Source organism: Oncorhynchus tshawytscha, linkage group LG06, assembly GCF_018296145.1.
Source record: "Oncorhynchus tshawytscha isolate Ot180627B linkage group LG06, Otsh_v2.0, whole genome shotgun sequence".
Taxonomy (NCBI): Eukaryota; Metazoa; Chordata; class Actinopteri; order Salmoniformes; family Salmonidae; genus Oncorhynchus; species Oncorhynchus tshawytscha.
Window position 1 is genome coordinate 62,920,776 of NC_056434.1, and position 72,089 is coordinate 62,992,864.

Here is a 72,089-nt window from a genome sequence, read left to right on the forward strand (position 1 = left end):
GCAAAAAAATGGAGATTTGACATTAGAACTTTGTTTTCCACTATTTTGGGAGTCAGTGTGCAGTATTGACTGCACTTAATGTCAAGAAATACTAGTTTATCAACATTTTAAACAAAATGTTCTGATCTGTTCCATCAGTCTAAAATTTGGAGGTTTAATGAATTTTGACTTTATTGTCCCAGAACTGTCCCAGAGTCTGTTTTTAACCATCCCAGACATAGGCAAAAATAATCATCTGGGGTGGCAGGTAGCCTAGCGGTTAGAGAGGCAAACTAGTAAGCGGAGGGCTGCAAGTTTCAATCCCGAGTCCGACAGGAAAAATCCGACGGGAATTGATCTGGCAACTGAAGAGTTGCTGGTATCAAATCCTAGATGCCATTGCCTGCCGTGGTGCTCTTGAGCAAGGTACCTAAACACCCCACAACAACAGCTCCCCATGTGGTCAGTGTGGAAGCCCACCACAACTCTCCATAAACCTGTACATCTATGTGTATCTTGCGGAGGGGTTGGGTTAAAAGCGGTAGCCAAATTTTGTTTAGACTTTGTGTAAATTGACAAAAAATAATGATAATTTTAATCGGGACAGCCTTAATTTTGAGCCCTGGTTAGTTGTCATATTGTTACGGTTTTCTTGCGGTGAAGGAGAGGTGGACCACAATGCAGCGTGGTTAGTTTTGTACATCTTTAATAAAGATGAAAGTACAACAATCTACAAAACAAGAAATGTGAAAAAACGTGAAACAGTCCTATCTGGTGCCACAAACACAAAGACAGGAACAATCACCCATAAGAGACCTAAAGAATATGGCTGACTAAATATGGTTCCCAATCAGAGACAACAATAAATACCTGCCTCTGGTTGAGAACCACTTCAGGCAACCATAGACTTTCCTAGAAAACCCCACTATACCACAATCCCGATACCTACAAAAAACCCAAGACAAAACACACCACATAATAAACCCATGTCACACCCTGGCCTGACCAAAATAATAAAGAAAACACAAAATACTAAGACCAGGGCGTGACACATATATGCAACCACAAAGTCACATATCTCAGAACAAAAAAAAACGTATATAAGGTACAAAATTAAATGAACACTGTAGGCCTATTCAAATCATTTTAAATAAATGATGCAGTGCGACATAGATATGGCACGAATATCTGTCAGATAGGCCTAGGCTACAATAGTAGGCTACAACCACTTGATCAATACAGTGGACACCTAAGCCTTTGTATGTAATGCCCTGATACTGTACATTTAGTGCTCAAATCTTTGCATATGCTACACATCAAAACACAAGGAATAGTGTTTTTGTAATTTGTTATAGGCTGTTTTTAAGGACACGTAAATGTGGCTCATTTGGTCAAAGTCCCTCATTTATTAATGGCGCCAGTTTGGATCTGAATGCATATGCATATGTCCGTTGAATTTCTCAATTAAAATCTTCCCAGTCATGTTAATAATTTTCCTAAAGGAAACCCTGAAGTGGCATATAGTTATGAAGATTTTAGAATATTCATATGAAAATCTGGCACCAATTGGATGGAAACCTAGCTATAGCCACCAAAATACAAGCCGAGATCTACCGCTCAGATTTGATTTATTACATGACTTAAGCATATGCAACATTGACCAATTAAAAACCATTCCGTAACAATGAGGTTTGTGCAGTAGGCTAAAGGCCCAATATATTATCACTACATATTGGCTACGCTTGAATTGCCCTGTCAATGTTGTTTTTATCAGACCATTTTCAAATTATATTTCAAAATGGTAGGTATATGATCACACTGGTAATAGATCATTTGTTGTATTACTTTTAAGGCACAGCTGAGTGAGCATAATAATTACCTTTTTTTTACTAGACTGATGACCTGCATCTGTCTGATGGGAGTGAGGGAGCAATGGTGAGGCTGCCTCTCACTCGACTCACCGTCCCTTCTCTGTCCTTCCGTTCGCTGACAGAAGGGGACACAGGCTTCCAGCTGATGGCGAAAACTTAAGTCGCACTTCATGTTTTGAAATCTTACATTATCCACTTTACTGTGCATTCGAGGCTTAATTTTTACAATCCATGGGGTGCAGCCCTGGTGATCTAAGCTATTTGATCTAAGCTATTTGATTGGGCAGCGTTAGGCCTATATGTACACTTGATTTGCTCTCTGGGCCTGCCGGGTAGATGGAGATCCATAATTACAATCAATCCAAACTGTGCAGTGGCCAACTGATGAATGGAAAGAGACATCTGTTACAAAACACAAAAAGTTGTGTGTAAAGAACTGCAAAGCTGCAGTTTTTTCACACTCAGTTTCCTGTGTTTTTCAAGAATAGTCCACCAGCCAAAGGAGTCAATATGGGCTAGCATTCCCGTCGAACACTTTCAACACTTTGTAGAGTCCATGCACCAACGAACTGAGGCTGTTCTGAGGACAAAAGGTGGGGTGCATCTCAATATTAGGAAGGTGTCCTTAATGTTTTGTACAGTCAGTGTACACTGGTGTTGCTTACCGAGATGACATTGAATGTTCTTGAGTGGCCAAATGACATTTTTTACTTAAATCGTCTTGAAAAGTCTATGGCAAGACTTTAAAAAAAAAAAAATATATATATATATATATATATATATATATATATATATTATTTATTATAAAAAACACAAGGAAGGGGTAACATTAAAGGATTAGAACATGAAGGACAAACAATACACCATCAAGACACTATCAAACATGTCTCAGTCTTTCCGGCAACAGAGCCATCCTTATGTGTGAGGGTGCGTGTGCATGATAGTGATATAAAATATATGTCATAGTTTCATTTTTCATGATCACAATCTTGTGAAACCTGAACCCTCCAGCTCGAACCCCCCCCCACAGTTCCCCAATAGCTGTCCCTCAACCATTCGAGACCCCTCCCTCAGTCCCCCCACCCCCCACGGAAGAGAGAAAAATAAAGATATTCAATTAATTCCATTCCCCACCCCCAAGAACCCCCCAATGCACCAACAACCAAGAGAATGAACTAAAGAGAAAAAGGAAAAGACAGAAGAAAACAGCAAACAACAATGCAAACAAAAAAATAAACAAAATAATACATTTAAAACAAAGGACATCAAGGACAACTGGAATCACAACAGCAATGCCTACTTTATATGTATGTCTGGCACTATTACATGTATGTGTGTGTTCTTGTATGTGTTTATTTGAATGAGAGTGTGTGTATATGCATGTGTACAAACACCTGCACGGCATCAGCCTCAGGCAAACCGGCATAAGTTGTAAAAACACTGCCACTTAGTGTCATTTCAATGTACTTTGTTTTATTTTGACTTTTTTTTCTCCTTTTATCTTTTGACCATCATTCTCTCTCTCACACAGCAACTCCACTCCCACTTGTCTCCAATTCCACATACCAATCCTCAGCTTCCCTCAGCCAGTCCTATCTATCTCTGCTGGCCACCCACTTCGGGTTTCCACGCAACACATATCTATCAACTATTTTGTGATGTTTAACATACAATTTCAATCTATCTAATAGAATCTACAGATTGCGTGTTGAAGAGAAATACTTTTACTAAGAGTATTAGTAATTGACTGACCCAGTCTCTCCAGATCTCCTAACAGTACTATTTGTAGGATCAATTTTAGATCAATGCTATGCATTTTCAGCCATTCCTGAACCTCAGACCAGAAACAATCTACCTGAGGGCAATTCCAAAATAAATGGTCTATTGATTCTGTATCGTCACAAAAAAATCTGTAGAACTTCGATGATTTTATGCCACAAATATTAACATTTTGTTGGTGGCAAGAATTCTATATTATAATTTTAGCTGAAAAGCAGGAAGTCTTGAATCTTGCGTTGTTTTATATATCAACTCATACACCCTGTACCATGGAATCAGGACATAAAAAATCTCTTCCCAACTATTTTGCAATCTGTATGGCACAGTTGTCTAGATCCTGGTCCTCAAATGAAACTGGTATACTTTCCTATTTATGCTATTTTTATTCCTCCGCCAGTTTTGATCCTTTATATTGGACAGACAGACCAGTTCCCGACCTCCTCCCGCTGCCACCTGCCTCCTCTATTTTTGGGGTAATGCTGTGATCAATTGGTTGTACTCTTGGATTGAGCAGACCTTCCCGTACAATTCTGATAACTCCATGAAGGACAAAACAAAATACCCTTTTCAAACATCTTTCCCATAAATACAGGTATTTTATCAACCAGGACTTTTGAGTTCAGCCATAATAGTTGTTCTATCTTTTCAGGGGGATGAAATTGAAATTGAAATTGAAAACAAACTGCAATGTTTGTTTGAAAAAAAGTATCATTTTCAATTGATCGAAAATGAGACATTGCAATCTGCACAAAGGCAAAAAGGCCATTTTTAAACAATGGATGAGCTTTTCTTATTAATCTACTTGAGAACCATTTAGGGTTCAAATAAAGCTTTTGAATGAGTGACGCTTTTAGAGAGAGGTTTAGTGCTTTTATATTTAATAATCTCAACCCACCCAATTCATATTCATTATATAGATAGACTCGTTTTATTTTGTCTGGTTTAACGTCCCAGATCAAGTGAAATATGTTTTGCTCATATGATTTGAAAAACGAATCATCAGCAGTAGGCAGCGCCATAAGTAAGTGAGTAAACTGAGATATGACTAAGGAGTTAATCAGGGCAATTTTTCCATAAATAGACAGGTATTTACCTCTCCATGGTTGCAGGATCTTGTCTATTTTTACAAGTTTCCTATTGAAATTCATTGTGGAGAGCTTATTTATATATTTTGTGATATGAATACCGAGTATGTCTACTTCAACAACAGCCCATTTTTTAGGTAAGCTGCAAGGTAATGTAAAAGTTGTATTTTTTAAGGATCCAATACGTAATATTGTACACTTATCATAATTAGGTTTTAGTCCAGAGAGTAAAGAAAAGTTATCTAGATCTTAAAATGAGACATTGCAGGGATCTAGCTTGCAGACTTAACATAAAACTTGAGTCATCTAGTCATCTATGGCAAGACTTGATAATGGCTTGACATAGCTTCAAGAATTGTTATTAGAATAGTGTGCAACAACCCCATAGGACAGGACATGACAGGAACAGACACTGGACAAAAACAGACATTGAAGATGGTGGTGCGGAATGCCTCACGATAAAAACGTAATATTCAATATCTGTAAAACGGACTAAGCATTAGCACTTTGTTCCGATTTTGATCCACTTATTTGTGAGCAATAACTTTCAATAATAAATCAAACAAAACAAATAACGAGACAATTTCACAAGGCTACACACCAGTCCACACACCACCACCAGAATAATACCAACTGAAGAGTGAACATAAGCGAGTGACATAAAGGGGAGGAAATGATGAAGGTAATGAAGTCCAGGTGTGAACCATATTGATTAACAGATGCACGTAATGATGAGTGCCGGAACCCAACACTGCTCCTCTGGGCCATACCCCTCCCAGTCCACCAGATACTGGAGCCAACTCCCACGATGTCCAGGGGGGTGGAGGTGTGTCGTGGGGGACTGTATCGTCTAGGTGACCAAGAACCACCGGCCTGAGAAGGGAAACATGAAAAGAGCGTGAGATACGATAGTGACTGGGTAGTTGTAACCTCTACATCACCCCGTTGACCCTCCGGAGAACCTTGAACCTTGAATGGATAGATGTGACCAAGGTCGCTGGGGCACGGGAAGCGGCAGGAGCTTCCCTTCTGGAGCATTCCAGGGGGACATTATTTGAGTACATACTGAACAGAAGTTGACATACCAAGTGATATCCTGCACCAAGGTGGGCCACCAGTACTTCTCAGCGATGGAGTGGATGGTGAGAGAAATACCTGGATGTACAGTGACAACAGCTGTGTGTGCCCAGGTCAGCAACCGATCCCTTATCCCTGTGGGAACGTAGATGCGCTCGGGAGGACAATTCTGGGGTGCTGGCTCCCTCTCTAGAGCCTGGCGGATGTCCAGAGCGTTGGCCTTGATTTTCTTAGAGCCTGGCCGATAGTTCAGCGTGAGGTCGAACGTGGTGAAGAAAAGTGCCCACCTGGCTTGGCGCAGATTCAGTCTCCTCGCTGTCTGTATGTACTCTAGGTTCCGATGGTCGGTGAGGATGATGAATGGTTCTTTGGTGCCCTGCTTTATGGCTGACGGGACCAAGGGGAGAAGGTTCCGATATCTCTTAGGGATGTCATTGAGTCCTCGGTAATCGAAACATGGGTGTAATCTGCCCTCCTTGTTCACGAAGAGAGAGAAGTTGTGGCAACAGTCAATGCCAAAACATGTCAGAGAGTAACCAGGGTAAGTGTGGAGAGTCAATCTCCAAAAGAAAACAAGACTCCTAGACAAACACAGGCGATTCATGCTTTTCACCAACTGTTACGGTAAGAATGGAAACCGACTTTAGAAAGTCAATGAATGATCAATTGGGCATACCTGAACTAGCCAGTAAAGATATATAAAGGCCTTCAGAGCCTCAAGATGAGTGACAAAAAAGCTGTGACACTGGAGAAAGAAACTGTTCTGAGGGCAAAAGGGATGCGTGCAATTCAATACTAATACGTTGCCAAGCCTTTGATCCTGGGTAAGCCTACAAGGTGGGGAGGGATTTATTTTCTATTTGTCGAGATTGACAGTGGTGTTGAAAATGCAAACTATGATATTGAGTTGCCGTTGTTGGTATGCTTTGTTTATTGTTTGTGTGGTGCATTGGCACAGAAACCTGTTGGTGGAAAATTTGTTGCATATATTTTATATAATATCAAAATGTTGAAAATCTGATTTCTCCCTAGCTGATCATTGTCTGCAGCTGGCTCTGATCGTAGTTAATGAAACAAGCAGGGAGCTCATCTGTGGTGGTCGGCAAACCCTCAACCTTTTGACCCGTAGCCCTGTGTGGCATTGACTGTGCCACAAAAGCATGCTGAACACAGGTTGCTACAATTATTGTTAGTTGTGGTCGTAAACATTATTTTGAGTTAATTCTATGAGGGGGGGAAGGTGTTCAATTTATTTTAAGTACAAGGGGAGGGTCATGTGGGGAGGGGGGAGCATTTTTTTATGACACTTTGAGTTGGACCAGCCCCTCCCCCCAGTAAATGTTGATCTGTCTCTAAATGCATAGGAATATAATTTATAGAATGTGAGTCTCCTTTCAAGTCAATGAGCCATACTTTCTTGTCATTCTATTTCTATGCATAAAATCCAGCTAGAAAAATTGGGCCCTAAAGACCAAGCTCTGATATCAACTTTTTATGTTTCAGTTTTACTTATGAATTCATGGGCAGAGTAAAGTTAGCTGTGTAGTTGGGAAGTGATGATTTATTATTTCCAAAACACTGCACACAATGATGAGGTCAAAGTCGCTCCTCAAATGTAAATTGCGTCCTCATGCTAATGTCTAAGAGCCTCCTATCACAAATGAAATCACCAAGGATGTTTGTACGTTTTTCCAAAACAATCCTTGGGCGACTCGGGGGAGTGAGTGAGTGAGTGAGTGAGTGAGTGAGTGAGTGAGTGAGTGAGTGAGTGAGTGAGTGAGTGAGTGAGTGAGTGAGTGAGTGGGTGGATGTCAGGGAGCTTCCTTCTTTGTATTTCAGCAGAAAGTGTAGAGGCTTACTAGTTGTTGAATAGTCAAGCAAGTGGCCACTTATCTGACGCAGTGACAACATGCATAAATGAATGATTTACAATATGTGTACTTGGGGCCGAAGGATCAGATAAATATTTTGAGAGAAACTACCCTTGAAGGTTATTAAACATTGTGTCCCTTACAGATAGGTGTATTATGTAATGCATGTGGATGAGTATGAGTATGCATACCTAGGTAGGTAGTGTGTGTGTGTGTGAGAGAGAGAGAGAGAGAGAGAGAGAGAGAGAGAGAGAGAGAGAGAGAGAGAGAGAGAACAGGTGTAGAAGCTGTGGCTGCAGGGTCAGAACTGGTGAAGACTGGACAGATGACAGTCACCAGAGCTGTCCTCAGCCTACTAGGACAGACTGAAGTCAAGGACACAGATCTGCTGGTTGCACGCTACTACCAGAACCAGACACACACAGTGAGTCCCAACGTTCCACAGAAGACATTATAAAGGTTCATTCATGCTTAAACCAAGTTCTAAAGCAATATACCTACAAAATATTTCTGATGGGTCACGGTTTAACACCCTTTGAAAACAAGAAGCGGATCTCTATGTTGATCTGTTATGAAATAGAACAATAAATGGTCAAATAAATACACAGCCAGGAGAGTGTTAGATTCTCAATTTAATTTGTGTAGTTCATCTTCCGTTATTCATTTACTTTATCAAATAGAACAGACAACTTAATTGCCTATCAACAATGCTTGACAGGAATGTGTTTTATTGTGAAATATGTTACAGACAATACAATCAGTACAGTGCTGTGTGACACCATTCTTCCACAATAAATTAATGTGATGTTTTGTTGATGGAAAACGCTGTCTCAAGCGTGGCTCCAGAATCCTCATAAGTGTTCAGTAGGGTTGACACACACACAATCCCTTTAAACCCCATATGCTCTTTTGAGACCCCTCTTTCAAAGTCACAGATCTTATAGCCAAATGAATGGGGCAACTGGGCATTTTAATACATTATGGGATGTTAATTGTTTAATTAACTCAGGAACCACACATGTGTGGAAATACCTGCTTTCAATATACTTTATATGCCTAATTTACTCAAGCATTTCCTTTATTTTCGCAGTTACCCAGTGTGGCAAGTTATTGATTATGTAAAGATGTTGATTATAATAGTACTGAATTCATGTTGGAGGTAGTGTTGTCACGGTGACAGATTTTCTACTTCAATACCGATACCAGGTTTAGTATTATATACTCTACACCAAAATGATACCACAAAAACAAAAATCGTATTAGCTAAAGTCACAGAATAATCACTGGGTTTAAATTATAACTTTTTTAGATTGAATAATTTGTTTAACTGGTAGAACAAATAAAATAGCAAATAGAATAGGATCTATTCTATATTACATTTCTTACAAAAATAATACACCATATTAAATATCAGAATAATACCTTCAATTTTCCTTATGCAAAACAATATTGGAGACACAGAGCAGAATTTTCTTTTTCACAATTACAACCATATAAAAAATGTATTTGATACATTTCAGGGTTCAATGGCCATAATTTTGTGTTAAATGACATTCATTAGACTTATAATTCATTATTCATAACAGCTAAATAAGTTAATGTATTAAATGAATTGTTTAACCACTCCACAAATTTCTTGTTAATAAAACTATAGTTTTGGAAAGTTGATTTACTAGTTTTTATTCAGTTTCAGTTTGATAACCTTTGAATTTTATTTTTATGTTATTTTGTTTTAGTGTTAGCGACAGTAATTTGCCTTATTCATGTGGGCTAGGAGCCATTTACAGTTGAAGTCGGAAGTTTACATACACTTAGGTTGGAGTCATTAAAACTAGTTTTTCAACCACTCCACAAATTACTTGGAAACAAACTATAGTTTTGGCAAGTCAGTTAGGACATCTACTTTGTGCATGACACAAGTCATTTTTCCAACAATTGTTTACAGACAGATTATTTCACTTATAATTCACTTTATCATAATAACAGTGGGTCAGAAGTTTACATACACTAAGTTGACTGTGCCTTTAAACAGCGTGGAAAATTCCATAAAATGATGTAATGGCTTTAGAAGCTTCTGATAGGCTAATTGACATACAGTGCCTCTTTGCTTGACATCATGGGAAAATCAAAAGAAATCAGCCAAGACCTCAGAAAAAACATTGTTACATATGGTATAAACAAAACATAAAGTCAATAATACAGTAGAAAACAAAAAAGTCTAAACAGTGAGGGCAAATGAGGCAAGATAAGGGAGTTAAGGCAAGAAATAGGCCATGGTGTGAAGTAATTACAAAATAGCAATTGAACACTGGAATGGTAGATGTGCAGAAGATGAATGTGCAAGTAGAGATACTGGGGTGCAAAGGAACAAGATAAATAAATAAATACAGAATGGGGATGAGGTAGATAGATGGGCTGTTTACAGATGGGCTATACACAGGTGCAGTGATCTGTGAGCTCCTCTGACAGCTGGTGCTTAAAGCTAGTGAGGGAGATATGAGTCTCCAGCATCAGTGATTTTTGCAGTTCGTTCCAGTCATTGGCAGCAGAGAACTGGAAGGAACGGCGGCTAAAGGAAGAATTGGCTTTGGGGGTGACCAGTGAGATATACCTGCTTGGGTGGGTGCTGCTATGGTGACCAGTGAGCTGAGATAAGGTGGGGCTTTACCTAGAAGAGACTTGTAGATGACCTGGAGCCAGTGGGTTTGGCGACGAGTATGAAGCGAGGGCCAGCCAACGAGAGTGTACAGGTCGCAGTGATGGGTAGTATATGGGGCTTTGGTGACAAAACGGGTGGCAGTGTGATAGACTGCATCCAATTTGTTGAGTAGAGTGTTGGAGGCTATTTTGTAAATGACATCGTCGAGGACCGGTAGGATGGTCAGTTTTAAAAGGGTATGTTTGGCAGCATGAGTGAAGGATGCTTTGTTGCGAAATAGGAAGCCGATTCTAGATTTAATTTTGGTTTGGAGATGCTTAATTAATGTGAGTCTGGAAGGAGAGTTTACAGTCTAACCAGACATCTAGGTATTCGGAGTTGTCCACATGTTCTAAGTCAGAACCGTCCAGAGTAGTGATGCTGGACGGGCGAGCAGGTGCAGGCAGCAATCGGTTGAAGAGCATGCATTTAGTTTTACTTGTATTTAAGAGCAGCTGGAGGCCACGGAAGGAGAGTTGTATGGCATTGAAGCTCATCTGGAGGTTAGTTAACACAGTATCCAAAGAAGGGCCAGAGGTATACAGAATGGTGTCGTCTTTGTAGAGGTGGATCAGCGAATCACCAGCAGCAAGAGCGACATCAGTGTGTACAGAGAAGAGAGTCAGCCTGAGAATTGAACCCTGTGGCAACCCTATAGAGAATGCCAGAGGTCCGGACAACAGGCCCTCCGATTTGACACACTGAACTCTATCAAATAAATAGTTGGTGAATCAGGCGAGGCAATAATTTGAGAAACCAAGGCTGTTGAGTCTGCCGATAAGAATGTGGTAATTGACAGAGTCGAAAGCCTTGGCCAGGTCGATGAATACGGCTGCACAGTATTGTCTCTTATCGATGGCGGTTATGATATCGTATTATTAATATGTATGTGTTATAAATGACTAAATGGGTGAGACTTTATAGTAAGTACAATGCCATGCGATATAGAGTCTTTATGGATGTGCTATGAATGGCCGAAGGTGTCTCACTTCAAACTAAGTATTACAGGACAAAATTAAAGTGTACATAAATTGGTTATTAACGTTCTGCTGATTTATGAAGGCTCTCTCGTGATCCACAGGTTACTGTAGGGTGTGAGAGGTATTTAAATGGGTTGATGGACCTGCTAAGCTTGCATTTGTGTGTGTGTGTGCGCGTACTGGTGTGCATGTGTGGGTCTGAACCAAGATGATTTAATTAACATTAACAACATTTAGCAACTCCTCGTTTCCACACGTAGCCTACAAGCCACTGATGCAGACCTTTGAAACATCTACATTTTAAAAAGTCTAATAAATCCATGTAATATAGCCTACACCTTCGCAGTAAATCCATTATTTATTTTAGACAGGAATAACGAGACATGATATGAAGAAAATGTATTCAATTTCAGAATAACAGAATAGGGTACTCTCAGTAGTCCTTATGTTAGGCCCTGATCTGGCTATGCCATAGGGCTGTGGGCTACACTAGTTAATGTAGCAGACAAGATTTGCTTAGAATTCCGTGGTATTATTTTATAGTTTGAAGAATACAATTGAACAAAGCTGAATAAAATAGAAAGAATATTTTCACCAAACAATTTGAGGTAGTGGGCACATGTGGCTATTCTGTGTTGAGAGGTTAACAAATAAACAGGTACTCCTATATGCTTAATTTAGAGTTATTTATGTAACTTTAGTTGTGATGGAAATGTGGAGCTACAGTGCCTTGCGAAAGTATTCGACCCCCTCGAACTTTGCGACCTTTTGCCACATTTCAGGCTTCAAACATAAAGATATAAAACTGTATTTTTTGTGAAGAATCAACAACAAGTGGGACACAATCATGAAGTGGAACGACATTTATTGGATATTTCAAACTTTTTTAACAAATCAAAAACTGAAAAATTGGGCGTGTAAAATTATTCAGCCCCTTTACTTTCAATGCAGCAAACTCTCTCCAGAAGTTCAGTGAGGATCTCTGAATGATCCAATGTTGACCTAAATGACTAATGATGATAAATACAATCCACCTGTGTGTAATCAAGTCTCCGTATCAATGCACCTGCACTGTGATAGTCTCAGAGGTCCGTTAAAAGCGCAGAGAGCATCATGAAAATCATTTGGGTGAATGTGTCTGGGAACAAGATTAGGTGTAATGTGACTAACATGACATCACTTTAGAGCATATGCAATCCTTCAGCACAACATGTCACGCTTTATAAAGCACATGTTTATATTTGACATAGTGGCTTGTGTAACTTTTGACACTGGTGATTGTCACACAGTAATGCCACATTTATGACGCCTTTTCTATAGTGTAAAGTACGGTTATGACGCTTTATGTTGTGCTTATGAAGGCTTTATGAAGCCTTTATAAGGTGAACTTCATTTAAAGTGGGACCGTCAGCTGTACTCACAAGCGCAGCCTGCCTAGCTACTGCCAGATTGAGAAATATTACTTGACAGTCTCCATTCTCTCTATCCGTACATGACGTGAGACAAATTTGACAGAATTACCAAAAGTAACAAACATTCTAGTCCAAAACCATTTTTCGTTTTCTAGTATATACCCTATGAAAGTCCCATCTACTTCTTGGTTCAAGTAATGTGTTGTTTTTGAATGGGCGTTAAGCTTATATACTGAACAAAAATATAAACGCAACATGCAACGATTTCACTGATTTTACTGACTTACAGTTCATATAAGGAAATCAGTCAATTTATATAAATTCCACAGGACTGGGCAGGGGGCACCAACTGGGGAGCCAGGCCCAGCGAATCACAATCAGTTTTTCCCCACAACGGGGCTTTATTACAGACATAAATACTCCTCAGCTTCATCTGCTGTCCAGGTGGCTGGTCTCAGAAGATCCCACATTTGGAGAAGCCGGATGTGGAAGTGCTGGGCTGGCATAGTTACACGTTGTCTGCGGTTGTGAAGCTGGTTTGACATACCAAATTCTCTAATACAACATTGGAGGCAGCTTATGGTAGAGAAATGAGACATCCAATTCTCTGGCAACAGCTCTGGTGAACATTCCTGCAGTCAGCATGCAAATTGCACGCTCCCTCAAAACTTGAGATATCTGTTGCATTGTGTTGTGTGATAAAACTGCACATTTTAGATTGGCCTTTTATTGTCCCCAGCTCAAGTTGCACCTGTGTAACTTATTATTATAATATATTTTTTTCACCTTTATTTAACCAGGTAGGCTAGTTGAGAACAAGTTCTCATTTACAACTGCGACCTGGCCAAGATAAAGCATAACAGTGTGAACAGACAGCAACACAAAGTTACACATGGAGTAAACAATAAACAAGTCAATAACACAGTATAATTTTTTATATATATATAAAAAGAGTCTATATACATTGTGTGCAAAAGGCATGAGGAGGTAGGCGAATAATTACAATTTAGCAGATTAACACTGGAGTGATAAATGATCAGATGGTCATGTGCAGGTAGAGATACTGGTTTGCAAAATAGCAGAAAAGTAAATAAATAAAAACAGTATGGGGATGAGGTAGGTAAATTGAGTGGGCTATTTACCGATGGACTATGTACAGCTGCAGCGATCGGTTAGCTGCTCAGATAGCAGATGTTTGAAGTTGGTGAGGGAGATAAAAGTCTCCAACTTCAACAATTCTTCGTTCCAGTCACAGGCAGCAGAGAACTGGAAAGAAAGGCGGCCAAATGAGGTGTTGGCTTTAGGGATGATCAGTGAGATACACCTGCTGGAGCGCGTGCTACAGGCGGGTGTTGCCATCGTGACCAGTGAACTGAGATAAGGCGGAGCTTTACCTAGCATGGACTTGTAGACGACCTGGAGCCAGTGGGTCTGGCGACGAATATGTAGCGAGGGCCAGCCGACAGGTCGCAGTGGTGGGTGGTATAAGGTGCTCTAGTAACAAAGCGGATGGCACTGTGATAAACTGCATCCAGTTTGCTGAGTAGAGTAATGGAAGCCATTTTGTAGATGACATCGCCGAAGTCAAGGATAGGTAGGATAGTCAGTTTTACTCGGGTAAGTTTGGGGGTGTGAGTGAAGGAGGCTTTGTTGCGAAATAGAAAGCCGATTCTAGATTTGATTTTGGATTGGAGATGTTTGATATGAGTCTGGAAGGAGTGTTTACAGTCTAGCCAGACACCTATTCTAGGTCGGAACCATCCAGGGTGGTGATGCTAGTCGGACGTGCGGGTGCGGGCAGTGAATGGTTGAAAAGCATGCATTTGGTTTTACTAGCGTTTAAGAGCAGTTGGAGGCCACGGAAGGAGTGTTGTATGGCATTGAAGCTCGTTTGGAGGTTAGATAGCACAGTGTCCAAGGAAGGGCCAGAAGTATACAGAATGGTGTCGTCTGCGTAGAGGTGGATCAGGGAATCGCCCGCAGCAAGAGCAACGTCATTGATATATACAGAGAAAAGAGTCGGCCCGAGAATTGAACCCTGTGGCACCCCCATAGAGACTGCCAGAGGACCGGACAACATGCTCTCCGATTTGACACACTCAACTCTGTCTGCAAAGTAGTTGGAGAACCAGGCAAGGCAGTCATTAGAAAAACTGAGGCTACTGAGTCTGCCGATAAGAATATGGTGATTGACAGAGTCGAAAGCCTTGGCCAGGTCGATGAAGACGGCTGCACAGTACTGTCTTTTATCGATGGCGGTTATGATATTGTTTAGTACCTTTAGCGTGGCTGAGGTGCACCCGTGACCAGCTCGGAAACCAGATTGCACAGCGGAGAAAGTACGGTGGGATTCGAGATGGTCAGTGATCTGTTTGTTGACTTTGGTTTTCGAAGACCTTAGATAGACAGGGCAGGATTGATATAGGTCTGTAACAGTTTGGGTCCAGGGTGTCTCCCCCTTTGAAGAGGGGGATGACCGCGGCAGCTTTCCAGTCTTTGGGGATCCCAGATGATTTGAAAGAGAGGTTGAACAGGCTGGTAATAGGGGTTGCGACATTGGCGGTGGATAGTTTCAGAAATAGAGGGTCCAGATTGTCAAGCCCAGCTGATTTGTACGGGTCCAGGTTTTGCAGTTCTTTCAGAACACCTGCTATCTGGATTTGGGTAAAGGAGAAGCTGGGGAGGCTTGGGCGAGTAGCTGCGGGGGGAAGGTGGAGCTGTTGGCCGAGGTTGGAGTAGCCAGGAGGAAGGCATGGCCAGCCATTGAGAAATGCTTGTTGAAGTTTTCAATTATCAAGGATTTATCGGTGGTGACCGTGTCGCCTAGCCTCAGTGGAGTGGGCAGCTGGGAGGAGGTGCTCTTGTTCTGCATGGACTTTAGAGTGTCCCAGAACTTTTTGGAGTTAGAGCTACAGGATACAAATTTCTACTTAAAAAAGCTGGCCTTTGCTTTCCTGACTGACTGCGTGTATTGGTTCCTGACTTCCCTGAACAGTTGCATATCGCGGGGACTATTCGAAACCATTGCAGTCCGCCACAGAATGTTTTTGTGCTGGTCGAGGGCAGTCAGGTCTGGAGTGCACCAGGGGCTATATCTGTTCTTAGTTCTGCATTTTTTGAACGGAGTATGCTTATCTAAGATGGTGAGGAAGTTACTTTTAAAGAATGACCAGGCATCCTCAACTGACGGGATGAGGTCAATATCCTTCCAGGATACCCGGGCCAGGTCGATTAGAAAGGCCTGCTCGCAGAAGTGTTTTAGGGAGCGTTTGACAGTGATTAGGGGTGGTTGTTTGACTGCGGACCTGTAGCGGATACAGGCAATGAGGCAGTGATCCCTGAGATCCTGATTGAAGACAGTGGAGGTGTATTTGGAGGGCCAGGTGGTCAGGATAACGTCTATGAGGGTGCCCTTGTTTACAGATTTAGGGCTGTACCTGGTGGGTTCCTTGATGATTTGTGTGAGATTGAGGGCATCTAGCTTAGATTGTAGGACTGCCGGGGTGTTAAGCATATCCCAGTTTAGGTCACCTAACAGAACAAACTCTGAAGCTAGATGGGGGGCGATCAATTCACAAATGGTGTCCAGGGCACAGCTGGGAGTAATGATCCTGATGTTTAATCAGTTTCTTCATATGCCACACCTGTCAGGTGGATGGATTGCCTTGGCAAAGGAGAAATGCTCACTAACAGGGATGTAAACAAATTTGTGCACAAAATTAGAGAAATTAGCTTTTTGTGGGTATAAAACATTTCTGGTATATTTTATATCTCCTCGTGAAACATAGGACCAACACTTTATATGTTGCGTTTAGATTTTTGCTCAGTAAATCCTAAAATGTCTTCATGAAATTCATTTACAATATACAACGTGTAAAGTTCTATTCGTATTTGGGATTAATTTACCTTTACCCAATGCCTTTTATGAAGGTTTTCAAGTACAAAAAAAAAATGCAATTGAAAACCTTCTTGAAAAGGCATCAGGTAGAAGGAAATGGATCCACAAATATGAATATAATTTTACATATATCTGAAATGAACATGTTTTCCTGAATTTGATTATACTGTATAAACTTGAAGCCCATTCAAAAACAGTAACCGGGAAGTAGGCAGGACAGTCATAGCATATTAGTAATTTCCGGTGTGTGACTTTGGGAACAACAGGTAAAATAAGGGATATGGGAGAGTGCTTGACGACGAAATGTCCAACCTTAATCCTGCAGTGCAATAGACTACTGTTCTTTCTCTGGCTTAGAAGTGCAGCATTCAGTTGTACGATCAATGAACAATGGATTGATAGATTGACGATTGCAGCTATAAGTAAGAGATTCATTTCTACTTTAAGGGATGTGTCACATTTTTCATTTTGTATTATTGAGTGGAAAGATGGCATAATACTAATAATACTTTCACCTTTTCAAGAAATTAAAATAAGCTTGTTTTACAGTGTCATTGATTATACTATTGGCCCTCATTTCCACTGCTTAAGTGTGGCAGATCAGCTGCAATTCAACTCTAGACTTGTCTTGTATATGTGCTCTTTTGTTCACTTTTAGTTCCAAGTGTCCTAAGTCTGATGAAGTTTGCTACTTTCAGTTTTATTTTCAACTTTTGTCATTTTAAGGTTCTCCTGCAGTCATGGACCAGATGCTCGAACAGATGTCTCTCATTTGCGCATGTCCCTCTTGAGTCGGTGGCTTGTACCACTCTGTTGCTTGCTGTGACTATTACACAGAAAGGAATGTCAGGCCCCTATGATGGAGCCTAATTAGGGGCGGTTGGGGGACTGCAATGGGGACTGCAATGTGTGGCTCTGGAGAAGCATGCAGCTCTTTAACTGCTTGTTTGGGTTCTAACCCCTGGGCTAGTGGCTAGGAAACTGCAGCTAACAATGTACACCATCCTTCACCGTCACGCACTTTCTTTTCAGGAACTCTGCAGCGAAAGCAGCATTTTACCTTTCCAGCACTTTGTTAAGTGTTTTAGTGGCCTGATAATGAATTGATTACATTAACAAATGAAGTCTAAATAGTACAGATGATTGAACGTGAAATAGATGAATCCATTCTAGGCCCAGCAATGTGGAGAGAGCCATGTCTGGTCTGGTCTGGTCTGCTAGTGGCTGGTCTGCTAGTGGCTGCCCATTTCACCTCCTCTGTGCCCATTTCACAGTTCCCAAAACCAGTCGAGCCATCACCACCACAGACATCAGCCATCTGTTTTGGATCTGCTCTGTGCCATACAAAATGGCAGCCTGGTATCAGCAGAAAAGGTTCAATCTGGTACTTTTCCCCCAAAAGATAGCAATTAAAGAACATGAAGCTTACATTGCATTCAGTGGGGGGGAAAGATTAGTGTCACAATATTGACGCCTAGAGACAAGCCTCAGAGACATGATGACCAGGTGAATACATTGCATTCAATGAGATTGACGCATAGATACTGTATAGGTCAAATTGTTGACACAAATCAATTGCCTTCATGATGTCAAATCTCTCGCTCTATTCTCTAATCCAGGAATCAACAATTTCATTCAGTCACGGGCCAATTTTTTCTAGTAGCTATTGACCACAAAAAGCCCAAACAGATATAATATTTGACTAAAACATAATAATATCAAACCTTGCTTACATTTGTATACGATCTGATGTCTCTCTGTTATGCATGGGAATACCTGGGAACAGATTTCCAACATTTGAATCATTTAGAGCTGATTTACTGGTGTTTTTACAGTCTTTTTTGTCCAACAATGAACCCCCCTCCCCCTCTCATAATGTTGCTACCTGTATACTAGTAGCATTACAATCCTACACTGCCTGGAAAGTTTTTTTACCAGATAATTTAGCCAAAGCATCATAACCTCTCTTTTCTAGCTAGCAACCACATTCAGCTTGTCAACATGTGACTGTGACCTGCTCCAAAATCTTTTAAAAAATCTCCAATGTCTACACATTGATGGGATTGAGACATGGGAGCCAGCCAGCCACATCTCTAACTTGCCAAGTTAGCTAACATTAGCTTTAAAAAATTATGCTGATGGTCCTGTTGGTCAATGTCATGGCATTGCATACCAAAAGTTGTCTGCCAAAGTTTAAGCGCCAAAAATGATCCGCCCAATTTAGTCAATATCATTGCACTGCTTACCAAAAGTTGAGCGCCCAAAATTGCCTGCCAAATTAGTCAATTTACCATCTAGAAAATAACACAATATTAAAGTTACTAGTTACAGTGCCTTACAAAAGTATTCATCCTCCTTGGCATTTTTCCTATTTTGTAGATGCTGAAAAGGCGTTTGATTCAGTGGGATGGGATTATCTATTCCAAGTCATGGAAAGATTTGGTTTCAACAGAGAAGTGATACAGTGCATCAAAACACTGCGTTCGTGTCCGACTGCTCGAATAAAGATAATAAGGACCCATCTTTAGAGGGAATATCAATAAGAGACAGTGAACATGAGATATGCATGTATGCTGGTGACATTCTGTTATTCTTTAAAGACCCAGGCTCAAGTGTACCTAGATTGATGGATGTTTTACAAACATTTGGAACATATTCAGGATATGTGCTTAACGTACACAAGACCCAAGCCCTAGTATATAATTATACCCCACAGGAAAAGCTGAAGAGCAGGTATAACTTCCAGTGGACCTCTTCATCCATTAAATAACTTGGAGTGAATTTACCAAAAGATAAACCCAAACTTTATGACATGAATTACAATCACATCAACAAGACAATATATGATGACCTGGACAGGTGGAATCTTAGTAGAATTGAAACAATCAAAATGAACATCGTGCCAAGGTTACTGTATTTGTTCCAATCACTGCTTATAGAAATCCCGCCAAAACAGTTTAGAGAATGGGATAAACGGATATCAAGGTTTATCTGGAACAGTAAGAGACCAACAATTAGATATACAACATTACAACTACCAAAACCCCTATTTTGTGTCAACCCAACTGAGACCTCCGGTGTGTTGGTGCAATTCAGAATCCAAATCCAAATGGAAAGACATCAAGACTACTACTTTGACAGAGATACACATACAGTCAGTTTTGGGAAATAAGGACATGGTAATAGAAATATACAATAGACAACATCAGTGGATTAATTTCTCTCTTAAGACATGGTTTAGGGGTAGTTAAGCAAAATAATTTAGACAGAGGTCAAACTGCTGAGTTGGCCCGCCTACGACCCCAGCTTCATCCCTGCAATTCAGGATAGCAGATTTCAACAGTGGATGCAGAAAGGCATCACATCATTTAGTACAATCAAAAGGAATGGGGACCTAGAGAAGATCCAGGATCTAGGTAAAAAACATGGCTTGGATAAACAAGATTTTTACAGATACCTACAAGTCCGACACTATTTCTTAACCTGTCTAGGACTGGGGTTCCGCCAAATACAAATCAACAGAAATCTCATAAATCAAATTTCTCAAACATACAAGTATTTTACACCATGTTAAAGATAAAATTCTCGTTAATCCAGCCACAGTGTCTGATTTAAAAAATGCTTTACAGCGAAAGCTCCACAAACAATTATGTTAGGTCACCACGAAGCCACAGAAAACCCCAGCCATTTTTCCAGCCAAAGAGAGGAGTCCCAAAAAGCACAAATAGAGAACATTAATCACTAACCTTTGATGATCTTCATCAGATGACACTCACAGGACTTCATGTTACACATTACATGTATGTTTTGTTCGATAAAGTGCATATTTATCTAAAAAAAAATCTTATTTTACATTGGCGCATTACGTTCAGTAGTTCTAAAACATGCAGTGATTGTGCAGAGAGCAACATGAATTCACAGAAATACTCATTATAAATGTTGATGAAAATGCAAGTGTTATGCATGTAACTTTAGATACACTTCTCCTTAACGCAACCGCTGTGTCAGATTTCAAAAAAACTTTACGGAAAAAGCATATTCTGAGTACGGCGCTCAGAGCCCAAACCAGCCAAAATAAATATCCGCCATGTTGCGCAGTCAACATTAGTCAAAAATAGCATTATAAATATTCACTTACCTTTAATGATCTTCATCCGAATGCACTCCCAGGAATCGCAGTTCCACAATAAATGTTTGTTTTGTTCGATAATGTCCATAATTTATGTCCAAATAGCTTCTTTTGTTAGGGCGTTTGGTAAACAAATCCAAACGCGCGTTCTGGTCCAGTCGGACGAAAAGTTCAAAAAGTTATACTCCATGTCGAAGAAGCTTGTCAAAGTAAGTATAGAATCAATCTTTAGGATGTTTTTATCATAAATGTTCCAACCCGGAGAATTCCATTGTCTGTAGAAAAACAATGGAACGAGGGCTACCTCTCATGTGAAATGCGCATGACTGAGAACGAGGCTGCTGCCAGACCCCTTAGTCAAACAGCTCTCATCCGGCCCCCCTTCACTGTAGAAGCCTGAAACAACGTTCTAAAGATGGTTGACATCTAGTGGAAGCCTTAGGAAGTGCAAAATAACCCATATGCCACTGTGAATGCGATAGGGGCTGAGTACAGAAACTACAAACCTTAGATTTCCCACTTCCTTTTTGGATTTTCTTCTCAGGTTTTTGCCTGCCATATGAGATCTGTTATACTCACAGACATCATTCAAACAGTTTTAGAAACTTCAGTGTTTTCTATCCAATACTAATAATAATATGCATATATTAGCATCTGGGACTGAGTAGGAGGCAGTTTACTCTGGGCACGCTATTCATCCAAAAGTGAAAATGCTGCCCTCTATCCCAAAGAAATTTTAAGGGAGATAAAAGTGATTGACCCGCGAGCACCTCAAAAATGTATCCAAGTATTCACTAACACATACAACTTAGGGAGTAACAAAATCTTTACTTGGGTATTCAATCCTCAAAGAAACAAACTACAAACTATATTAAACAGAAATGGGAGGAGGAACGTAACATTGAAATAACCGATGAAACATATTTGAGACACAACAAAGCTCCACCAACTCAAGGTCACGGAGAGAATTCTGTTGGAAGAATGTTATACTCTTTCCATAACAGACTGGCCAGGTGAATCCAGGTGAAAGCTATGATCCCATATTGATGCCACTTGTTAGATCCATTTCAATCAGTTTAGATAAAAGGGAGGAGACAGGTTAAAGAATGATTTTAAAGCATTAAGACAATTGAGACATGGGTTGTGTATGTGTGCCATTCAGAGGCTGAATAGGTAAGACAAAATATTTATGTGTCTTTGAACATGGCATGGTTGTAGCTAGGTGCCAGGAGCACCGGTTTGGTGTTAACCAACAACACTCCACCAACAGGTCTTCACCCTGACTCTTTGCTGTCACTATATACAGTAGGCTACAGCCAGCTATAGAGTGAAAGAGCATGGCTGCTCAGAGGACAGACAGACGTGTAGCTTGAGAGAATAATCTAGTAGTATGGTTCAGTGGTGGTCTCAGGCTAGCACCTAACGCAGTGAAAACTCGGACAGTGTTCTGACCAACAAGTTCTGAGCTTACAGCTTGTTGGCTAGTTTATTCTAGGCTAAGTTTCTCCACTCACCCTATATAGATCTAGCAACTGTGACAATCTCAAAAGGACGGAGTCGGGACATGATTAGGAAGAGGTGACCTGTATTCTCTGTGAGGAACCTACATGGTGTGTGTGTGTGTGATCGGCGTTATTTTCAAAAGATGACTGATATCCACACTGAGATTCAGCTGGTCCATCAGTGCTATTTGTCCATCACCCTCAGCCTTACCGCACCTCGACACGATAAACAGACGGGGGTGATGGACAGCACCTGTCAGCGTTTGGACTCGATGAGAGTGCAGACTGCTCTGATTGTTTATGGAAGGTCACTTAAATGAGAGTCGAACAAGGGGCTTGTTTTGTTTTGCTGCTTCATTGACCGCATATGTCCATGGCAGACAAAAGAAACACACATAGATATCAACAGCATTGTTGACGAACCCACCTCTTGTCTGTCTGGGTCATGTTTAAGCTATTGCTAACCCCATTTGTGTAAGTACAAAATGGTAAGGGACTATAATAATAGAAACATAATAAAATCAGTGTCTAATGTAATGGTGTGGTCAATCATGCCTCAGTATATTTTTTCTTCTCATTTGCACCCCAGCATCTCTACTTGCACATTCATCTTCTGCATCACTCCAGTGATTAATTGCTAAATTGTAATTATTTCACCACTATGGCCTATTTATTGCCTTACCTCCCTTATCTTAGCTCATTTGCACACACTTTACATAGGCTTTTTTCACCAATTGTGTTATTGACTGTATGTTTGTTAATCCCATGTGTAACCTTGTGTGGTTGTTTGTGTCGCACTGCTTTGCTTTATCTTGGCCAGGTCGCAGTTGTAAATGAGAACTTGTTCTCAACTAGCCTACCCGGTTAAATAAAGTTGAAATAAAAAATTAAAGTATGTATGGACCTTGTTATTTTTCTCTAACATCACGTATTGATCTTCTGTGTCAGTGTATGTCACCTCCTCCCTCTACACAGCTTCTATCATCTGACCTAGAACATTGTCCGAATGTTAAATGTCTTTCTGAAAGCAACATTTGTCCAAGCAGTTGTGTTTTTTTTATTTTTTTTATTTTTTATTTCACCTTTATTTAACCAGGTAGGCTAGTTGAGGACAAGTTCTCATTTGCAACTGCGACCTGGCCAAGATAAAGCATAGCAGTGTGAGCAGACAACACAGAGTTACACATGGAATAAACAATTAACAAGTCAATAACACAGTAGAAAACAAAGGGGGGAGTCTATATACAATGTGTGCAAAAGGCATGAGGAGGTAGGCGAATAATTACAATTTTGCAGATTAACACTGGAGTGATAAATGATCAGATGGTCATGTACAGGTAGAGATATTGGTGTGCAAAAGAGCAGAAAAGTAAATAAATAAAAACAGTATGGGGATGAGGTAGGTGAAAATGGGTGGGCTATTTACCAATAGACTATGTACAGCTGCAGCGATCGGTTAGCTGCTCAGATAGCTGATGTTTGAAGTTGGTGAGGGAGATAAAAGTCTCCAACTTCAGCGATTTTTGCAATTCGTTCCAGTCACAGGCAGCAGAGTACTGGAAAGAAAGGCGGCCAAATGAGGTGTTGGCTTTAGGGATGATCAGTGAGATACACCTGCTGGAGCGCATGCTACGGATGGGTGTTGCCATCGTGACCAGTGAACTGAGATAAGGCGGAGCTTTACCTAGCATGGACTTGTAGATGACCTGGAGCCAGTGGGTCTGGCGACGAATATGTAGCGAGGGCCAGCCGACCAGAGCATACAAGTCGCAGTGGTGGGTGGTATAAGGTGCTTTAGTGACAAAACGGATGGCACTGTGATAGACTGCATCCAGTTTGCTGAGTAGAGTGTTGGAAGCCATTTTGTAGATGACATCGCCGAAGTCGAGGATCGGTAGGATAGTCAGTTTTACTAGGGTAAGCTTGGCGGCGTGAGTGAAGGAGGCTTTGTTGCGGAATAGAAAGCCGACTCTTGATTTGATTTTCGATTGGAGATGTTTGATATGAGTCTGGAAGGAGAGTTTGCAGTCTTGAATGAATCAATACTAAATAAGGGATCACAAGTCTAGCATTCATTCTCATTCTAAATCAATAATAGTTGTGGCCTGAGGACTAGTTGTTGTAATACTGTTTGCGTTATTTTTGCGGGGAGTTTACACTCCATTTGATCCCACATGTGTTGCTGTGCTTCTGGTGAACAGCAGTGGGGAGGTGAAAGAGAGACCAAGTCCCGTTGAACAATTGGCAGATTGAAAGTGACATGTTGACCACGGCAGTCTGGCTCCCCTCTCCTCTGGTTCACAGAAACTTATGAGAGGTAAGAGCATGGTTCAGGAGTGAAGGGGGGGAGAGGAGGAGGGAGGCCTCTCACTCTCTCTGTCTCTCTCTCATTGTCTCTCTCTACCCTTTTAGTGAATCAAATTCATCAAGGTCTAATGCGACCCAGGTGTACCTGATGGCTATACAGGCCAATTTAATCCACAGCAATAGTCCACTGTCAAGTTAAAGCATAAATACAATATGGTGCAGGGGACACGCTCTGTAATATAGTCATAATGAAGGAGGTAATGGGACCTTGTGACATCCCATACTTTCCATAATATCTGGTTCAATGCAACCTGGGCTAATAAGGGTGGGATTGGCTCACTGATACAGGCATGGAGAAATGTATATATCAACACAAACACAGATTGAAAATTGATTGTTATAGTTTATGGAAAAGAAAGAATAGAAACCGTGGAACTGCTTTTCTCTGAGAATTAAAAATTGAGACGGGATTAAGACTATCTTATCTAATGTTTTCCTTGTAATGTCTGTGGATGTGCTATGTTATATGTCCTCCTTTACAATGGTATCGTTCACATTGATTCAGAAACCCAGAAAACTCCTTTTAAAAATATAAAATCTTAATAATCAACCGTTTTCCTTGTATAGCCTGTGGATGTACCACGTTATGTCATCTCACAGATGCTAATGCTTGCTGAGTTTGCCCTGTTCTCCAATGGTTTTGTACGTCATGATTCAGAGACCCAGACATCATCACCACCAATATTTGCTTTTAAAAAATATATTTTAATCCAGTACAGACATTAGTTTTTCTAACAACTAGCATGCATGACCTGCAACTCATGACGAAATAGTTACACTAAAAACACAGCAGAACAATTCTCAACGTGCCACTGTAAGTACAATACAACAAACACTGTCGGAGGTGCATGATAGTCCGGGCAAAAATGAGAAAAATATATAAATTATACTTATTCGTCCACATTTGGACTGCTTCCTCAACTAGTATATCAGTCTGATTCCTGTCCAAATCTCTGATGTGTTCTTAAAAATGTTCCTCTCCCTGTATTCTCGAAGGCGAGGTTTACCACCCCTTCTACCTGCTCATGTATCCTCAAAAAACGGAACATTGTCATATTGCTTTTGTGTGTGCAACGTGAATAGTCCTACAGTTTGTGTGTGTATTTGTGTGTGTGTGTGTTTTGGTTTTACTATCCTTGTGGAGACTCAACCCTTATTCATACAAACCTTCATTTTCCGGCTTTGTTACCTTCGTTCCAATAGGCCAGTGAACAAGACCATGAAGTGTGGCAATGCGAGACGAATTTGTACATTGTGTATTTGTTGAGACTCATGCAATATGACCAGGGTCTCTGCTGTACCCAGCAAATGGATATTATCACATATTATTATGGATATTATCACATTACTATTATTACTGTTCAACTTATTCAATGATGGTGCTGCACAGAATGGTGAACAAGAGACATTGTCAAGATACATTTACATAAGTTTGAATACACCTGAAACATATTACTACATCTACTGTAACCAGTCCTAAAGTCAAGTGTTACAGTATCTTGTGCTACAATATTGCTGACTGTAGACCCATGCTTTGTGATGTGATCCTCATTGTACAATGCTTTTGTGTACATTGCTACGGTATTTATCGGCGCTAATGATGAGCAGAGCTACTCGGACTCACTGGACCCCTTCACAGAGTCCCATATACATTATTTCTCGACATACAATGTACAGTCACAGTGTGTTGAAGAAAGAAAGGATTTTTTTTGTGGACTCATCATAAATATACAGTCCCTCAGTGTCCCAGTAGAGCCAGCAGGGGGCCAGCTGCACCAAGCCTCATTGACTGTCTTTGTTTTGAATGGAAACTTCGCCATTGAATCTGCCCAAGAAGAGAAAGAAAAATGTACAGAAACATAGAAAGCAATACCCTCTCAGCAGTTGCCATCACAGGGGCTTCAAAGGGGAAAAGAGCTACAGATTAAAGCATTCTGATGGTAGCCAGCTCTCATCTTCTAAGTCTGGCTCTTCTGGGTAAGAGTAGGACTCGACACCTGCCCCCTCTGACAACCGTGATAATGCAGGTGGTGCACACTCGAGTTGTACAACTGATGTGCAGCGCATTTGGCACAGCAGTTGTGATACAACAAAGAGTACATCAGTAGTACAAGCTGAGTGTGTACGGGCCCCCTCTAATACAACAAACTGTTAGGTAGCTGATGACAATTAGGCCTACCAGAACAAAAATAACTCACGACTCGAGTAAAGTGGGAGGGAATCCGACAAGTAAATAGAACATCTACAGCCACGATTTCTAGCTTGCTGAATTGTTAATATTTAATCACTGTCAACAAACATTTAATGTTCTTGTCATAATAATGATAAGTAATGATGGAGGGGACTTAAAGAATTAGCGTTTTTCGTGCTGAAAGAATCTTGTATTGTAGTGGAGAGAGGGCTAACGGGAGGATTAGGTGGCCGTGATTGTATAAGAGTCAGGACCTTGGTTTAAGGGCACCCTTTGGGTGGCAGTGTCCCCATCACAGCCTAAGGTAATTGAGGCGGGAAGAATGCCTCTCACTGGCCCTCTAACACTACTTCCAACAGCATCTGGTCTCCTACCTAGACATCAATCAGGCCTGACCCTGCTTAGGCTCAGATGAAAGCCAGCAGAGAGAGGCAGTCAGGGTAGTCTGTCTGCTTGCCATACATTAAAGTATTATGTATTTTTACTAATACATACAAAGTTAACCAGAGAACCTTTTGTGGTTACAGCTGGCATCTTTAAACTAACAATTATCACAAGAAGTTTGTGAGTAAGAGAAGATGCATCTGTATAAGAATGGAAAGGGAGGATGGAAAGGCAGTGAGGACTGGAGGTGGGGGGGAGTCTTCTGTTGGCCTACATGGGACAGACTTTGTTCTCTGGGATCGGTAGCTGGGCGACGGAGCTGCACTCGCTCGGGGACTCCTCCTCATTCTTAGGCTGAGCATTGCCGCAGACCGGGATGCGGGCGGCGATGGCTGACATCTCGCCCCCTGTGCAGCTCTCCCCCGTCATTCCCGGTCGCTGCGATGTTGCGTTCATGTTCTCTGGCGCAGGCTTGCCGGTAAAGAGCTGGATCAGACACTTCCTGAACTGGACAAAGGTCAAAGGGCATTAGAACAGCCAATTGAAAAGAAAATGTTAGAAAGCCAGTGTTCCTTCAGTAAGAAGGGGGATAAAACATTTTTAAACAGGAATTAAATAAATGTTATTTTTGGACAAGTTCTTAAAGCACCTTCATTGTTTCTTAACATGTAGGCTTCTGATTGGTGCCTTATGAACAGTACCCAGGTGATAAGGTGATAGTCACCTATTGCCTTGCAGTGTGATATCTGAACTGGCAGGATACTGTAGCTCCTCATGAAAAGAAGCAGATAAGCGGTAGACCGTTACATGGCTGTGCAGGTAGGAGATATGCATCATACTTATCAAGAGATGTTCAGCACATATTACAACACTGTCATTGGTTTTTGCTATTTGTTTAAAAGACAGATAGGATGGAGTACTGACCACCATCCTCCTGCTGAAGAAAACACATCAATGGCATGCCAATTGTGTCTAAAAGGGTGGGAGAAAAAAAACTCTAAAAAGCTCTGAATCATTACTTGTTTCCACATTACCTTGCAGATAAAACTGTTACGTGACTGACCTTTTTTGCAAGCTTTTTCTGTCCCAAAAGCAGATTCCAGGAAAACCCTCAATGCATCGCCCCCCCAGCAAATTCAAGCATGACCTGTGCCACTATTGAAGTTTCCATTTCAACATAAAGTCCAAGCTAATGCATCTCACTTCTTTACTTTCCCAAAGGCTGCTGAAAATAAACACTATGGCCGGGTTTTCAATTCAATCGCGGGTTGTAGACAGTGCTGCTTTTAAAAGTGGATTTCACATTGAGACGACATATCCCACTGGGAACAGACGTCAGTTCAACTTCTAGTTATGATTTACATTTGGTTGAGTTTTCAGCTGATGTAAATTCAATGTGAAATACATTTAATTTTTTTTTAAATCAACATGTCATTGGATTTATGATAAAAGTTGGGTGGAAAAAAAGACAAAATGCCCTTACGTTGGTTACTTGTTGCAAATCCAATCAGTTTTCAATGTTGATTCAACGTCATCACATCATTGATTCAACCAGTTTTTGCCTAGTGGGATGCTGCGTTTGCAGTGAAAGCAATCTCTGCGAACGTGGGAACATTGCCTTTAAAAGTTGCATTGACTACAACCCACGATCGGATTGAATCCTGGCCTATTGTCAAATGGATGTCCACTTAGGATTCGCAGTGTTTTGTCCACTGACCTTGAAATCTTTAAGGCTTTAGCAGAGAATACATTTGAGTGTTTGTTTGACAAATGTGTTCGCTTGATGTTCCAAAAATAGACCAACAAGAAAGCAACTATGGCACAGTATGTGTCATACCAAGCATAAGGTCATAAATGTGTCACCTTAATGGAACTATGAATGGCTTGAGCCAAATAACGTCAACAACACTTTTTTCTGTCCCATTGAAATGCTATTCTGGAGGCTAGATGGTTTTCCAAAATGAAGAAGGCAAACATCATAACATTTCACACCACTCAGCTAAGTGGAGAACACATTTCAATTCCCATATTTCTGTGCACTGGACATAGACAGCAGGATTGTGTGTCAGAAGAGCTTTGTTGAGTGGTACAGTGGTTCTGTATAGCTCAGTTGGTAGAGCATGGCACTTTTATTTATTTATTTATTTATTTATTTATTTCACCTTTATTTAACCAGGTAGGCAAGTTGAGAACAAGTTCTCATTTACAATTGCGGCACTTGCAATATCAGAATAGTGGGTTCGATTCTTGGGACCACCCATGTAAAATGTATGCATGATGACTCTTGTTTTGGATAAAAGCTTCTGGTAAATGGCATATATTATTATTATTATTACTAATACTCATAATAACATGCCATTTAGTAGTATTATGGTACAGAGCAGGATGTACTGGCATTCTCCTAAAAAAAATGTTTTTCATCTTGCCACATACAGTGCCATGCAAAAGTATTCATCCCCCTTGGTGTTGTTTCCTATTTTGTTGCTTTACAACCTGTAATTTTTATTTGGATTTCATGTAATGGACATACACAAAATAGTCCAAATTGGTGAAGTGAAATGAAAAAAATAACTTGTTTCAAAAAATTTAAAGCGGAAAAGTGGTGCGTGCATATGTAATCACCCGCTTTGCTATGAAAGCCCCTAAATAAGATCTGGTGCAACCAATTATCTTCAGAAGTCACATAATTATTTCAATTAAGTCCAACTGTGTGCAATCTAAGTGTCACATGATCTGTCACATGATCTCAGTATATATACACCTGTTCTGAAAGGCCCCAGAGTCAACAACACCACTAAGCAAAGGGCACCACCAAGCAAGCAGCATCATGAAAACCAAGGAGCTCTCCAAACAGGTCAGGGACAAAGTTGTGGAGAAGTACAGATCAGGGTTGGGTTATGAAAAAAATATCAGAGACTTTGAACATCCCACGGAGCACCATTAAATCCATTATTAAAAAATGGAAAGAATATGGCACCACAACAAACCTGCCAAGAGAGGGCCGCCCACCAAAACTCACAGACCAGGCAAGGAGGGCATTAATCAGAGAGGCAACAAAGAGACAAAAAATAACCCTGAAGGAGCTGCAAAGCTCCACAGCGGAGACTGGAGTATCTGTCTATAGGACCATTTTAAGCCGTACACTCCACAGAACTGGGCTTTAAGGAAGAGTGGCCAGAAACAAATAAGCAAACATGTTTGGTGTTCGCCAAAAGGCATGTGGGAGACTCCCCAAACATATGGAAGAAGGTACTCTGGTCAGATGAGACTACAATTGAGATTTTTGGCCATCAAAGAAAACGCTATGTCTGGCGCAAACCCAACACCTCTCATCACCCTTGAGAACACCATGAAACCTGTTTCAGTCTTCCAGAGATTTGAGACTGCGACGGAGGTTCACCTTCCAGCAAGACAATGACCCAAAGCATACTGCTAAAGCAACACTCGAGTGGTTTAAGGGGAAACATTTGAATGTTTTGGAATGGCCTGGTCAAAGCCCAGAACTGAATCCAATTGAGAATCTGTGGTATAGCTTAAAGATTGCTGTACATCAGCAGAACCCATCCAACTGGAAGGAGGTGGAGCAGTTTTGCCTTGAAGAATGTGCAAAAATCCCAGTGGCTAGACGTGCCAAGCTTATAGAGACATACCCCAAGAGACTTGCAACTGTAACAGCTGCAAAGGTAGCTCTACAGTATTGACTTTGGGGGGGTGAATAATAATGGTGAATTCATTTTTTTAATATATATTTTTTTATAATATTTTGCTTCTTCAAAGTGGTAGGCATGTAGTGTAAATCAAATGATACAAACCTCCCCAAAAAAACATTTTTATTCCAGGTTGTAAGGCAACAAAATAGGAAAAATGCCAAGAGGTGTGAATATTTTCGCAAGCCACTGTATGGCCAGGGACATGAGTACACATGATGTAATGCTAGCAGAGTATACTGAGTCAAGCATTCCTCTGCAACGATCCCTTTCTCAGTGCAGTAGCCGCTTGTGTACAGTGAATTTTGTGCTTTGACCAAACAAAGATCTATATGTCTCTCTGTAGTAACTTTCTCTTTCTCTCTAACCTCCTCTAATAGCCTTCACAACAAGGCTCATGGGTCTTCGTGCAACAGTCAGAAGTACACCTCCAAACTCGCAGAGCCAGGGCTGAAAAGCACACCCAAATCAGCTTAGAAAGGGAGAGAGGAGGAAGGGAAGGGGATGCTCCTTGATAATGCACTTAAGGAGCAGGCCTGTCAATCAAGTCATTCCCAAATGTTAATTCTCTTCAGGCTTCACAATGCTTAAATCATGTGTATGTGCCCCTCTGTAGGACTGCGCAGATTACAGTCCCAAGATGCCATATAACTTATTTTGTATATAATGTTTCTGCCACCATTTCTTATGACCGAAAAGAGCTTCTACATATCAGGACAGCGATTACTCACCTCGTACTGGAAGAAGATTTTTTTTAAAGAGTCGGACAGAAAGGATTTACTTCAGACACCCAACAAGGCCCTCATCCCCATCATACGAAGGAGAAAGAGACCGAGATATCGGGGAGGTAGGTCGGGGTGCCTTGTAAGGATCCGTCGGCGAGTGAGTAATCTGCCTTTACCATCAGTCCTATTAGCCAACGTACAATAATTGGATAACAAAATAGAACTACGATCAAATATGTTCAACAATTAAATACTGTAATATCTTATGTTTCACCGAGTCGTGGCTGAACGACAACATTAATAACATACAGCTGGTGGGTTTTACGCTGCATCGGCAAGATAGAACAGCCGCCCCCGGTAAGACAAGGGGCACGAAATCTAATAGTAAGGAAGTCTTGAGGTTTTGCTCACCTGAGGTAGAGTATCTCAAGATAAGCTATTACCCCACTATTTATCAGGAGAGTTTATCTATATTCTTCGTAGCTGTCTACTTACAACCACAAACCGATGCTGGCCCTAAGACCGCACTAAATGAGCTGTATACGGCCATAAGCAAACATGCAGCAAACATGCAGCAAACATTCACTGCACAGTTTCAACTGTTCTGCCTGCGGCTGTGGCTGACTTGTTCACTGAGCTACCTGTCCCAGACTGTTTTTCTTCCTAAAGATACAACTTAATTTTGAAAAGCCATTTTCTGCACCCTCGACAACTACTGTGATCATTATTATTTTCTGGTCATTTAGCCATCTTGGCCATGTTCTGTTATTCTACACCTGCATTGCTTGCTGTTTGGGGTTTTAGGCTGGGTTTCTGTACAGCACTTTGAGATATCAGCTGATGTAAGAAGGGCTATATAAATACATTTGATTTGATGAAAACACTCATCCAGAGGCGGTGCTCCTAGTGTCGGGGGACTTCAATGCAGGGAAACTTAAATCCATTTTACCTCATTTCTACCAGCATGTTAAATGTACAACCAGAGAGGAACAAAAAACTCTAGACCACCTTTACTCCACACACAGAGACACATACAAGGCTGTCCTTCACCTTCCATTTGACAAATCTGACCATAATTCTATCCTCCTCATTCCTGCTTACAAGCAAAAACTAAAGTTGGTACCAGTGACTCGGTCAATAAAGAACTGGTCAGATTACGCAGATGCTAAGTTACAGGACTGTTTTGCCTGCACAGACTGGAACATGTTCCGGGATTCTTCCGATGGCATTGAGAAGTACACCGCATCAGTCATAAATAAGTGCATCAATGACGTCATCCCCACAGTGATTGTACATTCATACCCCAACCAGAAGCCATGGATTACAGGCAAGATCCGCACTGAGCTAAAGGGTAGAGGTGCCACTTTCAAGGAGCATGACTCTAACCCGGAAGCTTATAGGAAATCCTGCTATGCCCTCTGACGAACCATCAAACAGGTAAAGTGTCAATACAGGACTAATATTGAATTGTACTACACCGGCTCCGACACTCGTCGGATGTGGCAGGACTTGCAAACTATTACAGACTACTAATGGAAGGACAGCCGTGAGCTTCCCAATAATATGAGCCTACCAGATGAGCTAAATTACTTCTAAGCTCGCTTTGAGGCAAGCAACACTGAAGCATGCATGAGAGCATCAGCTGTTCCAGATGACTGTGAGCTCACGCTCTCCGTAGCCCATGTGAGTAAGACCTTTAAACAGGTCAACATTCACAAGGCTGCAGGGCCAGATGGATCACCAGGACTTGTACTCTGAGCATGCGCTGACCAACTGGCAAGTGTCTTCACTGACATTTTCAACCTCTCCTTAACTGAGTCTGTAATACCAATATGTTTCAAGCAGACCACCAGAGTCCCTGTGCCCAATAACACCAAGGTAACCTGCCTAAATGACTACCAACCCATAGCACTCACATCTGTAGCTATGAAGTGCTTTGAAAGGCTGGTCATGGCTCACAACAACACCATTATCCCAGAAACCCTAGACCCACTCCAATTTTCATACCGCCCCAACAGATCCACAAATGTTGCAATCTCTATTGCACTCCACACTGCCCTTTCCCACCCAGACAAAAGGAACACCTATGTGAGAATGCTATTCATTGACTACAGATCAGCGTTCAACCCCATAGTGCCCTCTAAGCTCATCACTAAGCTAAGGACCCTGGGACTAAACACCTCTCTCTGAAACTGGATCCTGGACTTGCTGATGGGCCGCCCCCAGGTGGTAAGGGTAGGTAACAATCCATCCGCCATGCTGATCCTCAACACGGGGGCCCCTCAGGGGTACTCAGTCCCCTCCTGTACTCCCTGTTCACTCACGACTGCATGGCCAGGCATGACTCCAACACTATCATGAAGTTATCCGATGACACAACAGTGGTAGTCCTGATCACCGACAATGATGAGACAGCCTATAGGGAGGAGGTCAGAGACCTGGCCGTGTGGTGCCAGGATAACAACCTCTCCCTCAACTTGATCAAGACAAAGGAGATGATTGTGGACTACAGGAAAAGGAGGACCGAGCAGGCCCCCATTCTCATCGACGGGGCTGTAGTGGAGCAGGTTGAGAGCTTCAAGTTCCTTGGTGTCCCCATAACCAATAAACTAACATGGTCCAAGCACACCAAGACTGTCATGAAGAGGGCACGACAAAACCTACTCCCCCTCAGAAGACTTAAAAGATTTAGCATGGGTCCTCAGATCATCAAAAAGTTCTACAGCTGCACCATCGAAAGCATCCTGACTGGTTGCATCACTACCTGGTATGGTAACTGCTCAGCCTCCGACCGCAAGGCACTATAGAGGGTAATGCATACGACCCAGTACATCACTGGAGCCAAGCTCCATGCCATCCAGGACCTCTATACCAGTCGGTGTCAGAGGAAGGCCCTAAAAATTGTCAAAGACTCTAGCCACCATAGTCATTGACTGTTCTCTCTGCTACCGCACCGAAAGCTTCTACCCCCAAGCCATAAGACTCCAGAACAGCTAGTCAAATGGCTAGCCAGACTATTTGCATTGTCCCCCCCCCTCTTTTACTTTCTGTTTACTATCTATGCATAGTCACTTTAACTCTACCTTCATGTACATATTACCTCAATTACCTCGACTACCCTGTGCCCCCCCTGTTTATAGCCTCGCTACTGTTATTTTATTTTTTTATTTTTTTTACTTCTCTATTTTTAACTTAACACTTATTTTTCCTAACTGCATTGTTGGTTAAGGGCTTGTACGTAAGCATTTCTACACCTGTTGAATTTGGCACGTGACAAATAAAAATGTGATTTGATATGGCACAAGAGAGAGACTATGGCATGCCAACCTTTCATCACACATCCACAGACAAGACTTAATTTGCTCAATTATTAATCAAAAACTTCTGCCTGACAACTGTGATCTTTGGGGACTGTGGTTCCCCATTTGTATTTTGAGGGGCTGACCTTGTAAGATCAAAGCTCGTTCTTTTAAGAAATATCAAAGGATAATGGTAGAACGTTCCCCCTTGACCTTGCTGTGACCTGTGTATGATATACTTTGAACATGTCTATGGTATAAATCTGCTTTACTGTACAGAAGACATCCATTGTAGGAAGCCTCCTATGTCTCTCTGACACTATTGTGTAACTTCCACACAGACCCCATTGCTTAAGGTCAGTTGACTTTTCCAACTGTCCTACATCTGAGGTATGTTGATGCCAGGATCTGCCTGCTAGCTGTCCTTATTTATATTTATTCACATCCCCCTGCTTTTTTATAAATACAGTGACCTATTTACAGGACAGATCTAAAGTGGAGCAGCCAGTCAGATGGACCTGCAGAATTCATGCACCCACCGGGTGACCAAAATCTCCCTGACCAATACAGTATACTATACAGGACAGTCAACCAAGTACGTACATATGTTCAGTTTTTTTTTTACCAAATCAAAAATGTTATGTAAACAGTATGTTATTGAAGTTTTTAGATACTGTTTTTGTGATTTTCCTTGGTTTTGAAAAACGTACCCCACCACAGTGATAGACATCCTCAGGCTCCTTTGGCAACATGAGGGCATGCAGAAAACAAGAATAAATGCCCATATATCAGAGAGAATACTATTTATTTTGGTTGTCATAGAAGCCATCAGTCCCGAGAAACCAACAGTATCACCACAATGGGAACAAGAAAGCACACCATGATGCTTTGTAACATTCATTTACATTAAAAATATAGATTTGGTATAAAAGAAAAGGAAACGTGTTATTTAATGCCTTTCACTGACCAAATTCATTGTGGCTTTGTGTAAATCTAAATCTACAGTGCACTCGGAAACTTTCAGACACCTTAACTTTTTCCAAATTTCGTTACGTTACAGCAATAATGACAAAGCGGAAAAAGTTTTTAAAATTTGTGCAAATGTATTTCAAAAATAAATGAAAACAGAAATGACTTATTTACATACACTACCGGTCAAAAGTTTTAGAACACCTAATCATCCAAGGGTTTTTCTTTATTTGTACTATTTTCTACATTGTAGAAAAATACTGAAGACATCAAAACTATGAAATAACACATATGGAATAATGTAGTAACCAAAAAAGTGTTCAACAAATCAAAATATATTTTATATTTGAGATTCTTTGAATAGCCACCCTTTGCCTTGATGACAGCTTTGAACACTCTTGGCATTCTCTCAACAAGCTTCACCTGGAATGATTTTCCAACAGTCTTGAAGGAGTACCCACATATGCTGAGCACTTGTTGGCAATATGAGGGCATGAATTCCTCTGTGGAGATGGGAGAACCTTCCAGAAGGACAACCATGTCTGCAGCACTCCACCAGACGGAAGCACCTACTCAGTAAAAGGCACACAATGCCAGGACTCTCAGACCATGAGAAACAAGATTCTCTAGTTTGATGAAACCAAGATTGAACTCTTTGACCTGAATGTTAAGGGTCATGTCTTGAGGAAACCTTGCACCATCCCTACGGTGAAGCATAGTGGTGGCAGCATCATGCTTTGGGGATGTTTTCAGCGGCAGGGACTGGGAGACCAGTCAGGATCGAGGGAAAGATGAATGGAGCAAAGTACAGAGAGATCCTTGATGAAAACCTGCTCCAGAGTGCTCAGGACCACAGACTGAGGCAAAGTTTCAGGACAATGACCCTAAGCACACAGCCAAGACAACGTAGGAGTTGCTTCGGACCAGTTTCTGAATGTCCTTGAGTGGCCCAGCCAGAGCCCGGACTTGAACCCAATTTAACATCTCTGGAGATAGCTGTGCAGCGACGCTCCCCATCCAACCTGACAGAGTTTGAGAGGATCTGGAGAGAAGAATGGTAAAAACTCCCCAAATACAGGTGTACCAAGTGTGTAGCGTCATACCCAAGAAGACTCAAGGCTCTAATCACTGCCAAAGGTGCTTCAACAAAGTACTGAGTATAGGGACTGAATACTTATGTAAATGTTTTTTTTATTTAATACATTTGCATAACAAAATGGCTTTAACATTATGGTGTATTGTGTGTAGATTGATGAGTAAAATGTTGTTTTTACAAATAGGCTGTAGTGTAACAAATTGTGGAAAAAAAAAATATATATATATATATATATATATAATTATAATAATTTTTTTTAACCTTTATTTAACTAGGCAAGTCAGTTAAGAACAAATTCTTATTTACAATGACGGACTACCCCGGCCAAACCCTAAACCGGACGACGCTGGGCCAATTTTTACGCCGCTCGACGGGACTCCCAATCATGGCCGTTTGTGATACAGCCTGGCATCAAACCAGGGTCTGTAACGACGCCTCGAGCACTGAGATGCAGTGCCTTTGACCGCTGCGCCACTCAGGATAATAAGAATAATACATTGTTTAACGCATATCCCATTCTCAATGTGCAGAATATCTTTTGGTAATTGCAAAAAAAACTGGTACCTCCCTGCGGACCGAGGAGCTGATGCATTTTTAAAGCAGCCAGCCAGCATGGACAGTTCTACATTCTATATTTCACGTCATTTATTCATACACCATACATTATTTAAGGACAGGCTAACACTCAAAAACAAACAAAAAAGAACTGTCAGCTGAGTTTTCCTCAAAGGCTTTCATCCCAGGACTAACAATTGATGATGCCTCTCAGCTCTGTGTCAGTTGAGTGAGACTTGCCACAACCTGGCAGAGAACTGGTGGGCATTTTTCCTCCTGAAAACTGCCAAATTGTATTTCCATACATATTGCAGAATTCAGAGAATTCATAAGCAACAGGCCAGGATTAAATCAGATCAGCAGTAACCCATGTTAGCCGACAAACGCATTATTTTACATTGCTTTTGTTTAGGCGGTGTCAGCGGTGTAATTGCGTTAGAGCTGTCAAATCGGTAATTGGCTGCTCTTGTGGTAATTGTCATGAAACCACACCTGTCCTTAAATCCAACCCGTGTTAGATGTTCAGAATGAGAAAGTGTAGGCTACATAGAAATAACGATACCAATAACAGGGATTTATAGAAGCCTGACCGAGGTGTAGATTATATCACACATTCCAGTCTTCAAATGTTGTAATGTAGCTGCATGGGATTTCTACTAATGCAATTCAGTGCAACCAATGGCATGTCCGCGATAGGTAATGCCAGGAGCAGCTTGTGGATTATGACAGCTCTAACACAGTTACACCTCCGACACCACCGAAACAAAAGCCATCACAAACTATGTTACTGTTGATCTGATTGTATCCTGGCCTTATTCACAGTACACCTGGGAACGGTTGTCTAAAACCTTGGACAACAATAATAACAGCAATATCACAGTTCCCTACGGTGTAAGCCTTCGATGTAATTAACAACTCCGAGAATGTCATAAGTAGCCATGCGTTCAAGGGGGAGAAAGAGGGAGATACCTGTTTGTTCATGAAGACGTAGATGACTGGGTTGTAGACTGCGGCCGTCTTGGAGAAGAAAGCGGGCGCGGCAGCCAGTCTGGGGTCCAGGTAGATGGTGGGACAGGCTGTGACAATGATGGAGAAGGCTGCGTAGGGTGTCCAGCCCACCAGGTAAGCGACGATCATCACCACCACCATGCGGCTCACCTGGCGCTCCGGTTTCTTGGCATTACCCAGCCTGCCATGGGACACCTGAGGAGTGACGTGACAACAAACAGATTAGGTTATTGAGCTATAAAGTCTGTCATGTAAGTTTATTTAAAGACTTTTAAGAACTGACCTGAAAGTCTTGAATACACCAGGACATAATGACAGGACAATTACAACAAATATTCCCAAGCATGTGCTTGCTAGTCAACCAAGGACTACTTTGGTTCAGTTGCATCCTCTCCCAGTAGTGCCAGTATTCTATACATGGAAACTGACCTTCCTCAGCTTCTGTAGGAGCTTCCCATAGCAGTAGATGATCACCCCCAAGGGCATTATGAAGCAGGTCACAAAGAAGGTGATGATGTAGGTGTGATTCCAAATGTTGTTGGAATACCTGAGGTCAGAGGAAAGTGGATCATAAACATTTGAATTACATTTCCACCATTTTCTACATGGCCCAGTCATATTATGACAATGTTAACTATTCCTTTAAAGAGGATATCTGTAGTTCACACAACCATTTTGGCCATGCCCAAATGCCACTGCAATTCGAAAATCCCAATGCTATTCAAGAATGACCCGTGTGTACCTAAGTGCGTGTATGATACAAACAGGAGGTTGATGTTGCTGTACATCCAGAGTATGTTTACTATAGGATGTGTGCCCTCTGCTCTCTCTGTTGCCTCTCACCAATTGGGCTCGCAGGTGGTGCCGATCTTACTGACGGTGTAGCTGCACCAGCCAAACACAGGAGGGATAGTCCAGATGAAGGAGAAGGTCCAGACGAACAGCAGGCCCAGCGCTGCATGCTTCCCCCTCAGACGGACATTCCCCAGAGGCCGGCAGATCACAAAGTAGCGCTCGAAGGACAGGACCGCCAGGGACCACATAGCCACAATCCCTGAAAGAAAGGTGTTATGAAGGGTAAATACTGTTTCAAATATCTTTTATTGTGGAACATAGAGTCAAATGTACAAGTTTATAAACAGGATTGAGGGCTCCCTTTGAAATATAGAAGCTAACAGTGAAATGCATGGAAAATTAAAGAAAGGGGGCTAACTAGAACCCTAAAAGGATTTTAGACTGTTCCTGTAGGATAACCCTGTCTGATTCCAGATAGAGCACTTTTTCGTTCCAGGAAGAACCCTCAAATAACCCTTCGGTGTTAAGGTTCTAGCTGGAACCAAAAGGGTTCAGTTCTACCACAGGGACAGAGGAAGAACACTTTATGGTTCTAGGTAGCTCCTTTTTCAAAGAGTGCTTGTACATGATATTCACATAGCATTGTGACAATGTCAGAGAATAGGCAGAGCACTATGATTCCAACCACAATAGGATTTTGAGTTACAGTCTCAGCGAGAGTTATTCAAATGTGACAGCACTTAGGGTATAGCTACAGCAATTTGCAGGATATATATAATCCATGTAAAAGGTACATATTGAGGTACACTTACACTTAAATAGACTAATGATGCAGTAAAGGTACATTAGTAGAGTGAAAAAGCTTAATAGAGTGAAAAAGAGTGAAAAAGCTGTACTTAATTACAGTATAATTCCCTCTCAAATGTTTGCTTATGTACTACAGTCTCTGGGGCAAGACTACAGTCTCTCAGAATTGTTGTTGTAGAAAAGCATATAAAGGACCCAAATAAGTGCTACTTGGGTCACACGTGAAATAAGGAGCAGCCCCTATTCCTTTTGTGTAATTATGAAAACTACTCAACTCCATTGCTATACTAATAATATGCTAATGTTAATGCAATGCTGTTACTAGTGTAATGACAGTGATATTACACAGGTATACTTATTATAAAGTATTGCCCTACTACCTTTTGGTTCAAATAATTGTCTGAGAATGCTACAAAGGTATCTACAATCACTTTGATATATTAGAATATTGGATACAACTATGTTGATAATTCATACAGCTTTGTGCATTTATGGAACCTTCTTTGACCCCAAAAATGTCCAGCTGGGATTTTCTCAATGAGGATCACAATTGTTTTTAACTATGACTGACAACTATTTATCCTGTTGGATCAGAACAGCAACTTGTATATAGTCTATCTCGATTCTATTCCATCACGATCAACTAATACACACTAATCCCCAAAGGCATATGAAACTGGGCAGGCAGCATGTTCTCTGAAGTCTAAATACTCGGACCAGCAGGGAAATAACCCACTACTGGGTTTGTGACATACTCTCTCCAGGGGCCTCACCTCTCTCAGCATGTCTTACATACAAACCAGCTCAAAAACAAATGGATTAAGGCGTCATACTAAACAGATTACTGCTTTCTGGTGTAATGAGTAGCTACTGTAGCTACTGTAGCCTACTTTCCCAGCAACAAAGTGTTTTCACTGTTGACTATAAGGCTATGTTGTGCAACAGAAAATGTGTGTGTTTCCTAAATTGGATAATGTTATCACACATCTGTTTGTCATTTTGCCATCAGTTTTAGGTACATTTTTCACCGCAACAAAATGCTTTAAAAGAACTGCGAAGTGCACTACAAAGGATGGATGGCTTCTTTTCGGCTGTCTTAAAAAAAACGGTCTAAGAAACCAATCTAACAAAAAAACAGTCAATCAAGTCTTTGACTTTCAAATGTTATTCTTTTTGCAACATTTTGGAAACTATACAGCTCCAACACTGACACCTACAGTAAGTGTGAAATTACCCCAGCATCCAATTTATTCAGATACATAACCATGAACCATGCTGAACTTACCGAAATAGGTGACAGCGAAACCTTCCAAAACGCAAGCCCAATTTCCAAGGAAAAAATACCCTTTGGCGTTAGTTAGAAAACTTATGGTTCCACCGGTGAGTGACACAAGGAAGTCAGCGAGAGATAAATTAACTATGATATAATTTAAGGGCTGTCTCAGTTGTTTGAACTTGTAAGTGGCCAACATAACAGTGAAATTTTCGAAGAGAGACAGAGATGTTATAACAAACATCAAGGTAGCCAAAACTGCGAAATTCCAAGGTGCAAGATTTGTTATTGGACCAGTGAACGGATCAGCATGTGGTTTGTAGATCTCTGATGCCTCGGTATAAGAAACACCATTTACTGCAATTCTTAAAGTATCCATTGTCCATGTCCAAATAATTGCACGCGACCTTAGAGTAATATTAATATTGCACTTGGGGGTTATGTAAAGGGTCTGAGATTTTGTGGTCCATATGTCTCATTTTCACAACTTAATTTGGACTCTCATCCTCGGAGTCGCGCGTAAAAAAACATTCATTTGAAAAAAATGACTGGATCAACAGCCATCGCTTGAAATCTTTAATAGACTACTTGTCATTGAGTAGGTTGAACTTCAGATCTTGATATCCGCATTTTGTATGAAATAACCTATTTTGGACCAAAGCGACGAATCCACAGTTATTCAGAGTTCAAAGATGATCAAAGTGAGCCTGCATTCTCGAAAACAGCAACGGTAAACCAAAAGGGCAAAAGCAGTGCTGCAATTAAATGAACACTTTATAAATGAATGTGTGGGGGCAGAATCGAAGTCTTGAGAAGGCACACCAACAACTAAATAGGTGACTGATGAGCAGCGTCTTGTATGCGCTTATATAGCCGGTAGTCGACTCGCTCGCAACAACTCCTGCCCTCGAGGAAACGCAAAACCTAGCTACTTGTTAGATGTGCAAATGAGGTCGGTTTGCGACAAATCCGCCGACTTTCACTTTCATATTGTGAATATGCTTTTTTATGCGTAATTTTGCAACTACAGTCATTTTGGGGCATTTCTCATTTTTTAAAAAAACGTTTCTTGAAAATACTTTCATCAATTGAAATAGTTTTCTCATTTTGTGAGGAACTGTAAACTTATATTGGCTGTGACCATTTTATTCGACAATACATTTTACTCCGTTTTCAAAACACTTTTCTGCAGTTTTCATTGCCATCGCATAACAAAACATTCCGTTTTAATTTAAAACTGAATGACAAACAGATTGGATTTTTTGATTATTTTGATTATCTGTCTATAGTATTTGGTACTACCACATTTAAGAAATCATTATTTTAATTCCTTAATCCATAAATATGGGCCTGCGCTGGCTGTGCTTGTATACTTGCACGGAGGCTACCATTGCATCAACAATGCAATGTCTTGCTGAAATAGTTATATATTTCTAATTTTGACAGTAGTTACACTGTAAAGAGGTTACCTTGAATTTGACAGTAGTTTACAGGCAGCTCGGTGGTAAATAATATTCTGTATTTAATATTACAGTACATCTACTGTAATATAAAGATGGTATCGAAGCAAGTACTGTGTAATGACACACAGTACAGTACCATAAAATGTACTGTATTATACTTTTTTTTTTAAATAATGCTACCGTAATTGGAATGGATGAATGAAATGTATCGAGGGGAGGGGCTTGTATTTCACAGTCTTTTACTGTAACTACAAGGGATTGGTGCAAGCAGGTTGGCTGCTAGGTAAAGTATTTACACATTACAGCATATTATTTCATATTTGGTGTTTTATATCACTTGCACTTCTAGGGGCCTAACAAAGTCTCCCAAACTGGCAGCGACAACAGGAAAAAAGGACATGGCAAGATGCTCAACCTGTTAAGGTTAAGACTAGCTGCAACTCCAATCTTGCCTCATAAACAACAGGGGAAGACTAACAGTGAAATGCTTACTAACAGGCCCCCAAAAATTCAATAATGTAGAAATAATAACACAAGGAATAAATACACAATGAGTAACGAAAACTTGGCTACATACACAGTTATCTGTCCCCTATACATTTTAAATTGATGGGGCACTATAATCACATAGGAGTTACATTGTTACAGTATTCCCCCTCACCGGTGCAACCAAATAAAGCTTCTTACAAGGCACGCTTCAAAATGTGTTAATACGCCCGAAACAATTCCAAATCAAATCAAATTGTCACATGCGCCGAATACAACAACCTTACCATTCACTCACTGGTGCTCAAAAGGGTTTTGGTGCTCCCAAGATACTATATGATACTTTATTCTGATGGGGTGGAATTACAATACCATTTGAAATACAACAATTTTCCCACAATGCATCATCATTTACGGCAGAGGTGTGGACTCATGTCACATGACTTGGACTCGAGTCTAACTCCAGTGACACATTTGATGACTTGATTGTACTGGATAGAAAATAAAATAACTTGACTCCCACTTGGAGCCTCAAGATTCGGGACTCGACTTTGACTTGAGACTGATGACTTGAAGTTATCTGGCCAGGTTTTGTAACTCACTTTGTAGCACAGGTTCATAGTGGATTAGCCTACTCTCCACGCAGCCAGTGACTGTAGCTGCAGGCAGCATTGTGTAATGTAATTATGAAGTTGTATTTGGAATTTGTTGGTCAAATTAAATATTTATCAAATCACATTTTATTTGTCACATGCACCGAAAACAGCAGGTATAGACTTTACCTTGAAATGCTTACTTACAAGCCCTTAACTCCATTTCTTGAACTGTATTGTTGGTTAAGATAATATTTACTAAAGAAACTTATGTAAAAAATGTAAATAAAAAGTAACACAATAAAATAACAATTCTATATACAGGTGGTACCGGTACCGAGTCAATGTGCGTGGGTACAGTTTAGTCGAGCTCATTTGTACATGTAGGTAGGGCTAAAGTCACTATGCATATGCATCATGCTTGACATTCTTGGATCCCGGACGGTATGAGAAGGAGAAGTTGGACCGGGTGAACAGTAGGGCCCACCTAGCTTGCCTGGAATTGAGACACTTGGAGGTGTGGAGATATTCCAGATTCTTGTGGTCGGTCCACACATAAAAGGATGTTCCACCCCCTCTGGCCAGTGCCTCCATACCTCCAACGCCATCTTCACTGCAAGAAGTGGCATTGAGGCAGTGGGAGAAAAAGGCGCTGGGATGTAACTTGAGGTCCAGGGCAGACCGCTGGGAAAGGACAGCCCCCACTCCAACATCCGAAGCGTCAGCCTCCATCACGAACTGGCGGAACGGGTCCGGATGTACCAAGATGGGAGCTGTGGTGAAGCCGTGTTTAAGATCCCAGAACGCCCGGTCAGCAGCTGGGGACCACGTGAACCAAACCTTGGGAGAGGGGAGTGCAGACAGGGGGAAGCCAGGGTGCTGTAGCCCGGATAAAGTGGCGATAAAAGTTGTAAAACCCCAGGAAGCATTGCAACTGCACTCTGGGCATAGGCTGGGGTCAATCCACCACCACTCTCACCTTCCCAGGATCCATCTGTACACTCCCTGCAGCGATGATGTAACCCAGAAAAGGGATGGTGGAGCAATGGAATTCACACTTCTCTGCTTTTACAAAAAGCTGGTTCTCCAGGACGCGTTGGAGAACCTGTCAGACGTGGAGCCTGTGTTCTTGGGTGGAATGGGAGAAGACAAGAACCGGTTCAACATGTCGTGGAGAACATCATTAACCAGAGCCTGGAACACAGCAGGGGCGTTAGTAAGACCAAATGGCATGACCAGATACTCATATTGACCGCTGGCCGTGTTGAATGCCGTCTTCCACTCGTCCCCTTCCCATATCCGCGCCAGGTGCTAGGCGTTCCGTAGGTCCAGCTTGGAGAACACGTGGCCCCCTGGAGTGGCTCGAGTGGAGTGGTGCCTGAGAGATGGTAAATCCCACAGTCATATGGTCGGTGAGGTGGAAGCGAAGTGGCTCGGGCCTTACTGAACACCTCCCAGAGGTCCTGGTACTCCGCAGGGATGGCGGAGAGGTCCGGGGCAACTTCAGAGCCCCCAGGAAAACGTCCTGGGGCAGGCTGCGCTGTCTTCAGGCAATGGCCGTTGCCAAATGGGCTCCAGCCCATGATTGCAGACCAGACCAGACCATTCAATGATGGGATTGTGTCACTGGAGCCAGGAGAATCCCAATACCATGGGAACCTGAGGAGTCTTAATGAGTAGGAACTGGATCGTCTCGTGTGGTTCCCTGACACATAGGCTGATAAGGGTGGTATAGAGTGCCCGGTCAGTGCTCTAACATCCATGGGAATAGAGAGGGGCTGAGTGTGGATATCCAGCTGGGAAGCCAGGGTAGCGTCCATAAAGCTCTCATCGGCCCCAGAGTCGATGAGGACCCGGAGAGATTTCAACTGTTTCCCCCATAGCAACATGGCATGAAAAGGGATGCGAGTAAGGGGAGAGGAAAAGTTCTCAGTATGGCCCACCAGTGTACTCACTCCTAACGGTGAACCTGGTCTTTTAGTGGACAAATGACCAGTAGTCCCACAATACAGGCAGCTCTTAGTGTGAAGCCAGTATAGCCGTTCAGCTGGAGACAGCCTAGCTCTGCCTAGTTGCATAGGCTCAGGAAGAGGTGAGTCGGCAGTCTTCGGAGGCTCTCGGGGGAACTCGGGAAGCCTCAGGTTCTCTCTGCAATGGAGCCGTAGGGGACTTCCAGGAAAGCTTGGAGTCGAGGTGGAATCTTTGGATGGGCGAGTGAACTCGAATCTCCTCTCCTTCCATCGATCTGAATGTGATCCGTCGGTAGTTTCCGGGCTGTGAGCTCATCCTTTACTTTCTCCGATACATCGTGTAGGAACATGTCGAACAGCGCTTCTGGGTTTCAAGCACTCTCAGCTGCCAACGTGCGGTAATCCACAGCGTAGTCTGCCACACTACGGGAGTCTTGACGTAGTTGGAGCAGCTTGCGGCTGCCTATCTCCCGGACAATCAAACACCTTCCGAACCTCCTCCATGAACTCCTCCAGACTGAGGCAGATGGATTGTTGCTCCCACACCGCCGTGGCCCAAGCGAGTGCCCTCCCAGACATCAGCGTTATGATGTACTCTATCCTCGAGCGGTCTGTGGGGAACGAAAAAGGCTGCAGCTCAAAAATGAGGGAGCACTGGGAGAGAAAATCCCAGCAGGTTCCATTATCTCCAGCATTTGCGCTCCGGAGGAGGTACGCGGGGTTCTCGGGACACTGGGGTAGGCTGGGAGATTACAGGTGTGACCTGCTGCCCAGTGGGAAATCCACGGAATTGCTCCAGTAAGGTATCGAATGCCTGGTCATGGCGCTCTGTCAGGGTATGGAGTCCCTCCATAAGACTTTGAAGTAACTCCTTGTGTCTTCCAAGGGTGGCTCCTTGCAGGGAGACAGCATTCTGGAGCTGGTCTGAGTCTGCTGGGTCAGTCATGGCCAGTTCATACTATCAGGTATGACCCAGATGCAGACAGTGTCAAAGAAACAAATGTTTATTTCTAGTACAGGGACTGGCAAACAACAGGACAAAGGCAGGCAGAGATTAGTAATTCAGAGAGGGTGCAAAAGGTCCAGAACGACAGGCAGTCTCGGGGTCAGGGCGGTCAGGGGTCAATAATCCAGCAAGGTATAGAATGGCAGGCTCAGAGCAGGCAGAATGGTCAAAACCAGGAAGGACCAGAAAACCGGAGCAAGAACAGACAGGAGCAGGGGAATAAACACTGGTAGGTTTCACAGGGGAAAAAAGAATTGGCAACAGACACAAACGAAGAACACAGGTATAAATACACAGGGATAATGGGAAAGATGGGCGACACCTGGAGAGGGGTGGAGACAAACATAAAGACAGGTGAAACAGATCAGGGTGTGACAATTCCACATTTTGTTGTGTTAAAATTCAAAATGTATTCAATATATATTTTTCTCAACCAACTACACACAATTCCCCATAATGACAAAGTGAAAACATGTTTTTAGACATTTGTATTGTATTTGCATGCAAATGTATTGAAAATTAAATACAGAAATATCAAATTTAAATAAATATTCACACCCCTGAGTCAATACTTTGTAGAAGCACATTTGGCAGCGATTACAGCTGTGAGTCTTTGGGTAAATCTCTAAGAGCTTTCCACACCTAGATTGAGCAACATTTGACCATTATTATTTTCAAAATTCTTCAAGCTCTGTCAAATTGGTTGCTGATCAATCTAGACAACAATTTCCAGGTCTTGCCATAGATTTTCAAGAAGATTTCATTCAAAACTAACTCAGTCAATCAGGAAAAGTCAATGTCTTCTTGGTAAGCAACTCCATTGTAGATTTGGCTTTGTGTTTTAGATTAAGGTCCTGCTGAAAGGTGAATTTATCTCCCAGTGTCTGGTGGAAAGTAGACTGAACCAGCTTTTCCTCTAGGATTTGGCCTGTGCTTAGCTCCATTCCATTTATTTTTCATACTGACCTGGAACTGAGTTATTGTTACTCCATTCAGGTGTCCTTCTTTACCATTCAGGTGTCCCAGTCCAGGGTCGGTGGCGAGGGTCCCCACACCAGAGGCGCCAATTTGATATCACGAAAAAGGGGATAACACCATGGGACAGAAAAGTTTGAATACATTGGCCATGCTATCAATCCATCATGACTTCTCCCACATTCAAAACAACTGGAAACTCGGAACTGGGAAATCTCAAACTTCAGGGAGTTCAAGACAACTGGGAACTTGGATAAAACTAGCTCCGACTGGGAAAATACTAATTTTTAACAACTCGGAATTCCAAGTCGGGATTTTGGACCTCTTTCTAGAGCCCACATGAAGGACCGCCACACCACCTTCCTGTTCAAGTGAGCACTGAAAAGAAAAGAAAGCTCTGCAGTTGGGACAGCTTATATGGGCCCTAACAGTTTGTGGGTACCGTTTATCACTGTTGTAATTGGGGTGGCAGGGTAGCCTAGTGGTTAGAGCGTTGGACTAGTAACCTGGAAGGTTGCAAGTTCAAACCCCCGAGCTGACAAGGTGCAAATCTGTTGTTCTGCCTCAGAACAGGCAGTTAACCCACTGTTCCTAAGCTGTCATTGAAAATAAGAATTTGTTCTTAACTGACTTGCCTAGTTAAATAAAAAATAAAAAATGAACACCCTCCTGATAACAGATTTTAGAAAAAAGACCCACACTTTATCCTATGAAACTTTTTCCGTATCCACCCTCTTGAACTTCATGATTGATATTTTGAAGCTATGCTCTAGTTCTACGCATGGTGTATGTCTTTTTCATTTTTTATATCATTTTTCCAGTGAGAGAGGATGCATGCTCAATGTATTCTTCCAGCTTGTGATCAAAGGCTCTTTGTTGTCATGGCTCTCATACAATAGGTTCATGGTTTCTATATTTTTTAGCACGTTAATATTTTTCACCACATTAATGGGCCTGCCTTCAATGAATGTTTGTTAAATTTAGCACCTGGAGGAAGGAGAAGGAGAAACAGTCTGGTGTGTGGGGCTTGGGGAAAAAATCCTCAGCAATCTACACACAATACCCCATAATGACAAAACGAAAACAGGTTTTTAGATTTTTTTGCTAATTTATTCTAAATAAAAAACACCTTATTTACGTAAGTATTCACACTCTTTGCTATGAGTTCTTAAAATTGAGCTCAGCTACATCCTGTTTCCATTGATCATCCTTGAGATGTTTCTACAACTTGATTGGAGTCCACCTGTGGTAAATTCAATTGATTGGACATGATTTGGAAAGGCACACACCCGTCTATATAAAGGTCCCACTGTTGACAGTGCATGTCAGGAGCAAATACCAAGCCATGAGGTTGAAGGAAGGTCTGTAGAGCTCCGAAAACATTCTGCAGCATTGAAGCTCCCCAAGAACACAGTGGCCTCGATTGTTCTTAAATGGAAGGAGTTTGGAACCACCAAGACTATTTCTAGCAATTGGGGGAGAAGGGCCTTGCTCAGGGTGGTGACCTAGAACCTGATAGTCACTCTGACAGAGCTCAGGAGAACCTTCTTAAGACAAGTATCTCTGCAGCACTCCACCAATCAGGCCTTTATGGTAGAGTGGCCAGACAGGAGCCACTCCTCAGTAAAAGGCACATGACAGTTTGCCAAAAAGCACCTAAAGACTCTCAGACCATGAGAAACAAGATTCTCTGGTCTGATGAAACCAAGATTGAACTCTTTGGCCTGAATGCCAAGCATCACATCTGGAGGAAACCTGGCACCATCCCAACGGTGAAGCATGGTGGTGGCAGCATCATGCTGTGGGGATGTTTCTCAGTGGCAGGGACTGAGAGACTAGTCAGGATCGAGGGAAAGATGAACGGAGCAAAGTACAGAGAGATCCTTGATGAAAAACTGCTCCAGAGCGTTCAGGACCTCAGAATGGGGTGAAGGCTCACCTTCCAACAGGACAATGACCCTAACCACACAGCCAAGACAATGCAGGAGTGGCGTCGGGACAAGTTTCTGAATGTCTTTGAGTGGCCCAGCCAGAGCCCGGACTTGAACCCGATCGAACATCTCGGGAGAGACCTGAAAATAGCTATGCTGCAACGCTCCCCATCCAACCTCACAGAGCTTGAGAGGATATGCAGAGAAGAATGGGAGAAACTCCCCAAATACAGATGTGCCAAGTCTGTAGCGTCATACCCAAGAAGACTGTAGGTTGTAATCGATGCCAAAGGTGCCTCAAGAAAGTACTGAGTAAAGGGTCTGAATACTTACGTAAATGTGATATTTACGTTTTTTAATTTTTTTTATAAATTAGCAAAAACATCTAATCCTGTTTTTGCTTTGTCATTGTGGGTTATTGTGAGTAGATTGACGAGGGGAAAAAACATTTTAATACATTTTAGAATAAGGCTGTAACCTAACAAAATGTGAAAAAAGTCAATGGGTCTGAGTACTTTCCGATGGCACTGTAATACAGGACATTTATTAGACAAGGACAGAGCAACATAATTTAAAAAATGTAGCCTACATATCATTACATACACAAATGATATAGGTCAAATAGGGGAGAGGTGTTGTGCTTTGAGGTGTTGTTTCATCTGTTTTTTGAAACCAGGTTTGCTGGTTACCTCATCTCTTTACCCCACACATACAATTATCTTTAAGGTCCCTCAGTTGAGCAGTGAATTTCAAACACAGATTCATCGTAAAGAAGGGCACCTATTGGTAGATGGGTAAAAAAAAGCTGACATTTAATATCCCTTTGAACATAATGAAGTGATTAATTACACATTGGGTGGTGTATCAATTCACCCAGTCCCTACAAAGATGCAGGCATCTCTCCTAACTCAGTTGCCAGAGGGGAAGGAAACTGCTCAGGGATTTCACCATGAGTCCAATGGGGACTTTAAAGCAGTTACAGCATTTAATGGCTGTGAGAGGAGAAAACGGTGCTAAGCATAGGCAAAATCCTAGAGGAAAACCTGTCTCAGTATGATTTTTAACAGACAATTGGGAGACACATCTTATCATTCAGCAGGACAATAACCTAAAACACAAGACAAAATATACACTGGATTTGCTTACCAAGACGACATTGAATGTTCCTGAGTGGCCTTGTTACAGTTTTGACTTAAATTGGGCTGAAAATGACTGTCTAGCAATGATCAACAACCAACTTGACTTTAAAAAAATAAATAATAATAATAGTAATAATTTGCAAATATTGTACAATCCAGGTGTGAAAATCTCCTAAAGACTTACCCAGAAATACAACTGTAATGCTGCCAAAGGTGATTCTATCATGTATTGACTCATGGGTTGAATACTTTTGTAATCAAGATATTAGTATTTTAAACAAATATTATAATTTTTCTTCCACTTTGACATTAGAATTTTGCAATTAAATAATTTTTAATCCCACCTTGAAACACAAACAATTGAGGAAAAGTCAAGAGGTGTGAATACTTTCTGAAAGGCACTGTTTTGATTCTTTAGGACTAGGGGTTTGTTAACTTTTTCAGCCTTGGACCCAAATGAGAAATTCAACATGCGCCCTTCTCGGGGTCCTAAGCAAGATTTGGTTGGGGGAAACATTTTGTGGCCCACCTCTTGACAGCAGAGAGAAATTGATTTCCTGCAATTCTACACGTTTTGCCACGGGGAGAGAAAATGCTGCAGTTTTAAAGCAAGTTTTTTGCAATTCTACACATTTTCTCCATGGGGTGGAGAAAAATGTTTTAAACATAATAACACATTTAATGCAATTCTACAAATATTTTGCCATGAGGAAGAGATAAGAAAATTGCAGTTTTAAAAATAATTTCCTGCAATTCTACCCATTTTGCCTTGAGATGGAGAGATCTTTGCAGTTTTAAGGCTAATTTCAGCAATAACTTTTGCCATGTTAATATGTGTGGTGGGGTGGGGGGAGGCACCCTGGGCACGTGCCCTGCTTGCTCGATTGGTATTTAACCATGCTTAGTACAAGTATATATAGTTGGCTAAACTAACTTACCAATCGAAAACTCGTTAGCTGACATAACTAATTGAGTGACTGTCACGTTCTGACCCTAGTTCTTGTGTTATTTGTTTGTTTTAGTTGGTCAGGACATGAGTTGGGTGGGCATTCTATGTTTTGTGTTTCTAGGTTGGTTTTCTGTGTTCGGCCTAGTATGGTTCTCAATCAGAGGCAGGTGTCGTTAGTTGTCTCTAATTGAGAATCATACTTAGGTAGCCTGAGTTTCACTGTTGTTTTGTGGGTGATTGTTTCCGTGTCTGTGTTTGTTCGCCACACGGTACTGTTTCGGTTTTGTTCACGTTTAGAGTTTTTCATATTAAAAACCATGGACACTTACCACGCCGCATATTGGTCCTCCGATCCTTCTCGCTTCTCCTCCAATGACGAAGAGGAGGAGGAAAACCCTTACAGTGACTGTCAGTGACTGACATAAGAGAAACTGCTGGTGCACAACCAAATTTCGAAATTGCACCTTGGGTATTCTGCTATTGTACACTTTTGTAGCTCAGTTGGTAGAGCATGGCGATTTTAACACCACGGTTGTGGGTTCGATCTCCGGGACCACCCATACTTAAAATGTATGCACTTATGACTGTCAGTCGCTTTGGATAAAAGCATCTGCTAAATGGCATATAATATATAATCTAACTCTCAACAGTAAGTTGAGACCCTGACTTTCAAAAGTAAAAAATAACAAAAATAAATACATTAGCATTACGACCCATACTTTCAGAAAGGCTGTTTTAGGCATTCAGAGTTGTGAAAAGAATGCATGCCGAGGGCAAATAGAGACCCACTATAAATGATCACAAACTCAAACGGGTCTATAATAGATAAATACAAAATATGTTACAACTTCCACCGGTCTCACCTTATTAATAGTAAGCATGCAACTTCAAATCATTTCTTCCACTCTTCCCTACCTACAAATGAAGGAAGTTCTGAAAAGCCTGACAAAGTTTTAGGATATTTTTCCACGAAAGTGAAGGACATTAATGTTAATAAAGGACATGAAGTGAAGTAGGAAGCCCACGATTTGACATTGTGTCACGACTGTGTGTGGATATTTGGCCTGGCAAAGTGGTTTTATGCACTGACTGAATGGGAGCTGATAATTATTAGGTTTTTACTCCACTGGTCTCAGCTGGTCTTCAGAAGAAATTATGAGCCCTTATTGTCCGAGACCAAGTCAAGACCAAGGAAAATTGTATCCGATGTCGAGACAAGAAAGAGACTCTCAATATGTGGTCTCGAGACAGGTCTTGAGTACTGCAACACAGTCTTGTGTTAAACCCAGGTATATTTTGGTTACCGGTAGCATGTTTTATCTATCTGTGATCACCCGTGGTCATTGCTCCTTGTTCTATCTGTGCCGGTACATTACAATTCAGCCACATTTGAGACTTGACCCAGGATTAATGATAGTAATTTAAGCCCAGGGGAGGCACTTTGAGGCTAGGGAGATGGTCTGGGTCTACAGCTCCCTGAGAAAGAAAGAGTGCTGTCCCAAGATGGACAGTCACTGTGTGGGTCTCTGCAGGGTCTTGTAGAGGATGGGGGGTCCCCCTGGGACCCAGTCCAGCTGTCTCCCAGGGGGAGAAAGGTGGCACTGCACCGGAAAAGGTTAACCCCATACAGAGGAGCCGCTTTTCCTCCATAAACTCCAGAGACCCCCACAACACCTCCCCGTGACAATGATATTCCCCACAAACCCACACAGGCCTCGCAGACAGGTCTCCAGACCACACACTCATCCAGTCCCTCCCTCCCCTGTTTCTTCTTCCTTTTCCCCTGTATCCCCTGCCTTCATCCCCTGTGGCCCAGAAGGACAGCCCCATACCACAGACCAAGCACCTTGTGGCATGGGGGGACATACTGCCCCGTCACAACCACACAAAGGAGACCTCCGGGTGTAAGGGGTGCGTAACTGGTGGCAGGAAAGTCAAACGCAGGAGAGCAGAACTTGGTGAATAGCTGGAACAGTTTAATATATAAAACTAACGGCATACAAAACAACAAACACATGGGTACAAAACCCGTAGCGCACCAGTAACACACAGCACGAGTACTTACAAATAAACAATTCCTGACAAGGACATGGGGGGAAACAGAGGGAAAATATACAACATGTAATTAGGGAATTGAAACCAGGTGTGTGTGAAAACAAGACAAAACAAATGGATCGGCGATGGCTAGAAGACCAGTGACGTCGACTGCCGAACACCGCCTGAACAAGAAGAGGAACCGACTTCGGCAGAAGTCGTGACACCGGGTCCCTTCAAAGACTTTGTGTGTTTCCCTGAGTACAAGGAACTGTGAGGTGAGTGGGATAGTTAGTTGTATGTGCCTGAGTTCTGAGGTTATCAGGGCACATATCAGATTGCTCTGGGTTTCGATGGGGTCCATCATGCCAGTCCGACGCTTTTTTTTTGTATTTAAGCAGTGAGTCACCATTGAGACCAGGGTCTTTTTCACAAAGGAACCCTGGATAAACAATTTCATACGACAAAATCAAAAATAAAATACAATATAAAACAAGTAAAACACTGCACAACACAAATATTCAAGAGAAACAAATACATTCCTCAATAAGATGGGGACCTACCGGTTGTCCAAAAAACATCCAATTGTAATGTATTTTGTAGTTGGTTCCAGCAATGAGGTGCTTTAAAACTAAAAGTGGAATTTCCTAGTTCGGTGGAGACCCGAGGAACCTCAAGAGTTAACCAGCCGTGGGAATGGGTTTGGTATCTTTTTAATTTTAACAGCAAAGTTAGGTAAGTCGGAAAGTTGTGTAGTAGAGCGTTGTAAACAAAAAGGGAATAGTGAAGTGATCTACACAATTTTAATGAGGACCAGCCAACCTTTTGATACAGGATGCAGTGGTGATTATTAAAACTGTCACCTGTGATAAAGTGAAGGGCGCTACGGTAGGCTGCATCCAACGATTTAAAAGTAGTACGTGGCTGCTGCAATCTGGTAAATGGTGTCACCATAGTCAAGAACTGCATGTACAATCTGCTTCCTGCTATTTAAGGAGAGGTAAGATCTATTACTAAAAAAGCTCATCCATATGTTTTTTTGTAGTCTTTGTCAATCCTAATGCCCAGATATTTATAGGCGGGAACCAGATTGATGGGAGAACCATCCAATGAATAAATATGTAGTCCATCTGAAACTGTTTTATGAGAATTTGAGAACAAGATACTGTATATTTAGTATTGCCCACGTTACCAGTTTTAAACCATCTAGGGCTTTTCTGTAAGGCAACATAGCCTGATCAACAGTTGGGGCAATAGCATACATAAGTATCATCTGCATGCAGATGAATATTACAAGTTTTAAAAGATAGACCAATAGTATTTATATGCAGTAAATAGTACAGGGACAGGTCCCAATATGTTTCAATATCCAGGAAACTAGACTTGACACCAACAGAAATCACGCATTGTGTCCTATCTGACAGATAATTATCAAACCACAAGAAACATGATCCAGGCATATTTCAGTCAGCCTTTGAATGAGAATGCAGTGGTCAACAGTGTCGAAGGCCTTGGAAAGGTCTATAACTAAGGCAGCAGAATGGCTTTTACGATCTAAGCAATTTAAAGCCCCGTTGCAGTCTTTTTAATTAAATGTTTTAATAATCTCTTATGTCTAATAAATCACTGTTAATTTTGTCCAAAATATATATTTATATTTCCCAGAGCCTCCTTGTGCCACTGAAATGTACTGAACTGACAGCTTGAACAACAGTCAACAGGCTAGCTACCATTATTTATCTCAGACTTTGGTAACTAGCAATCTAGCTACAGTAACATTATCTGAGACATTATAGTGGCCTGAAAATACGACGACATTGCTAAAGTAGGCAAGTAATTAGTAGGAAACCGGTTTCCAAAAAATAATCTGGTGACACCATGTTCTGTTCTGGGTGACTGACAGCTTGAACAACAGTCAACAGGCTAGCTACCATTATTTATCTCAGACTTTGGTAACTAGCAATCTAGCTACAGTAACATTATCTGAGGAGACATTATAGTGGCCTGAAAATACGACGACATTGCTAAAGTAGGCAAGTAATTAGTAGGAAACCGGTTTCCAAAAATAATCTGGTGACATCACAGTGATGACAAAAGATTTTCATAATAATGATTTGCTTTCTTTAGGAATGTAATTGTCTTTCCAAATCACTATAATGCACTTTTAGACTAAATCTTCATCGCACATGGCAGAGCAGAGAATGCCATTGAGTAACTAGTAGAATGTTAATTCGGGCATCAGTTCTCAAGAGAACTTTCAAAACAATATTGTGATGAAGCAGGCAAACCATGACTAGCATGTCCTTTAATGATAGAATTGAAACATGTATATCTAGACACATCATGAATGGTTGCTGCCGCTGCCGATTTCAAGATCCATGCGATGCGTGATGGAGCTGCTGGGAAATCGACATTTTAACCAACTAGCCTGATTTGCAATAATAGCGTGCAGAAGGTGATGAAAAATGTATCGAAGACAAATCAGACTAAGTGATTGTTCAGATGGAATACAGTGGAAAGCAGCCATACTGCACAATCTCTGTTGCTTTTGGGTGGGACCAGTACCAAAAGTAGAAGGGAATTTGTAAATAAACTATGAACATTAGTTGGTAATCAGACCACAGGGTGATGTTACACGGCAAGCCAAAATTACATCCCCACCCAGTATAAAACATTTTTCAAACAGCTCTTATACAAAAAGGGCATTATCATAATTCTCACAATTTGAGTGTTATTTCGACCTCATAGGGCTCTATTTTAACAAACCTAATGCAATAGTCAATCTAAGCGCTGGGGGGGGTAGTTCTATACATCCGATTCAACAAATTTGAAGGGGTGTCCACATATAATGCCTTGCAAAGTATTCATCCCTGTAATGAACACGATGGGAGACAGAGAGCTGGTTTCAAGCGCAGGGCGCAGCAGGTGTTTATTTATAAAGGCCCACAGGAGGAGGCTGGGTCCTGGGGCAGGCAGAAGGTCATACACAGGGGGTCCAAAAAGGCAACAGTACAGGCAGGGGAAATGCTAGTAACATCATCCGGGAGATCAGGCAATAGGTTGATAACAGGAAATCTGATAGGCTAAAGTACAGGCAGCGAATAGGCAAAAGGCGAGTGAGGGAGGCCAAAACTATCATACACGGGAGGATTAAATTATGGGAAACCAAGCGCTCCGAATAGACATGTGTCACAAAACAAACGATACCTCACAATGATGGGGTGTAAAGAACTGAACTAAATAGTGTGTGATAGTGACATACAGGTGTGTGAACAGGTTATCAGAATTCAGGTGATTGGGATCTGGAGAGTGAGCTGCGTTCAGGGGAGCTGTGTGTTTGAGAGTGGGACCTGGAAAGTGAGCTGCTGTCACGCCCTGGCCTTAGTATTCTGTGTTTTCATTTGTATTTTGGTGAGGCCAGGGTGTGACATGGGGATTTATGTGGTTTGTTTTGTCTGGGGTTGTTTGTAGTTATGGGATTGTGGTTAGAGTAGTACTCTAGGTAAGTCTATGGTTGCCTAGAGTGATTCTCAATCAGAGGCAGGTGTTTATCGTTGTCTCTGATTGGGAACCATATTTAGGCAGCCATATTCTTTAGGTCTCTTATGGGTGATTGTTCCTGTCTTTGTGTTTGTGGCACCAGATAGGACTGTTTTGGTTTTTTCACGTTTCTTGTTTTGTAGATTGTTGTACTTTCATCTTTATTAAAGATGTACAAAACTAACCACGCTGCATTTTGGTCCGCCTCTCTTTCCCCAGAAGAAAACCATTACAGAATCACCCACCAACCAAGGACCAAGTGGCGTGGTAAACAGAGGCAGCAGCAACAGCAGCAGCAGGAGAAGCAACAGGTGCAGCAGGAGCAACAGCAGCAGCAGCAGCAGGAGGAGCTAGCACGGCAGAGCGGCTGGAAGCCCGAGAGGCAGCCCCAAAAATTTCACGGGGGGGGGCACAGGGAGAGTGTGGCAGAGTCAGGAGTCAGACCTGAGCCAACTCCCCCTGTTTACCGTAAGGAGCCATGGATGGAATTGGAGCTGTTGGCGAAGCTGAGTGCTGAGTCTGAGAGTGTTGAGGATGTATTGGACAGAATAGAGAGAAGGCTGTTGGTTTGGCATAGTATGCAAGGCATTCGCCCTGAGGTGCGTGTCCCCAGCCCGGTACCACCAGTGCCGGCACCCCGCACCAGGCTGTCTCTCCGTCCCATCAACACAGGTGCTCCCGCCTGTCCGGCGCTACCGGGGTTTCAGCCCCTCAGTCCAGAGGCGCCAGAGCCACTCAGTCCAGAGGCGCCAGAGCTCCTCAGTCCAGCGCTGCCGGAGCCTTCCTCTCCAGCTATGCCGGAGCTTCCCGTCTGCCCAGCGCCATCTGAGCTACCCATCTGCCCAGCGCCATCAGCGCCGCCTGAGCCACCTGTCTGCCCAGTGCCGCCTGAGCCGCCCGTCTGCCCAGCGCCGCCAGTGCCGCCAGTCTGCAAGGAGCCGCCAGTGCCGCCAGTCTGCCAGGAGCCGCCAGTCTGCCAGGAGCCGCCAGTCAGCCCGGAGCCGCCAGTGCAGCCAGTCAGCCAGGAGCCGCCAGTGCCGCCAGTCAGCCAGGAGCCGCCAGTGCCGCCAGTCAGCCAGGAGCCGCCAGGATCCGTCAGATCCACCAGTCAGCCAGGATCCGCCATTCAGCCAGGATCCGCTAGTCTGCCAGGATCCGCCAGAGCTGCCAGTCTGCCAGGATCCGTCAGCCAGGATCCGCCAGGATCGCCAGTCAGCCAGGATCTGCCAGAACTGCCAGTCAGCCAGGATCTGCCAGATCCATCAACCTGCCTGAGCTTCCTCTCAGTCCTGAGCTTCCTCTCAATCCTGAGCTTCCTCTCAGTCGTGAGGCACCCCTCAGTCCAGGTGGACCCAAGTCCTTTGGGTACTGTCACACCCTGGCCTTAGTATTCTGTGTCTTCATTAGTATTTTGGTGAGGCCAGGGTGTGACATGGGGATTTATGTGGTTTGTTTTGTCTGGGGTTGTTTGTAGTAATGGGATTGTGGTTAGAGTAGTACTCTAGGTAAGTGTATGGTTGCCTAGAATGATTCTCAATCAGAGGCAGGTGTTTATCGTTGTCTCTGATTGGGAACCATATTTAGGCAGCCATATTCTTTAGGTCTCTTGTGGGTGATTGTTCCTGTCTTTGTGTTTGTGGCACCAGATAGGACTGTTTTGTTTTTTTCACGTTTCTTGTTTTGTAGATTGTTGTACTTTCATCTTTATTAAAGATGTACAAAACTAACCACACTGCATTTTGGTCCGCCTCTCTTTCCCCAGAAAACCGTTACAGCTGCGTTCAGGAGATCTACGTGTTTGATAGTGTGAGTTGGAAGCAGACGTTACAATCCCCCTTGGATTTGTTTCCTATTTTGTTGCATTACAACCTGTAATTTAAATGGATTTTTATTTGGATTTCATGTAATGGATATACACAAAGTGAAATGAGAAAGTCCTTGTTTAAAAAAAAATTTAAATGCAAGAGTGGTGCGTGCATAGTATCTATTCTCACCCCCTGTCACATGAGTTGACGCTGGAGAGACGAAGCAGGTACGAGGAGTAAAACATCTAATAAAGAATGGACATGGAACGAGACAGGAACACCGTCAGCATCCAAGAAACAAAGACAAAAAAACAATCAATGCATTAGCAGGGAATAGAGCTGGGGAACTGACAAATATAGGGGAGGTAATAACAGGTGATGAGTGAGTCCAACATCTTTGATGCGCGTGACAAGGGAAGGCAGGTGTGTGTAATACTTTGAACATCCTACGCAGCACCATTAAATCCATTATTAAAAATCAACAAACCTGCCAAGCGAGGGCCGCCCACCAAAACTCACAGACCAGGCAAGGAGGGCATTAATCAGAGAGGCAACAAAGAGACCAAACATAGCTGCAAAGCTAACACAGCTGCTCTACAGCGGAGATTGAAGTATCTGTCCACAGGACCACTTTAAGCCATGCACCCCACAGAGCTGGGCTTTGAGGAAGAATTTCAATAAGCATTTTTCTACGGCTGGCCATGGTTTCCACCGACCATTTCGAATCCCACCATACATTCTCCACTATACAATCTGGTTTCAGAGCTGGTCATGGGTGCACCTCAGCCACGCTCAAGGTCCTAAACGATATCTTAACCGCCATCGATAAGAAAAAATACTGTGCAGCCGTATTCATTGACCTGGCCAAGGCTTTCGACTCTGTCAATCACCACATCCTCATCGGCAGACTCGATAGCCTCGGTTTCTCATATGATTGCCTCGCCTGGTTCACCAACTACTTCTCTTATAGAGTTCAGTGTGTAAAATAGGAGGGCCTGTTGTCCGGGCCTCTGGTAGTCTCTATGGGGGTGCCACAGGGTTCAATTCTTGGACCGACTCTTCTCTGTATACATCAATGATGTCGCTCTTGCTGCTGGAGAGTCTCTGATCCACCTCTATGCAGACGACACCATTCTGTATACTTCTGGCCCTTCTTTGGACACTGTGTTAACAACCCTCCATACGAGCGTCAATGCCATACAACTCTCCTTCAGTGGCCTCCTATTGCTCTTGAATACAAGTAAAACTAAATGCATGCTCTTCAACCGATCGCTGCCTGCACCTGCCCGCCCGTCCAACCCACACCTCTGGACGGTTCTGACCTAGAATACGTGGACAACTACAAATACCTAGGTGTCTGGTTAGACTGTAAACTCTCCTTCCAGACTCACATCAACATCTCCAATCCAAAGTTAAATCTAGAATTGGCTTCCTACTTCGCAACAAAGCATCTTTCACTCATGCTGCCAAACATACCCTTGTAAAACTGACCATCCTACCGGTCCTCGACTTTGGCGATGTCATTTACAAAATAGCCTCCAATACCCCACAGTGCCATCCATTTTGTCACCAAAACCCCATATACTACCCACCACTGCGACCTGTACGCTCTTGTTGGCTGGCCCTCGCTTCATACTCGTCGTCAAACCCACTGGCTCCAGGTCATCTACAAGACCTTGCTGGTTAAAGTCCCCCCTTATCTCAGCTCGCTGGTCACCATAGCATCACCCACCTGTAGCACGCGCTCCAGCAGGTATATCTCTCTGGTCACCCCCAAAAACAAATTCTTCTTTTGGCCGCCTCTCCTTCCAGTTCTCTGCTGCCAATGACTGGAACGAACTACAAAAATCTCTGAAACTGGAAACACTTATCTCCCTCACTAGCTTTAAGCACCAGCTGCCAGAGCAGCTCACAGATTACTGCACCTGTACATAGCCCATCTATAATTTAGCCCAAACAACTACCTCTCCCTCTACTGTATTTATTTATTTTGCTCCTTTGCACCCCATTATTTCTATCTCTACTTTGCACATTCTTCCACTGCAAATCTACCATTCCAGTGTTTTACTTGCTATATTGTATTTACTTCGCCACCATGGCCTTTTTGTGTTGCCTTTATCTCCCTTATCTCACCTCATTTGCTCACATCATATATAGACTTATTTTTCTACTGTATTAGAGACTGTATGTTTGTTTTACTCCATGTGTAACTCTGTGTTGTTGTATGTGTCAAACTGCTTTGCTTTATCTTGGCCAGGTCGCAATTGTAAATAAGAACTTGCCTACCTGGTTAAATAAAGGTGAAATAAAATAAATGTTAAAAAAAGAGTGGACAGAAAAAATGTATTGTTTAATTAACCTCTCTGGGATATGTGGGACGGTAGCCTCCCACCTCGCCAACAGCCAGTGAAATTGCAGGGTGCCAAATTCAAACAACAGAAATCTTATAATTACAATTCCTCAAACATACAAGTATTATACACCCTTTTAATAATATACTTCTTGTTAATCCAGCCACAGTCTGATTTCAAAAAGGCTTTACGGCGAAAGCACACTTTGCGATTATGTTAGGTCAGCGCCTAGCCACAGAAAACCATACAGCCATTTTCCAAAGAAGGAGAGGTGTCACAAAAGACAGAAATAGCGTTAAAATTAATCACTAACTTTTGATGATCTTCACCGGATGGCACTCCCAGGACTCCATGTTAGACAATAAATGTGTTATGTTCATTTGAAATTGGTGTGTTTATGTTCAGAAATGCATTGTCTCAAACAAACATCTGGTGAAAGTGCAGAGAGCCACATCAAATTACAGAAATACTCATAAATATTGAAGAAACAAGTGTTAAACCTACGATTAAAGATAAACTTCTCCTTAATGCAACCGCTGTGTCAGATTTCAAAAAGGCTTTACGGCGAAAGCACTCTTTGTGATTTTGTTAGGTCAGCGCCTAGCCACAGAAAACCATTCAGCCATTTTCCAACCACGGAGAGGTGTCACAAAAGTCAGAAGTAGTGTTAAAATTAATCACTTACCTTTGATGATCTTTATCTGATGGTCTCCATGTTAGACAATAAATGTTTGTTTTGTTCAATAAAGTTAATCTTTATGTCGAAATACAGAGAGAGCATTTCATTCATCAATAAATAGTGGCTGAATTTATCCTCAAGCCGACTACTTTTTTCATGATCGTTAGGCTATTTGATGTGTAATTTGTAGTAAATGTTTATAAATAGTACCAAAATCCAGTATTCTGTATAGCTATAGATGGCAAGTAAGCCAGTGTTTTGAGGGTGGACTGATTGTATTATTTGGCATTAATAGAGTGGTTTTATGCACAACAACTTTCTATCCAAGCTGGGAGAGTGCATGAGGATGGCTCATGTCATGCAGGTTCAGGTAGGCTATACATGACATTTGTATATTCAAAAATATATATTGGTAGCTGATTAGTAGGCTTTTGCATTGGAAATTAATTGAACAATTTGCAATGTTTGAATTTCTAACTTTATTTACTAAACAAGTAATTACATTATTGCCGCCAGCCAGCAGACACATTATTGCCGCCAACCAGCAGACACCATGTATAGCTTTGTGAAATATGAGGCTTAAGATGAGGAAATGACGACTAAATAGACCTACCAGTGTGTGTGTACGTGTGTCTATCTCTTGGTTTCTTCTACCAACTGCAGTATTTTCAATGGGCCTATAACCCAGATAAAGTTGATGAAAATGTTGACATTCTCCTCACATGTTGTTCCACAAACTGAAACCGTTTCTCTCTGTTTATGTTTGGTGCATTAGTACAATTGGATTTGGAATTGAGTTAGTGCTGAGGCAAAGCAGTCTAACTTTCCTCTTTGAATAAATGCCTGTTGAATTCCATCCCCCAGGTGTGTAATGAAGAGATGACCTATGAAAAAAACATCAACGTCCTCTCTCCACCTCCAACCCCAGCAAATGTTCGCCTGCTCTGTGGACCTTTTCAACATCAAACAGCCAGGGTGTGTGTGTGTGTGTGTGTGTGTGTGTGTGTGTGTGTGTGTGTGTGTGTGTGTGTGTGTGTGTGTGTGTGTGTGTGTGTGTGTGTGTGTGTGTGTGTGTGTGGCGTTGGGGGATAAGGTTTGGGTGAGTCATTTTGATGACACTCATCCCAGGACCTTTTTTATGCCCGCCTCTGGTTGGCATTAAACGACTCCCTCTCCCTGGGCAGCAGATGCTTGTTCAGCTCATTTGCATTTCTCTTATCTGCCACATGAGACATCCAGACTACCACCTGTCATGAAACAGAGATAATTGTCAGCGACACCTTTCCAGGAAGTGCAGGTAGGGAAATAGACCGACATTTAAACCCCTATTAGTTTAATGGTAGTGCCAAAGAAGGATGCAGAACCAGGGCCTGGTTGGAAATAGGACAGCAACCAAACCCTTTCATGGTACCATTACTACAGACCACAAGAGTGCACCATTGTCCTTTCAAATGTGTATATTCATATATTTTAGCTTTTAAATAAAATACAAATCTGAAAAGCCACATTTCTATGTTTTCTTCCCTGCCATCTCGTCCCATTTACCCATGTGTTTTATAATGCTCCCTAACATATTGCCTTCAGAAACTTTCACTCCACTTGACTTTTTCCACATGTTGTTGTGTTACAGCCTGAATTTAAAATGTATTACATTTAGATTTGTTTTTGGCACTGGCCTAGACACAATACCCCATAATGTCAAAATGGAATTGTTTTTTAAAAATGTATACAAATGATAAATATTGAAAAGCTGAAATGTCTTGAGTCAATAAGTATTCTACTATTTTGTTATGGCAACCCTAAATATGTTCAGGAGGAAAAATGGACTTAACAAGTCACGTAAGTTGCATGGATCGTGTGTGCAATAATAGTGTTTAACATGGCTTTTGAATGACTACCACATCTCTTTACACCACACAATCAATTATCTGTAAGATCCCTCAGTCGAGCAGTGAATTTCCAACACAGATTCAACCACAAACACTAGAGAGGTTTCACAATGCATCGCCAAGAAGGGCACCTATTGGTAGATGGGTAAAAAATAATACAAAACAGTGAATATCCCTTTGAGCATGGTGAAGTTATCAATTACACTTTGGATGGTGTATCAATACACCCAGTCACTACAAAGATACAGGCGTCCTTCCTAACTCAGTTGATGGAGAGGAAGGAAACCGCTCAGGGATTTCCCCATTGTAACGGTTTTCTAGGTGTGAAGGAGAGTCGGACCAAAATGCAGCGTGTAGATTGCGATCCATAATTTGATAAACAAACGTAACACGAATCTAAATATAAACACTACAAAAACAATAAACGTAACGAAAACCGAAACAGCCTATACTTGTGAAAACGAACACATAGACAGGAACAAGGACACTAAGGACAATCACCCAACACAAACTCAAAGAATATGACTGCCTAAATATGGTTCCCAATCAGAGACAATGATAAACACCTGCCTCTGATTGAGAACCACTCCAGACAGCCATAGACTTTGCTAGATCACCCCACTAGCTACAATCCCAATATATACACACCATATACAAAAACCCATGCCACACCCTGGCCTGACCCAATACATGAAGATAAACACAAAATACTTTGACCAGGGCGTGACAGAACCCCCCTAAGGTGCGGACTCCCGAACGCACCTCAAAACAATAGGGAGGGTCCGGGTGGGCGTCTGTCCATGGTGGCGGCTCCGGCGCGGGATGTGGACCCCACTCAGTCAATGTCTTAGTCCCCTTTCCTCGCGTCCCTGGATAGTCCACCCTCGCCGCCGACCATGGCCTAGTAGTCCTCACCCAGAACCCCACTGGACTGGGGAGCAGATTGGGACTGAAGGGCAGCTCGGGAGTGAGGGGAAGCTTGGGAGTGAGAGAAAGCTCGGCAGTGAGAGAAAGCTCGGGAGTGAGAGAAAGCTCGGGAGTGAGAGGAAGCTCAGGAGTGAGAGAAAGCTCGGGAGTGAGAGGAAGCTCAGGCAGGTAGATAGATCTACCAGATCCTGGCTGGCTGGTGGTTTCAGCAGATCCTGGCTGACTGGCAGATCCTGGCTGACTGGCGGATCTGGCGGATCCTGGCTGACTGGCAGATCCTGGCCGACTGGCAGATCCTGGCCGACTGGCAGATCCTGGCCGACTGGCAGTTCTGGCAGATCCCGGCTGACTGGCAGATCTGACAGAGATCGGATCTGGAAGAGTCGGTTGACTGGCGGATCTGGAAGAGTCTGGATCTGGAAGAGTCTGGCGGATCTGGAAGAGTCTGGCTGACTGGCAGATCTGGAAGAGTCTGGCTGACTGGCGGATCTGGAAGAGTCTGGTTGACTGGCGGATCTGGAAGAGTCTGGTTGACTGGCAGATCTGGAAGAGTCTGGTTGACTGGCAGATCTGGAAGAGTCTGGTTGACTGGCAGATCTGGAAGAGTCTGGCTGACTGGCAGATCTGGAAGAGTCTGGTTGACTGGCAGATCTGGAAGAGTCTGGTTGACTGGCGGATCCTGGCAGACTGAAAGATCTGGCTGCTCCATGCTGACTGGCGGCTCTGGCTGCTCCACGCTGACTGGCGGCTCTGGCTGCTCCATGTAGGCTGACAGCTCTGGCGGCTTCTTACAGACGAGCAGCTCTGGCGGCTCCGTGCAGACTGGCAGCTCCTTGCAGACTGACAGCTCCTTGCAGACTGGCAGCTCCTTGCAGACTGACAGCTCCTTGCAAACTGACAGCTCCTTGCAGACTGACTGCTCCATGCAGGCGGGCAGCTCTGGCTGCTCCATGCAGGCTGGCAGCTCTGGCTGCGCTGAACAGACAGGAGACTCCAGCAGCACTGTAGAGGAAGAAGGCTCTAGCTGTGCTGAAAAGGTGGGAGACTCCGGCAGCGCAGGAGAGGAGAAAGGCTCCGGCAGCGCAGGAGAGGAGAAAGGCTCCGGCAGCGCTGGAGAGGCGAGGCGCACTGTAGGCCTGATGCGTGGTGCTGGCACTGGTGGTACTAGACCGTGAACACGCACAGGAAGCCTGGTGCGGGGAGCTGCTACCGGAGGGCTGCGGTGTGGAGGTGGTACTGGATAGACCGGACCGTGCAGGCGCACTGGAGCTCTTGAGCACCGAGCCTGCCCAACCTTACCTGGTTGAATGCTCTCGGTCGCCCTGCCAGTGCGGCGAGGTGGAATAGCCCGCACTGGGCTATGCAGGCGAACCGGAGACACCGAGCGCAAGGCTGGTGCCATGTAAGCCGGCCCAAGGAGACGCACTGGGAACCAGATGCGTAGAGCCGGCTTCATGGCATTTGGCTCGACGCTCAATCTAGCCCGGCCGATACGCGGAGCTGGAATATACCGCACCGGGCTATGCACCCGCACTGGGGACACCTTGCGCACCACTGCATAACACGGTGCCTGCCCGGTCTCTCTAGCCCCCCGGTAAGCACAGGAAGTTGGCGTAGGTCTCCTACCTAGCGTCGCCATGCTCCCTGTGAGCCCCCCCCCAAGAAATTTTTGGGGCTGACTCTCGGGCTTCCATCCGCTTCGCCGTGCTGCTTCCTCATACCTGCGCCTCTCAGCTTTCGCCGCCTCCAGTTCTTCCTCCCATGTCCATTTCTCCAGGTAGTGCAGCCTCTCCCACTGCAGCTGCTGCTGCTCCTGCTGCTGCTGCCTCTGTTGCCTCTCCTGTGGCTCCTGCCTGTTGACACGCTGCTTGGTCCGTTTGTGGTGGGTGATTCTGTAACGGTTTTCTAGGTGTGAAGGAGAGTCGGACCAAAATGCAGCGTGTAGATTGCGATCCATAATTTAATAAACAAACGTAACACGAATCTAAATATAAACACTACAAAAACAATAAACGTAACGAAAACCGAAACAGCCTATACTTGTGAAAACTAACACATAGACAGGAACAAGGACACTAAGGACAATCACCCAACACAAACTCAAAGAATATGACTTCCTGAATATGGTTCCCAATCAGAGACAACGATAAACACCTGCCTCTGATTGAGAACCACTCCAGACAGCCATAGACTTTGCTAGATCACCCCACTAGCTACAATCCCAATATATACACACCACATACAAAAACCCATGCCACTTCGACCAGGGTGTGACACCCATGAGGCCAATGGTGACTTTAAACAGTTACAGAGTTTAATGGCTGTGATAGGAGAAAACTGAGGATGGATCAACAACATTATAGTTACTCCACAAAACTAACCTTATTGACAGAGTTGAAAGAACAAATATTCCAAAACATGCATCCTGTTTGCAACAAGGCACTTTTTATTTGTATTTTTTATTTACCTTTATTTAACCAGGTAGGCCAGTTGAGAAGAAGTTCTCATTTACAACTGCGGCCTGGCCAAGATAAAGCATAGCAGTGTGACAAAAACAACAACACAGAGTTACACATGGGATAAACAAACGTACAGTCAATAACACAATAGAAAAATATGTATACAGTGTTTGCAAATTAAGTAAGGAGGTAAGGCAATAAATAGGCCATAGTGGGGAAGTAATTACAATTTAGCAATTAACACTGGAGTGATAATGTGCAGATGAGGATGTGCAAGTAGAAATATTGGTGTGCAAAAGAGCAAAAAAACTAAAAGCAAATATGGGGATGAGGTATGTAGTTTCAATGGGTTATTTACACATGGGCTATGTAAGCTGCTCTGACAGCTAATGCACTACAGTAATACTAGAAAAGAAATGTTGCAAAACAATTAACTTTTTGTCCAAAATACAAAGTGTTATGTTTGGGGCAAATCCAATACAACACAGTACTGAGTACTACTCTCCATAGTTTCAAGTATAGTGGTGGCTGCATTAAGTTATGGGTATGTTTGTTATTGATTAGGACTGGGGAGTTTTTCAGGATAAAATAAAAACTGAATGGAGCTACGCACAGGCAAAATCCTGGAGGAAAATCTGTTCAGTCTGCTTTTCCCCAGACACTGGGAGAATAATTCATCTTTCAGCAGGACAATAACCTAAAACACAAGGCCAGATGTACACTGTAGTTACTTACCAAGAAGACAGTGAATGTTCCTGGTTGCCCGAGTTGGTTTTGACTTAAATCTGCGGCAAGACCTGAAATTGGTTGTCTAGCAATGATCAACAACCAATTTGGCAGAGCTTGAAGAATAATGGGAAAATGTTGCACAATCATTTACATTTTAGTCATTTAGCAGACACGCTTATCCAGAGCAACTTACAGGAGCAATTAGGGTGAAGTGCCTTATTCAAGGGCACATCAACTGACTTTTCACCTAGTCCTCTTGGGGATTCAAACCAACAACCTTTCAGTTACTGGCCCAACACTTTTAAACACTAGGCTATCTGTCTCACTGTAGTTGTGGAAAGCTCTTAGAGACTTACCCAAAAAGACTCACAGCTGTAATCGCTGCCAAAGGTTATTCCAACATGTATATTGACCCAGGGGTTTGAATACTTCCTTAATCAAGATATAGTAGTGTTGTATTTTTCATAATAAATTGAAAAAAATAATTGTGTCGCTTGTTGACCAAAAATGACAATTAAATCGATTTTAATCCCACTTTGTAACACAACAAAATGTGGAAGAAGTCGAGGGATATGAATACTTTCTGAAGGCACTGTATGTCATTTGTTTTAGAGAGACCATGAACAAAATTAATGATGATTAAATGTTTTCATGGGTGTGTCCCAATAATCTCCTTTCTTCTGAAGTGTGCACTCGTTCACTACTCTCCACAAATTTTAAATCGTGTTAATTGGTGTTGCCATGGTCTAATGGGAGTTTCAATACATACTACTAGTAATTTCCTTTCAAATCCATCAATGGAAGTGAGCAAGTGCACACTACGGTAGATATAAGAGATAATCGGGACACACCATGAACCACCCATGCCAGAAGTAATCATAGGTCTGTCTTCACACTTCCCAGTAACAATGGTGCTTCAATGGAAGTCATCTGAATGCTATTCCATGCTATTCATGGGCTATATGTATGCTAATTACTTCTTTGTGATCAGATACAACTACATGCCTTGACATACTGATAACATGCAAACGTCCCATAGAAGCTGTAGTAACTTTTATGAGCACACTGGACTGGAGCTTTGGTGTTAAACTGTTCATTTGTTATAACCTTTAATGATCATGCTGGAATAGATCCTTCTGTGCTAAACTGTTCATTTGGTATAAAATGACAACCGCACAGCCTTTCTCATGGGAAGGAAGCTCTGACACCCATAGTGGCTTAACCTTTCCAAAGAGCTCCATGCTGCTTGCACTGCAGCAAATGTCGCCTCGCTTCTTTTTATTGGTATCTTGTTCATCTCTACCATCTAATTCCTTGGATTTTGGAAATTGGTTTTATGTCATATAATGTTGCAGACTTGGTTTAATCTCGCACCTTTACTGAACTTTTTGTTTGTGTCAGCTGATGTGAACGTTTGAGATGGTGAGAGTTGCTCTAAAGAGAGAATGTGTTCTCAGTCAACTTACCTGTTAAAAAACAAGGGCAAATGATTAAAATGAGCAAGAGCTCCCATTGACAGGTTATAGTTAGCTAACGCACTTTTGTATATCGCGCTGTAATGTACATTTGACCTTATTTTAGTGCTCCAAAAACGTAACACTTCCAGGTCAACTGTAATATGAATAACACTGTAAAGCACAATTTCTCCCCTTGCCAGCAAAATCAATGATGAGACATTCATGCTGCCCGTCTCTAAATGATTTAAGAAGGCAATGAGCGCCGTCAGATGGGGAAGCAAAACCTAATGCGCGATAGGGAAAGAGGGAGATTAGCCGTGTGGGGAAAAGGCCTTTTTCACTCCATCTTTCCAACATCACTTCTAAAATGTAAATAAAACATGATAAAGAATTTATATAATGTGTCATTACATACCTATTTGAAGGTTTGTGTCGAATTTGAATCGGATTTTTAGGGCAGCGCAAAAGTTATCTTCAGAAGCAAACAGCGGCTGTCACGTCAGTGATGACGCAAAAATGAATGCATTCAGTTGTATCCCCCCTTACCCTATCCCTGTCCCCTTTCTTGTTTTTAAACCGCGAGAGAAGCGCTACACGTGGTGGAGAGAGGCTGTACGACACAGAATGAGTTGCATTATGCGTGCTGTACGTTACGTCATGACACGTCACAATTTTACGTACAGCGTCAGAGGGGTCCGTTTAAAAAAAAAAATCTCTCCAATTCTATCGGGCCATTACCATGTCAATTAACGCTTAAATACAAACGTAGTTCACACCCCAGATTTGGCTGCCAACACAGTCCCCATAGTCCCATTAGGTTTCATTGCAGCCTCATTTGATTGTCTCGGTTGTTCAAATTTGTGCGGAATGGGGTTAGTCAACAGTAATAATCAGGAGAAAATAATTTGGTAATCTAGGTGACCTGAATCCTGGGTCTAGGCAGGGCTATGGGCTGATGAGTCAGCTAGTTAGCTAGGCTATTCCGTCTTGACAAGCTAACTAGTCTACACTTGATTTGAATTTGTTCTGCTACGGACAAAGTCAAACTGCAGTTGCCTCCTACCCTGACCTTGAGACAACACATGCTAGCAACTCCAAAGTAACATAATGGCGGTATTCATTTAAAACTCACCTCCTGCATGCGATTAAAAAAAATACAATAAAAAGTCATTTGTTTTAAAAAAAACACCACCAATAAAAAGGGGACTTTTTTTTCATAGGAGGGCAAACGGGCAGGTGCTCCATGAACCCTAGGGCTCTATCTGAGCACGTGCCTGGGTCTTGGTGACCCATCATGATCCTATCCAGGAAGACGAAGTATCATCATGGCCTTGTTTTTTTACAGAGAGCCGTGTGTGTCTGGGGCAGCTCTAATTGTTGGTAAATGAGAATGGCCTTGGGTGAGGCTGAGGAGCAGCTGGCTGTCTGTAGGGACCTTCACAGCTGTTGGAATCACAGCCGTATGCCCTCGGATGCATATCCTGCCCACAAACATGTTCCCAGAGAGTTTTTGTTTGTGTGTGTGTGTGTGTGTGTGTGTGTGTGAGTGCGTGCGTGCGTGCGCATGTGTCCTATTGAGGACACAGTCCACTGATAGGTATCTAACCATGTAGGAAATGTATATTAACTTTGCCTGTGACTTTGAATAGTAGCAAACACATCATATGCTTCCACTTTCTGAAATGTAGAATCCTCTGACAAATACTTGATGCTGCATTTGAGAACCATTCAGACTCCAGACACTGAAAGTTATTCCAACATGCATCACCTTGGTTAAACTATATTGAAAACACAGCTTGAGATGCAATACGAGCAATGACACAGAAGGCATAGGGATGGGCAGTGAAGACCGATTCCAGAAAATCAGGACAGTCCCAGCTGTTAGCCTGGAGACTTTAAAGATGGGTTCAGGAGATGTTGACGTGTTTCTGTTGATTTCACCCTTATGGCACCTCAGACCCTCCCCTGTCATCCCACTGATGCCACATGGGGATCAAATCAGACAGGATTCTCAGTACTGTATTGTATGTCCGATCTCCCTCTATCACAAATACTATTTGAAATGGTTTAGTTAACTTTAGCTTGCCTGGAGTGTCAGATAGGCACGGTTTGCATATTTGCAATTATTATATTGGTTTCATTGCGCCAGGCAAGTTCAGTCAAGCATAGATAAAGTATTTTAAATGAATTCTAATTTGAACCGAGGTCTGCTCCATCACATAGCAGTGTCCTTTACTCCCTACATGATCA

General features: G+C 42.4%; 1 protein-coding gene across 1 annotated transcript; it reads right to left on the reverse strand.

The window, feature by feature from the left end:
* Positions 1–25,368: 25,368 nt before the first annotated feature.
* Positions 25,369–42,277, reverse strand: LOC112252845 (vertebrate ancient opsin). Its single transcript, XM_024424510.2, has 5 exons — positions 41,470–42,277; positions 39,426–39,636; positions 39,012–39,129; positions 38,544–38,777; positions 25,369–27,730 (listed from the first exon to the last, which is right to left on the reverse strand). Exons 1-5 carry the CDS (start codon positions 41,834–41,836, stop codon positions 27,494–27,496), a joined length of 1,167 nt encoding a protein of 388 aa, XP_024280278.2. The 5' UTR covers positions 41,837–42,277; the 3' UTR covers positions 25,369–27,493.
* Positions 42,278–72,089: the final 29,812 nt, after the last annotated feature.

Bases quoted from the DNA above. Each gene is read 5' to 3' on its own strand.
- LOC112252845 (XM_024424510.2), bottom strand. From the start codon at position 41,836: ATGGATACTTTAAGAATTGCAGTAAATGGTGTTTCTTATACCGAGGCA. The intron at 39,637-41,469 runs GTAAGTTCAGCA...CCTTTCTTTCAG, and splicing joins TTTCGCTGTCACCTATTTCG to GGATTGTGGCTATGTGGTCC. The intron at 38,778-39,011 runs GTCAGTTTCCAT...GTCACTCCTCAG, and splicing joins TCCTACAGAAGCTGAGGAAG to GTGTCCCATGGCAGGCTGGG.